We start from the raw sequence: 72,089 nt of genomic DNA, 5'->3' as shown, positions 1-72,089 counted from the left end.
GCAGTCACAGATGGACCTCACCCCATCCATGCTCCAGGAGAAAGAAGGCTGCCCTCTGACAGCGGAAAAAGGCAGAAGGCAGAGCAGGGCAGCTACCACTAGTATCAGAGAGGAGACTCGTTTCCAAGCAAGTCTACTTCAAATCACCTGAAACCACAGAATCATTTAAAAAATGTGGGATAATTAAAAATTGAACTGCCATTTGACCCAGTGATCCCACTTCTAGGAATATACCCTAAGAAGCCTGAAACACCAATCAGAAAGAATATATGTATCCCCATGTTTGTAGCAGCACTGTTTATAATAGCTAAGATCTGGAAACATCCCAAGTGTCCATCAGTAGACGAATGGATAAAAAAGCTGTGGTACATATACACAATGGAGTACTATGCAGCTGTAAGAAAGAAAGATCTCTTATCCTTTGAGATGACATGGAGGGACCTGGAAAGTATCATCCTAAGCGAAACAAGCCAAGCAGAAAAAGACAAATATCACATGATCTCACTTATTTGTAGAATATAATGAACACAACTGTCTGAGGAATAGGGTAGACCCAGAAATGTGGAAGTGGGGTACAGACTGGCAACCCTCAGAAGAGAAGGTGGGGGGCGGTGGAAGAGATAAACCACAGAACTTATATGCATGTACGCATAACCAATGGACATGGACAACAAAGCTGGGGATGGGGGTGGGGTGGGGAGGAGGGTGTCAATGGAGTAAAAATGGAGAAACATCTGTAACAAAAATAAAATAAAAAATAAAAAAAATAAAGTTACTAAATGGAATAAAAAAAATGTGGGATATAATTCACATACCACAACATTCACCATTTTAAAGTGTATGCTTCAGTGATTATTAGTATATTTACAGAGTTGTGCCATCATCACCACTAAACCAGAAGATTTCTTTACCCCCCAAAATTCTGTGCCGGCTGGTGGTAGCTCCCTACTCCTCTCTTCCCCAGCCTTTGGCAACTGTGAAACTCCTTCCTGTTTCTTTGGATTAATCTATTCCGGATGTTTCATGTGAAAGAGAAGACTTCTGTGTCTGGTTTCATTCACTCAGTGTTGGATTTCTGGGCTGACATGTGCAGTGCTGTACCAGTACCTCCTCCTGCTTATTGCTGAATAACATTCCGTTGCATGGAGAGACCACCTTCTGTTCATTTATTCATCAGTGATGGACATTTGGGTTGTTTCTATTTTATTTCGATTATTATTTTTAAGGGTTAATGCTGGTATGAACAGTTTTGTGCACATTTTTGTGTAGACGTGTTTTTATTTTTCTTGGGTGTGTACCTTGGAGCGGAATTGCTCAGTCATGGTTACTGTGTTTGGTTTTTGAAGAACCGTCAGACTGTTTCCAAAGCAGCCGTGCAGTGACCTCTCCACCGGCAGTGCGTGGAAGTCCTCTCCTGCGCTCAGCCTCACCTGCGGCTGTTGGGCCATCCGCGGCGCCATCCCAGTGGGCGTGAAAAATTTTCATTGCGATTTTGATTTTCATTTCCATGATGACTAGTGATGTTGAGCATCTTCTCATGCACCTGATGGCCATTTATATAACTTCTTTGGAGAAATGTCAATTGGAATCCTTTATAAAAAAGTTAAAAATTGAACTACCATTTGACCCAGTGATCCCCTAAGAAACCTGAAAAACCACTATTTACAGTTGCTAAGATCTGGAAACAGCCCAAGTGTCCATCAGTAGATGAGTGGATTAAAAATCTGTGGTATACAGAAAAAAAATGGCGGCAGAGTGAATGGAAGCTACACAGACCATCTCCCAGGAAAAAACTGGATTTACAACGAAAATAAAGACAAATCGTTAGGAAGGGGCAACCAAAAGACACCTTGGAAAACCACACAACCAGGGACACTGATTCATTTCTGGTAGGCTTGCGATGACGCGAGAGGGGGCCCGGGAGCCCACAGTCCACAGCGGCCTGGGCTCGGACCAGTGGACACGGCTGGGACCAGGGGACTCGGTGGGAAGCTGCTGCCGCCTCCGCTGCATCCCGCTACCATGGCTGAGTCCTGTGGCTTCCCTGAGTGCTACGCCCTTGGCTGAGTCCTGTGAACCGGCTGAGTGCTACGCCCTCGGCTGGCGCCACAGCCGTGGGCGCCCTAGGCTGGAAGCAGCGCTCTCGGGTTAAAAGTCCCAGGCGGCTCTGCGATGCAGAGCCCGGACAGAGGCTAAATTGGCAGCATCCACTCACCTTGAGCTCTGGCAGAGGGAAGGCAGACTGCACTAGAACTGTGTGGGGACACTCGGGTTTTGGAGGGCGCTCAGAGCTTTTGCTGAGTGCAGCCACTCAGGACTGTGCTCATCTTACTCCTTCCCAGGGCCATGGAGAGAGGTGGCGGCCCCTCCCTCAGAGATTCAACCCCACCTGGTGGCCATTGAAATGCTAATTGAGGCCTATTAACAACCAGCAGCTGCCCCACCATCTGGAAATCCTCTTACACTGAGCACCTGAGGGAGTTTTTCAGGCAACTCAGAAACCAAGGGTCTTCAGGTGACCTCTACTAATGGCCTCCAGGCAAAAAAAGCTAGGGGATAACTACCATTCCCTGGGATAGCAACACTAACCAGAAAAGCTAAGACTTGACAGTGGTGTTTAAAGTGGGTCCTCCCTGCCTCATCCAAACCCAGGAGAAGGAGCCACAAACAGCAGAACAGCAACACCCACAGGGAAAATTTGGCAGAGCCCAAAACCCACTGTGATAGCCAAAATGGTGAAAAACAAAAAAAAGCCAAATGCGAGAACAAGAGACCTCTACAGAAGATGAGATAAATGAGGTGCAGTTAAGCAAGTTAACAGAATTAGAATTCAGAGCCATGATGTTGAGGAAGCTCAACAGCGTGTGTAAGGACATGAGCACCATGAGTAAAGACATAGAAATGTTGAAAATCAACCAGTTGGAAATGAAAAACCACCAAGAAGAAATGAAGAATGACATATCAGAAATGAAAAACACATTGGAAGGTCTAAAAAGCAGAGTAGGGGAAGCTGAGGACCGGATCAGTGAATTAGAAGAGAGGGTAGAAAAAAATCAACCAATCAGAAAACCAAAAGGAAAAAACTATTAAAAAACAGGAATACAGCTTAAGAGAACTGTGGGACAACTGGAAACGGAATAATATTCGAATCATAAGAGTCCCCAAAGAAGAAGAAAATGAGCAAGGGTTAGAGAATATATTCAAAGAAATAGTGACAGAAAACTTCACTAATTTGGTGAAGGAAGAAGGCATTCAAGTTCAAGAAGCACAGAGAGCCCCAAGTAAGAAGAACCCAAACAGGCCCACACCAAGACACATAGTAATCAAAGTACCAAAAATTAAAGACTAAGAGAGAATCCTAAAAGCAGCAAGAGAGAAGCAACAGGTTACCTAAAAAGGAAACCCCATAAGGCTCTCAGCTGACTTCTCACAAGAAATACTACAGGCCAGAAGGGAATAGCATGAGGTAATCAAGGTCATGAAAAACAAGGATCTGAATCCAAGACTACTCTACCCAGCAAGGCTTTCATTCAAAATAGAAGGTCAAATAAAGAGCTTCTCAGACAAAAAAAAAAAAAAAAAAAAAAAAAAAGGCTAAGGGAATACATTAGCACCAACCAGCATACCAGCATACAAGAAATGTTAAAAGGACTGCTGTAATTAGCAGCAGAAATGGGAAGAAAAATAGAACCACACTAAACAAAAATGGCAATAAATAGGTACATATCAATAATCATCTTAAATGTAAATGGATTGAATGCTCCCATAAAAAGAAACAGAGTAGCTGATTGGATAAGAAAGCATGACTCATCTATATGTTGTTTACAAGAGACCCACCTCTCAACAAAAGACTCACATAGGTTGAAAGTGAAGGAACGGAAAAAAATCTTCCAAGCAAATAGAAAGGAAAAAAAAGCTGGGGTAGCAATACTCATATCTGATAAAATAGATTTCAAAATGAAGGCCATAACTAGAGACAAAGAAGGCCACTACATAATATTGAGAGGATCTATACAACAGGAAGATATAACCTTGATTAACATATATGCACCCAATATAGGAGCACCAAAATATATTAAAAATCTTCTGGAGGACTTCAAAGGAGAAATCGATAGCAATACAATCATAAGAGGGGACTTCAATACCCTACTGACATCACTGGATAGATCCTCTAGACAGAAAATTAGCAAGGAAACACAGACTCTAAATGAAGCACTAGACCAAATGGATTTAATAGATATCTACAGAGAATTACACTCCAAAACTACAGAATTCATATTCTTCTGAAGTGCACATGGGACATTCTGAAAGATAGGCCACATGTTAGGGCACAAACGAAGTCTCTACAAGTTCAAGAAGACTGAAATCATATCAAGCATCTTCTCAGATCACAATAGCGTGAAACTAGAAATCAATTGCAACAAGAACATGCAAAGACATTTGAACACATGGAAGCTAAATAGCATGTTATTAAACAATGAATGGGTCACCGAAGAGATCAAGGAAGAAATCAAAAACTTCCTGGAAACCAATGAAAATGAAGACACAACAACACAAAATCTATGGGATGCAGCAAAAGCAGTTCTGAGAGGGAAGTTCATAGCACTACAGCCCTACCTCAAAAGACAAGAAAAATCTCTAATAGATTATCTAACCTCACAACTTAAAGAACTAGAGAGCAAACAAAAAGGAAACACAAGAGCAAGTAGAAGAAAGGAAATAGTAAAGATCAGAACAGAAATAAATGACATAGAGACCAAAAAAAACCAATTCAACGGGTCAATAAAACAATGAGCTGGTTTTTCGAAAAGATAAACAAGATTGATGGACCCTTAGCTAGACTCACCAAGAAACAAAGAAAGAGAACCCAAATTCTCAAAATAAGAAATGAAAGAGGAGAGGTAACAACTGACACCACATAAGTACAAAAGATCGTTAACAACTACTATAAACAATTATATGGCAACAAATTCGACAATCTAAGTGAAATGGACAAACTTCTAGAAACACATAGTCTCTCAAAACTGAATCAGGAAGAAAAGAAAACTTGAAAAGACCAATAACAAGAGAAGAAATTGAAGATATAATCAAGACTCTCCCAACAAACAACAGCCTAGGCCCAGATGGCATCACGGGGTAGTTTTACCGAACATTCAAAGAAGAACTAATACCCATTCTCCTCAAACTATTTCAAAAAGTTCAAGAAGAAGGAAGACTTCCAAACTTGTTTTATGAAGCCAGCATAATTCTAATCCCAAAACCAGAAAAAGATACAAAAAAGAAAGAAAACTACAGGCCAATATCCCTGATGAACATAGATGCCAAAATCCTGAACAAAATACTAGCAAATCGACTCCAGCAATACATCAAAAAATTATCCACCATGACCAAGTGGGATTCATCCCAGGGATGCAAGGCTGGTACAATATTCGCAAATCAATAAACATGATACACCATATAAATTAAATGAAGAATAAGAACCACATGATCATATCAATAGATGCTGAAAAAGCCTTCGACAAAATCCAGCATCCATTTCTGATAAAAAGGCTCAGCAGTGTGGGAATAGAGGGATCATATCTAGACATAATAAAGGCCATATATGAAAGACCTACAGCCAATATCATACTCAATGGGCAAAAACTAAAAGCATTTCCCTTAAGAACAGGAACAAGGCAAGGATGCCCACTTTCGCCACTCCTATTTAACATAGTACTGGAAGTTTTAGCCACAGCAATCAGACAGGAGGAAAATATAAAAGGGATCCAAATTGGAAAGGAGGAAGTGAAACTGTCATTATTTGCAGATGACATGATACTATACATAGAAAACCTCAAAGACTCCATCAAAAGTTTACTAGACTTAATAAATGAATTTGGCAAAGCAGCAGCATACAAAATTAACGTCACAAAATCTATGGTATTCTTATACACAAATGATGAACCCATAGAAAGAGAAAGTAAGAAAACAATCCCATTTACCATTGCGGCAAATAAATTAAGATACCAAGGAATAAACTTAACCAAAGAAATAAAGGACCTATTCGCAGAAAACTACAGGTCATTGAAAAAAGAAATAGAGGAAGATTAAAAAAGTGGAAGCACATACCCTGTTCATGGACTGGGAGAATTAACATCATTAAAATGTCCATATTACCCAAAGTGATCTATAGATTGAATGCAATCCCCATCAAAATACCAACAGCATACTTCACAGAATTAGAACAAGTACTTCAATAGTTCATATGGAACCAAAAAAGACCTCGAATAGCCACAGCATTCTGAAAAGGAAGAACAAAGATGGAGGGATCATATTACCAGATTTCAGGTTATACTACAAAGCCACTGTGGTCAAAACAACTTCGTTGGTACTGTCACAATAACAGGCATATAAACCAGTGGAACAGAACAGAGAACCCAGAAATGGACCCAAGACAATATGCTCAATTAATATTTGACGAAAGTGGCAAGAGCATACAGTGCCGTTTTAATAAATGGTGCTGGGAAAATTGTACAGCTAGTTGCAGAAAAATGAAACTAGACCATCAACTTACACCCCACACAAGAATAAACTCAAAATGGATAAAAGACTTAAATGTGACTCATCCATCCTTAAAATCCAGAAGAAACTGTAGGTAACAAAATTTCAGACATCATACGCAGCAGAATTTTTACTGACACATCACCTAAGGCAACAGAAACAAACGAGAAAATGAACACATGGGACTACATCAAACTCAAAAGCTTCTGCACAGCGAAAGATACAATCATCAAAACGGAAAGGCTACCCACTGTATGGGAGAGCATAACTGCCAATGATATATCAGATAAGGGGTTAATTTCCAATGCATATAGGGTGATCATACAACTCCACAAAAGGAAGACAAAGAACCCAATTAATAAATGTGCAGAGGAACTAAATAGACATCTCTCCAAACAGCTACAAATGGCCAAGAGACATAAGAAGAAATGCTCAGCATCACTAATCATCAGAGAGATGCAAATTAAAATAACAATGAGGTATCACCTCACACCTGTCAGAATGGTCGCCATCAACAAATCATCAAACAACAAGTGTTGGCGAGGGCGTGGAGAAAAGTGAACTCTAGTGCACTGCTGGTCGGAATGCAGACTGGTGAAGCCACTATGGAAAACAATATGGTTTTAATTCAAAAAATTAAAAATTGAACTTCCATTTGACTCAGTGATCCCACTTCTAGGAATATACCCTAAGAAGCCTGAAACACCAATCAGATTGAATATATGTACCCCCATGTTTGTAGCAGCACTATTTACAATAGCTAAGATCTGGAAACAGCCCAAGTGTCCATCAGTAGACGAATGGATAAAACAGCAGTGGTACATATACACTATGGAGTACTATGGAGTACTATGCAGCTGTAAGAAAGATCTCTTACCCTTTGAGACTACATGGAGTGACCTGGAAAGTATCATCCTAAGTGAAACAAGCCAAACAGAGAAAGACAAGTTTCATATGATCTCACTTATTTGTGGAATATAATGAACATAACAGTCTGAGGAATGGGGTCGTCCCAGAGACGTGGAGGTGGGGTACAGACTGACAATCCCCAGAAGAGGGAGTTGGGGGGGAGGGAAAGATAAACCACTGAACTTATTTGCGTGTACGCATAACTATGGACATAGACAACGATGGTGTTGGTGCGGATCAGGAAAAGGGTATCAATGGGGGGAAAAAGTAGAAACATCTCTAACAAGAATAAATTAATAAACAAATATACTTCAAGAAATTTTAAAATAGAAAAAAAAGAAAAAGAAATTCTTTATCTATTTAAAATAGGTTATCTTTCAATGTTCTGGATATAGACTCTTACCAGTTATAAGTATTGTCCCCCATTCTTACTTTCAGTTTTGGGTTGTTCATTGCTAGTATATAGAAATACAACTGGTGTTTGTGTATTGATCTTGTGTCCTGAAACTTTGGTGAACTTATTTACTGGTTCTAGTAGTTATCTGCAATTAGACAGTTTTACTTCTCTTTTTCCAATGGATATCTTTTATTTCATTGTCTTGCCTAGTTGCCCTGGCTAGAAACTTCAGTATATTGTGGATTGGAAGGGCCTCCTTTTATTTTATTTAGAGTTTTTTTCTTATTTTACTTTATTTTTTCCTCATCACCATTTATCCCCCGTAAACCCTCTTCCACCTTCACCCACTCCCGCCCCCCAAAATGACCACACTTTTGTCGGTGTCCATGAGTTCTTTCTCTCTTTTTTTTCTTTTATGCTCTTTTCCCCCACCCCTCAAAAAACCCCCAACAGAGCTGTCTGCCTGTTCTCTATTTGTGATTCTGTCTCTATTTTGCTTGCTAGTTCAGTTTGTTCATAAAATTTCACATATAGGTGAAATCATACCTATATACTTGTCTTTCTCTGACTGGTTTATTTCACTTAGCATAATGTTCTCCAGGTCCTTCCATGCTGTCTCAAAGGATACATTTTTCCCTTTTTATGGATGAGTAGTATTTCATTGTGTAAATTGATCATAGCTGTTTTCCCCATTTATCTATTGATGGACACTTGGGCTGCTTCCAAATCTTGGCTATTGTAAATAGTGCTGCAATGAATGTAGGAGTACATGCATTCTTTCAAATTACTGTTTTCAGTTTCTTCAGATAAATTCCCAGAAGTGGGATTGCTGGGTCATAAGGCAGTTTATTTTTAAGTTTTCGAGGAAACTCCATACTGCTCTCCAAAGTGGCTGCAGCAGTCTGCATTCCCACCAACAGTGCACGAGGGTTTCCTTTTCTGCACATCCTCGCCAACACTTGTTGTTTGTTGATTTATTGACGGCAGCCATTCTGGTCTGTGTGAAGTGGTACCTCATAGTCATTTTAATTTCCATCTCTCTGATGATTAGTGACTTTGAGCATTGTTTCATATGTCTCTTGGACATTTGTATGTCTTGTTTGGAGAAGTGTCTGTTTAGGTCCTCTGCCTATTATTTATTTATTTTGTTAATCTTCACCCATGGATATTTTCCCATTGATTATTAAGTTGGAAAGGGGAGAGAGAGAGAGAGAGAGAGAGAGAAACATTGATGTGAGAGAGAGACATTGATGGGTTGCCTCCTTGCCTCCTGAATAATCCTGACCCAGGACTGGGGATAGAACCTACAATCCAGACATGTGCCCTTGCCAAGGAATTGAGCCTGCAACCCTTTAGTCCTCAGGCTGATGCTCTAATTGCTGAGCCAAACCAGCCAGGGCCCGAGGCCCATTTATTAATTGGATTATTTGTCTTCCTTTTGTTGAGTTGTGTTAGTACTTTAAATATTTTGGAAATCACCCCTTATCTGATGTATCATTGGCAAATATTGTTCTTCCAAACAGTGGGATTCCTTTTCATTTTGAAGCTGGTTTCTTTTGCTGTTTGATGTAGTCCCATTTGTTTATTTTTTCCTTTGTTTCTCTTGCCCTAGACAATGTATCAATGAAAAGTCTGCTACGTGTGATATCTGAGATTTTGCTACCTACATTTTCTATTAGGATTTTTATGGTTTCAAGACTTACATTTTAGTCTTCTATCCACTTTGAGTTTATTTTTGTGTATGGTGTAAGTTGTTGGTCTAATTTAGTTTTTTGCATGTATCTGTCCAATTTTTCCAGCACTATTTATTGAAGGACTGTCTTTACTCCATTGTATGCTCTTGCCTTCTTTGTCAAATATTATTTGAGCATAATGTCTTGGGTCAACCTCAGGGTTCTTTGTTCTGTTCCATTGATCTATATGCCTGTTCTTGTATCAGTACCAGGTTGTTTTGATTACAATAGTTATGTAGTATAACCTGATATCCGGTATTGTGATCCCTCCTACTTTGTTCCTTTTCAAGATTGTTGCGTCTATTCAGATTCTTTTTTGGTTCCATTAAGATTTCTGGAGTGTTTGTTCTAGATCTGTGAAATATGTCCTTGGTATTTTAATAGGGAATGCACTGAATCTATAGATTTCTTTGGGTAGTATGGACATTTTAATGATGCTAATTCTTTCAATGCATGAACCTGGTATATTCTTCCACTTATTTATATCTTCCTCTATCTCTTTTTTCAATGCCCTGTAGTTTTCTGAGTATAGGTTGTTTACTGCCATGGTTAAGTTTATTCTTAGGAATCTTATTTTCTGTTGTTGCAATGGTAAATGAGATTGTTTCTTTGGTTTCCATTTCTAAGTGTTCACTATTGGTGTATAAAAATGCCATTGATATCTGGGTGTTAATTTTGTACCCTGCAATGTTGCTGAATTCATTTATTAAACCTAGTGGTTTTTTGGTGTAGTCTTTAGAGTTTTCTATGTATAATATTATGCCAATTGTGAATAATGACAGTTTTACTTCCTCCTTTCCTATTTCGATGCCTTTTATTTCTTCTTGTCTGATTGCTTTGGCTAAGACTTCTAGTACTATGTTGAATAAGACTGGTGAAAGTAGACATCCTATCTTGTTCCTGTTCTTAGGGGAAATGCTTTCAGGTTTTGTACATTGAGTATCATGTTGGCTGTAGGTTTGTCATATATGAGCTTTATTATGTTGAGGTATGATCCCTCTATTTCTACTTTGCTGAGAATTTCTATCAAAAATGGGTGTTGAATTTTGTCGAATGGTTTTCTGTATCTATTGATATGATCATGTGATTTTTTTCTTTCAATTTGTTTATGTGGTGTATCACATATATTGATTTATGAATACTGTACCAGCCTTGTATCCCTGGGATAAACCCCACTTGGCCATTTTTTGAAATATATTGCTGGATCCGATGTGCTAATATTTTGTTGAGGATTTTAGTATCTATGTTCACTAGGGATATTGGCCAGCAATTCTTCTTTTTTTTTATTTTTTATAATCTGGTTTTGGAATTAGGATAATGCTGGCTTCTAGAAAGAGCTTGGCTTTTGGGGGATATTTTGAGGAGAATAGGTGTTAGTTCTTTTTTGACTGTTTGGTAAAACTGCCTTGTGAAGCCATCCAGACCAGGGCATTTGTTTGCTGGTAGTTTTCTTTTTTTTCTTTATTTAAATTACTGCTTTTATTTCATCAGTTGTTATTGAGATTTTCTGATTGTTCCTGATTCAGTTTGGAAGATGGTATTTTTCTAGGAATTTGTCCATTTCACTTAGGTAGTCTAGCTTATTGACATATAGTTGTTCATAGTATTTTTTTTTTTTTTTTTTACAATCCTTTGTATTTCTGTGGTGTCAGTTTTTATTTTATCTCTTTAGTTTCTGATTTTATTTATTTTGGTCCTCTCTCTTTGTTTCTTGGTGAGTTTGGCTAAAAGTTCATCAATCTTATCTATGTTTTCAAAGAACCAGCTCTTGGTTTCAATGATCTTTTAAAAAATTCTTTTTTTTTTTACTCTATGTCATTTATTTCCACTCTGATCTTTATTATTTCCTTCTACTTACTCTGGGCTTGTCTTACTGGTCTCTTTCTAGTTCTTTAAGTTGTAGGGTTAGATTGTTTATTAAAAAATTTTCTTGTTTCTTGAGGTAGGCCTGTAGTGCTATGAACTTCTCTCTCTCTTAAGACTGTTTTGCTGTGTCCCTTAGATTTTGTGTTGTGTGTTCATTTTCCTTTGTTTCCAGGAATTTTTTGATTTCTGCCTTGATCTCCTTGGTAACCCATTCGTTGTTTAATAACTTGCTATTTAGCTTCCATGTGTTTGAATAATTTTGAGTGTTTTTATTGTAATTTATTTCTAGTTTCATGCTATTGTGATCTGAGAAGATGTTTGATATGACTTCAATCTTTTTGAATTGTAGAGACAGTTTGTGTTTTAACATGTGGTCTGTCTTTGAGAATGTCTCATGTTCACTTAAGAAGAATGTATATTCTGCAGCTTTGGGGTAAAATGTTCTGTAAATGTCAATTAAATCCATCTGATCTTGTGTCATTTAGGATCACTGTTTCCTTGTGATTTTTTGTTTAGAAAATCTATCTAGTGATGTTAATGAGGTGTTAAAGTCCCATAATATGATTATGTTGCTGTCTATTTCTCCCTTAAAGTCCTCCAGAAACTTTATGTATTTGAGCGCTCCTTGATTGGGTGCATGTATATTGACCAGGGTTAAAGCCTCTTGTATCAACCCCTTTATATTATAAAGTGGCCTTTATCGTCTCTTGTTATGGCCTTCTTGTTGAAGTCTATTTTTCATATATGAATATTGCTATCCCTGATTTTTCTTTGCATTTTCATCTGCATGAAAAAATTTTTTTTCCCCATTCCTTCACTTTCATCCTGTGTGAGTCGTTTGTTCTGAGGTGGGTCTTTTTTAGACAATATATATATGGGTCATGTTTTCTTGTCCATTCAGCTACCCTATGTCTTTTGATTGGAGCATTTAAGCTATTTACATTTAAGGTTATTGTTGATAGGTACTTATTTTTTCCATTTTTATTCTTTATGCCTGTGTTCCTCTCTCGATTTCTTCTTCTTACAGCGGTTTCTTCAGCACTTTTGCGTGCGGGTGCTGTAGGAATGACCCTTGTGGGTTGTGGGCTCTCCTGTTGAACTTACATCTTGATTGCTGTCGTCCATTTGTGGGTGGTCTCAGCCCTCAGGGTCACTGACTGTGAGTCTCAACCCCAACCTTGTCATGCCAACTGTTATATATAGGTGCTAATAGAACAAAACAAGACACAAGACCCTACCAAAAACAACATGAAAAAAATTAATAAAATTAATAATAAAAGCAACAACCTCAATATAAACTAAAAGGCAAATAAACAACCCCCCCCCCACCCCAACACACAAAGAATACCAGAAGGCATGCAACCAAAATAATTAGAGGAGGAAAAAAATATGAAAGTCAAGAAGGAAGAACTCACAGATAGGGTAAATGTACAAAATACAAGATAGAAAATAATACATGAAATCATAATAATTGTAGAAAGTAATAATGCTAAAGAAAATAAAATACAGAATAGGAAAGTAAAAATGTGAAAAGAAGAAAAATTGAATTAAAAGAAAAGGTAAAGAGAATAAGAGAAAAGAAAATCAGACTCTAATGAAAGAGAGCATTAAGAGACTAAGGAAAAAGTGAGAAGAGAGAGAAAGAAAGTCCACACCAAATAGAAACAAACAAACAAAACCATGAATCTGCTATTTGTGAAGCTCACTGGACTTTGCTCCAATGTTGGATCTGGCCCCTTGTGTGAGTCCCTGTCCTCTTGGGCAGTTCTCTGGTGCAGTCCAATGTGAACCCTGCCTGCCCTGGGCCACCTGGCTGAAGCCTTTCAGGGCGGGTCCTCAAGTAGTCCAGTGGGCAGGGCTTCCCTAGCCCATAGGCTGGTTCTGCTTCGGGGCTCACCCCTTGAATGTACTTACTTGGGGCTGCTTTCCCTTTCCCCCCAGCATTGGGCTCGGCATGGTATCAGGTCTGGTCAGGGTGATTTAAACAGATTTTCGCTGGGGGGTGGTGCCCCTAGCTTGTAGGAGGGGCAGGTAGTCACTTCCTTTCTCTGCAGTGCCGTAGCTCTGCCTGGGTCCCTGGCATCCCCTGGTCGCCACCCTAGCAGCTGGGATTGAAAAATAAAACAGCCCTGATTGGTTCTCTAATCTTTCAGCCCAACTGGCTCTTGGGTGGGGCTTCTGCCCAGGCTCCCACCAGGCCAAATGTCTGAGTCCCCTGTGCCTCCAGGCCCAGCCACCAGGGTGCAGATTTCCAGCCCAGAGCAATTCTACGAGTGGGGAAGGGACTCTTTGCTCGAGGTGGGTGGACTGCACCTCTTTCCCCAGGCACTCTGACTAGCCTGCTCATGTTCTTTCAGTGACTAACCGGCCCCTCGGATTCACTGCTGGGTGATCAGCTCAGACCCCTTCTCAACTCTGCAGTTCTGCTTAGTGTCCCCTCACACTGGTCATAGTCAGGGCGAGCTTCCCAGACTGGTGGTGTAATCAGGCACTGGCTTTAGCCTGGGATAGTGCTGAGTCCTCCCTGTGGGCCGAATCACCTGTGATTCCCACTGTCTGATGCTATGTGACTCCCCTTCCCTTCTCTGTTTGCTGTGTGGGGCTGAGTCCCCCCCACCCCAAGCTGTTCCCACCCTCTTGGTGTGAGTTGGCTTGCCCACTCTGTGTCTTTTTCTGTCCCCTCTCCAAGCCCCCTGCTTGCAGTATTTCCAATCAGCCATTTGCAGCTGGTTTTCCAAGTTGAATGTTCTGCAGTTGAGTCTCAAGTCTAGTCCAGTGTGACTTGCAGCCTGTTCTCCACTGAGCCTCTGTCTGGCAGATGGATCTTGTCCTGCTTCTTTGAGGGGAGCCCCAGGCCGGCCCGCTGCCCCTTACTGTCCAGAGCCTCCTTCTAAAGGCAGCTGTACTGCAAGTCGTGTGTAAGAACGTCTGCCTATGTCCCGTTGACTAGAATGTAGTCACATGGTCACCTCGATCAGCAAGGCTGCTGGGACAGGGAGGTGCTCTCGGGCCCATCGTGGTGCACAACCGGGCTTGCTCCTGAGAGCTGTGGAGGAAGGAATGGGCTCTCTGTCAGCAGCCTGTGGTCTGGGCCACACCACCTGTTACAAGGGGAATCCCAGAACTGCTTTGTTTCTCTGTGCTTTCCTGCTGTGCTCAGCACTGTGGCCAGTCTCATGTCAGGCTGACCGCTCAGGGCGGCCAGGTGCCCACTGCACTTCCTGGGCCTCACGCCTGCAGCTACATGGTCTATGCTGGAGAAAGCTCCTGTGTCTCAGAATTCCTGCCAACATGCTTGGAGGTCGGCCTGAATCTGATGCACTTAGGTCACATACTCACCACTGATCCAATCCTCGAGGTCCAGCGGGTGTCATGTGCTATGTATATCAACCGAGATCACACACGCCACCTTCTGGAGCTGGGGACAAGCTAGGATGTTGGTCCCTATGTCCACTCCGCTCTGGTGACTCGTTGGGACCAGGAGCCTGGGGGCTGACTGCACCTTCCCTGGCTATCAAACCTGGTGGGTGTTGGGACATCACCCAGTAAAGCCCCCGCCGCCCCCAGAGAGGAGTCTGGCCGTCCCTCCACGGCCTGCCATCCCGCGGCTCTGGGGCTAGGCTGAGGGCTCCTGAAGTCCCGTCCCAGTGGGACAAGTGTTGATGGCCCTGCCCTGCTTCTCCAGACGGGCATTCGTGCTGGTTTTCGTGGTGTGTCTGAGACTCAGGTCCTCACATTTTACCTCCGTGTCTTGGTGGCCGAAAGCTGTGGAATCTGTCAGGCCCAAGGCGATTCCTGGCCCTGCCATTTACCAGCTGGATGACCTTGGGCACAGTGCCCAGCCTCTGTAAGCCTCTGCTTTCTCAACAATAACATACATGTTGGGATGTGGGTCTTACTTAGCTAGTAGAGGTTGGGAAATTAAATGGGATTGTTTGTGTAAAAGGTACTTGAAAGCCGTCCCTGTTTATTAACTGACCAGATGACAAACATGACCATGGTCGATACCTTAGTTCATCTGCTAATAAGCATCTCCACCTTCTGCACAAATGGTGTTTTTTTTTCCCCCCGCCTTGTGGAGGTCACTGGAAGGGCCACAGGAAGTCATTAGCTTCTTTGAAACAGTCTGGGCTTCATGGATCAGAGCCTCCATGCCGATTATGCCATAGTTACCAGGAGATCGGGCATTCTGCAGGGCACTTTGTTTTGTGTGGGTTTTCCCGGAACCTCACTTGTAAATCAGTTCATTTGCTGACTTCAGGTCTGAGTGCCCCGTTCAGTGTATGGTTCTCTAATCCTCAGCTAGTTAACGGAAGCCTTGTTGTGGTTAACAAAGGTACCACGAAGATCTGGGGAAGGCGCAAACGCCATGGCACCTTTTGGACTTTGGGGCTCACATCACTGATACCTCCGATCCTGATCACAGATGCCAACCTGGCCTCTGCAGGTACGCAAAGTTGCCGTCCCAGCCATTCGAATCTCTGTTCCGCACATCTGCCCATATTCCTTGTGATGGTGCTTAACTATTTCGTACATACACTTTGTCTTTGCCTCTTGAAGCAACTTTTGGGCAAAGTTCTTTCTCAGGTGCTTCATCTTTAGCTCTGAAACCGCTTTGCTTTTTCTTAAGGGTCTCTGCACAGCAGGGACCTTCTTCTTCCCTCCACACTCTCCTGTTTCCCGGGTCCAGGTGGGGAAAAGGCTGTACTTGGCATATTTTAGAGCCAAGAGATAGGGTGAGGATGACGCGATGACGGTGATGCTGTGTCAAACCTTTGCTGTTTGCGAATTCACTCTCAGCCCCGCAAGGTGCAAATCCTTCTGTTCAATGATCTCTTTCCTCATTTCCCCGTGGCTGACTCTGCTCCTGCAAAGGAAATGTAACTTTTAATTACTGCTCCTTGAAACCAAACTGCTGTCACCCTGCCTGGGCACAGAGGGCTTTTGTTACCATTCGCTGGGGACACCCAGGACTCAGAGATTAGGTGGGCGTCAGAAATGGAGTCTGGGTTCACTTTAGCCTTGAACTTTGCTTTCCCCTTTGGGTTGGTCTCATGTCTTCCTTGCAGGGAAGAAGATGGCCATCAGCAGCTGCAGGCTTGTCTCCTGCCCACCGAGCACTCACGGGACAGGGTGTAGGGCATCCCGGGGCAGGGAGAGGTGGGGCAGCCTGATGACAGCACCTAGAAGTGGGGTGTGGGGGAACTTCCTGGGCTTGTAGGACAGATAGGGACCAGTTCACTTGGCCCGTCCGGGCAGAGGACACCTGCTGCTTGGAGCTCTCGCTGGGCGAGCAGAAGGAGTTCACACTCAGTGGCCACTGGGTTCATCCTACTGCCTTCCTAGCTCTGGACCCCTGGGGGTCCTGCCTCACAGTCCCGTGACGGCCTCGTCCCTTTGCCACTGCTGTGCAGTGCCCCTGGGGCACTCGGTCACCCTCGTGGACGGAGGCACCCCTGCTGCCCCTCAAAGCCTGGTACATGTGCCTCCCACGGAAGGCCCCTCAGGCCCCACCTGGCCAGTGTGTCCTTGAGGTTCTGCTGCTGTGGGCACCGTGTAGTCCCCCTGTGCCCGCTGTGCCCCCTGTCTGTTTCCTCACCAGCTCAAGGGCAGAGCAGCATGGTCCTACTTGGGGTTCCTGGTTCCCAGAGCCAGGCTGGTGGAGATGCTGTGGAAATCACGGCAGGTCGTGGCAAGATCACGAGGGTCACGGGCCCGCAGGGCCTTGGGCGTGGCAGCTCGCTGTCGTGGCCGGTTTGTTTCAGGGCTGGCGCAGAGACTCAGGTGTCACCTTCGCGTGGCTACCTTCCGGCGAGGTCTCCTCCCTGTAGATCACTCCTCGCACCCCAGGCTTCCTGCTGCTCCATCCGTGTCTCTGCTCTGCATGCCCATCAGCAGTGGGGACCTGGGCACCTGGGTGAAGACTGTGGCTCAGAGCAGTGCCATTGCGCTGATCGTAGCGAGGTCATCGCGAGCAACGTCCACCTGGTAACCGAGCCAGGCTCCCCACTGCACCTCCCCGGCGGAGGGCCACGTGCTCACCACCCGCCAGCCCTCCGGACCCCCTTACCAGGGCCTCCCACCAGGGACGCGCAAGGTGGGTGGGACTGCCGGGGTGGGGGCGGTCTCTGCCTCGTGTCCTGACGTGGTTCGCAGTCCTTTGCGCAGCTTTAGGTGGGGTGATGCAGAGCAGTGGCTCTCAGGTTCTTGATTTCAGGGCTCTGACACTCCCATGTCACCCAGGACACTCACGTGTGTTCTCTCCAGTGGTGTGCTGAGCTGGGCTTCTCTCACAGCTGGTGAGAGCTGATTGTGCAGCTTTAAAAAAAATTCTCACCTGAGGATATTTTTCCATTTATGTTCAGACAGAGTGAGAGGGAGAAAGGGGGGGGGGGGAGAAACATCAATGCGAGAGACGCATGGATTGGTTGCCTCCTGCATGACTCCAACCAGGGCCGGGGACCAAACTACAATCGAGGTCCATGCCCTTGACCAGAATTGAACCCGCAGCTCTTTGGTCCATAGGCTGAGACTCTAACCTCTGAGCCAAACCAGCCAGGGCTGTGCACCATTTTTTCCAACTCTGTGTTCATGACAAGACTTTGGTAATGAAAAATCGGCGATGGTGAGAATATTTACACGAGGGAAATTGGCAAATACTACAGATCACAGCTTATTGACGGAGACCTGGCTGTTTCGCCTTCACTAGCCACGGTCGTAGCCATTGACGTCCACTATCTTGCCGCTTTGAATCAAGACATTTATGAAACATGAAATACACAGTGCATGTTTCCTTAGCCATCCGTGGCCTTGAGTGTGCTGTGGACGTCCACGGGAGGGCTGGGCTCCGGTGAGAGCCTGAGCAGCTGATGGCTCAGACCAGGGTGGTGAGAGGCCGCGGGAGCACCCCCTGAAGAGTGTCCTCACGCCCAGGAAGGAGCCTGGCCTGGTGCTTCGCAGAGGGAAGCTGCACCTGGCGGGGCCTCTCCCTCATGCTGCCCTTGCCCTGCCCGGTGAGGGGAGCGGACACAGCAATGAGTTTTAACAGAACTAGATGCATAGACACTATTCAGTATAACTGGACTTTTCAGTACTTAGCTGTGCCCCCAAAAGAGATCTGACCTGCAGGCTGAGAGTTACAGGCCGAGAGCAGTGACTGGAGGAAGTAGCAAACATGTTGTGTTGGAACTGCCGCCGCCAGGCTCCTCGGTGAGCTCAGCGCACAGGTGTTTCTCCTCCAGCCCCACCCAGCAGAGACGAAGCATGATGGCCGGTGCACAGCTGGCTGTCCCTGTGTGCCGCGTCCTGTGCGTCACCTCCTGTCTGCTGCCCCTGTCCACCGTCCTCTGTCTGCTCCTCCTGCCTTTGTCCCTTGTCTGCTGTTTCCCGTCTGCCTGTCCTATCTGTCCTGTCCGCTGTGTCCTGCCTGCCTTCCCGTCTGCTGTTGTGGGCAGATCCTTGCCTCTGGGGACAGTCCAGCTGGGTCTCGGCACAGATCTGTTCTCGGAGGTAGTAGGTTCCTCTGCGCCCTCAGTGTCAGGCCAGTTGCTGGAGTTTCGTCCCAGACAGGTATCTTTGGGTGAGTCAGTCTCTTTCTGCCCGCCTGTGACCGATGTCTTGGAAGGCCTTCTTTCTAGGTGAGATGAATTCAGAAGTTTTCTTAATGAAAAACACGAGTTTTCCAGGAGTTTGCGGAAGGGGGACTGACGAGACTTTTCCTCCTGCCAGCATGTGTCTGGGGCAGGGAGCCGGGGGGGGGGGGGGGGGACACCCTCCTGAAGATCATGGGGGGGGGGGTGCTCAGGGCTGCATTTTCAGGGGAGATGGTGCGGCTTTCTCCTTGGAGCTGGCCACTGGCACGCAGGCCACTTTGGGGATGTGGAGAGGAAGTCCCAGCTGGACTGGGGTGATGGCATGCGTTCCAGCCTGCCTCTGGACGGGGTAGAAGCTGGCCCTGTGCTCCCAGCCCTGCTCTGAGCTGGGGAAGCCAGGAGGCCCAGACAGGTTGCATTTTTGGAATTCCAAGCGTGTCTGCTTCCTTTCTGTCCGGACTCTGTCTGGAAGCCGGGGGCTGGGCAGAGCGCTTGCTCCTTGCTCTTGGCTCCTTTTTGTTCTGCCCCATGGGGCTGGGGGTGAGGTCTTTCCATATTGTTGCCAGATGAAATCTGCTAGGCCTTCCTCATCCTCCCACCTGGGGTGGGGGCAGGGGCGGGGGCGGGGGTGGCTCTTACAGTCCTCTGCCAGGTCCCCCCCAGTCTACCTGCCTGAGGAGGGGTTTTTCCCCACAGCATGTGGTATTAGAAACAGGCCACAGAAAATGGTATAGTAATCTAGGGACAAAAATATCACAGGGATGCCTTTAAAAGAGGTTTGCTGGAGCCCTGGCCAGTTTGGCTCAGCGGTTAGAGTGTTGGCCTGTGGTCCAGAGAGACCTGGGTTCGGTTCCCGCTAAGGGCACATACCTCGGTTGTAGTTTGTCCCCGGCCCTGGTTGGGTTGTGCCGGTGGCAACCACTTGGTGTGTCCCTTTCACGTCGATGTTTCTCTCTCTCTCTCTCTCTCTCTCTCCCTCCCACTCTATCTGAACAAAATATGGAAAAATGTCCTCGGGTGAGGATTAAAAAAAAAAAAAAAAGAGCTTTGCTGGGAACGTCCTATTGACATGTGAGACAGAAACGTGTTATAAAAAGCTCCCTCTTGCCCTGGCAAAATTGCCCTGGCCGTTTATCTCAGTGGTTAGAGTGTCAGCCTGCGGTCCAGAGAGACCCGGGTTCGGTTCCCGCTAAGGGCACGTACTTCGGTTGCAGTTTGTCCCCGGCCCTGGTTGGTCGTGCGGGTGGCAGCCACTCGATGTGTCACATCGATGTTTTCCTCTGTCTTTCTCTCTCTCCCTCCCACTCTATCTCAACAAAAAATGGAAAAATGTCCTCACATGAGGATTAAAAAAAAGAAAAAGCTCACTCTTACCTTTTCTTAAATTTTGGTGACAATGGCTCCTGTGAGGAACACTCCTAGCAGGGCCGACACCTGGTGTTTATGACGGGATCACAGAAAGGATCACTTTTGGAAAGAAAATCTGCCAGTGTGTCGAATTTCCTGGGCACCCCAGAGTCTGGGTGCCCTCCTTCCTGCTGTGGGGGCCTCTTCTCAGCTGGTTACCCTTCCTCCTGCTGACCTCTCCCAGTGTGAGGCCAGCAGCTCGCCACCAGCTGTCTCACGTCCTTGTGTTTCTTGCACGAGTCGGCACGTGTGCAATGCCTCCGGGGGCGCTGAGATGGCAGCCAGTCTGCGGCTACGAGCCGATATCACAGAGGTCGCAGAGGTCCTTCTGTGAGAGGCTTTCTGAACTCTGACCTTGGCTTTCACACTCAGCTGCAGGGAAGTGGGTGCCGGCATTCGGATGCGGGCTGGGACTTGCGGAAGCTGGGAATCCCGTGCTCTGCAGCCTCCGTCACTGGCCAGGCTGCTGCCCAGGCTGGGAAGCTGCTCCAGGCTCTCTTCCTCTTCTCGCTTTCGGGCCAGCCCACGAGCTGGGGTCTCCCTAGTCTAGCCCTCACCCCCGCCTGAAGGTGGCTGCTGTCCTTGTCAGCTGTCTCTGGGCAATTCCGGGGTTCCCAGACCACAGGCGACATTTCATCCCTTCCTTCAGCAGACTCTCCTGCCTTTGCTGGAGCCGCACCTGGCACCTGTGGGCACGGCACCGCCGCTGCTTCCTGGGCAGGCTCAGACTTCTTCCGGCCTAGGGGTCCCTCAGGCTCGCCCCGCCATGGGGAGGAGAGCTTTGGGAGTTAGATCTGTTATCTATCATTGGGTAACAATTCACCTGAAGATTTACTAGTTTAAGAATTACAGTAATTTCCCTTTCTCATGAATCTGCCATTTGGGCTGCTCATGGCGTCAGCTGACAGGCCCCTCCTGACAGCGCACGCTCACCTGTTGGTGCTGGCTGTCAGCCACGTGACTCGGCTTCGGGCCTGGGGTCTCAGCGCCTCTGCATGGCTTCTTGGGCTTCTATACAACGGAGCAGCTGAGTTCCAAAAGTGAGCATCTTCAGAAGACAAGGGGGAAGCCCCGAAAGTCCCATCACCTCACTTCTGCTCTTCTGTATCGATGGGGACTGTCACAAAGGCTTACCCAGGTGCAAAAGGAGGGCTCCAGCTTTTGATGGGTGGGTGCCAGGGTTCCAGAGGAGCCCGTGGTGGTTAGTGTTGGGAGAGAAGATCTGCCGCGGGAATGTGGATGTGGTAGGCAGCCTTGGGATGGCCCGAGACTTGTCTCTTCCTGGGACTTGCCTCGTGGGACCCTTTCCTCTAGAATGTGCTTGGACTTCTGCACTCACTTTTAATGAGCAGAACATGGCATAAGTGATAGGATTTCCCTTCTGAGATCAGATGACAAAAAAGCTGTGGCTTTCCCCTTGGGTACTCCTCCTGGAGACACCAGTGGTCAGGTTAGGAAGCAGCCCGGAGAGCAGCTCACAGGGAAAGGTACGTGGCCTGTCACAGCCCTGAGAGGGCCCGAGAGTTCCCAGTGAAGCTGTCAGATGAGGCGGCAGCCTGGCTGGCAGCTTGGCTCCATCTTAACGAGATGCCCTTGCCACAGGCCCCAGCTAAGCCAGGTGCTGTTCCGACCCACAGAAAGTATGTGATAAAGATGTGTGTATGTGTTTTTCTTTATTGATTTTATAGAGAGAGGAAGGGAGAGGGAGAGAGACAGAAACATCAATTGGCCGCCTCCTGCATGCCCCCCACTGGGGATCGGGCCCACAACCTGGGCATGTGCTCTGACCGAGAATTGAACCGGCGACCTCTTGGTGCATGGGTCCATGCTCAACCAGTGAACCACACCGACCGGGCAAAGATATGTTTTAAGTTTGTAATTTTGGAGTTATTTGTTACATGGCAGTAGATAACACAAATGGTTTTGCCATTAAAAATAGACCAAACCCATGGGACACCCATGTGCACTTCGACCCAGAGACGACGAGGCCGCTTCCTCTCCGGGTGTCTCCTTGCCGTTTGCCCGCCCCAGGCTCCACGTAAACCGTGGGTCGTGCTCACAGCAGCTAAACACTGAATGAAGAGTGAAGGAAGAAAGGAAGAAAACATTATTTTGGTGAAAGGGTTTTTGTGTCAGGAACTAGGTGTCTTTTTAAGGTCCCTGTTCTCCACGTCTTTGCTAGTTCACTCATGTGATCCATGCGCATCTGTGCACAGTCCCAGGCCATGCAGAGCTGGGGATAGACCCACGTTTCCCTGACAGCAGCGGTGAGCCAGATGGATGAGGGCCCACGCAGGGTCGGCCACAGCTGTAGACGAAGGGCGGTCCTGTCAGGGGAGGCCGCAGAGAGGACCTCTGGGAGGCCTGCAAGGAGGCCGGGGGAGCAGTCAGACTGGGGCAGGGGCTGGGGCAGGGGCTGGGCAGGGCCTCCCTCCGCAGGGCAAAGTTGGTGGGAGCTGAGGGCGTACTTTCTGGCCTGCAGGGGAGGCGATGGTTCTGGAGCCTCTCAGCCTACAGCTCTGGGCACTGGGCACTGGGCAGCAACTGCGGTGGGCCTGTAAGGCTGCAGCCTGTGCGGCTCCTCTGCACGGCCGGAAGGTGCTGTCTGCACTCGGAGACACTGTGAGGGGAGGCCAGTCCTGAGAACGTCTCCCTGTCAGGGGAAGCCCAGATGCCGGGGCCCAGCGGTGAAGCCTGAGGGCCCAGTGCTAGCCCCTCCGCAGCCCACCTTGGAGTGCGTGCTGCACTTGGGCGGCCAGCTGGTTTCAGATGTTCTGTGCAGATGCCTTCCTCTCCCTGGGATGCTCCCTCCCCAGCCATCACAGTCACCTGCTCAGGTGTGTCCTCCCTTTGGAGGTGAAGAGGATCCCATCCCCTTCTCTGTCTGGCAGTGTGCCCGCCTCCTGCCCCCACACTGCAGGCTCTCCTTCCAGACCAGGGCTTCTCGGTCGCCTCCTGGCCACCGTCCCCACGTCCTGAGGTCCTGGCTGTGCTCTGCGGTCACCAGACTTGGGCCTCCCGCTGATGCGTGTGGATGAGCCCTTTGCATGAATACTGAGCGTCCTGGGTCTCCTGCCTCCCACTCTCCTCCCTGCCCCCTGAACGCTCCCTCCACCTTCAACATCTTCACTGTCCCTTCCTGCCCCTCGTGGACCCCGAATCGAGGTCTTCACGGCTGTGTGGTTGTGGGTCTGCATCACACCTTGTCCGCTGACAGTGATTCCAGATTTCGTCAGCCATGGAAGTCCACCTGCCGGGACCTGCCGAAGGGACGTCAGTTATGTCCGGAAAGATTCCGGGGCCTGTGGAAAGGTGCTGCCTGGAAGAGATAGTCCTTTTTAAAAAAAATTTCTTTTCTTTATTGATTTCAGAGAGAGGAAGGAAGAGGGAGAGAGATGGAAACATCGATGAGAGAGATCATCGACTGGCCGCCTCCTGCATGACCCCCACTGGGGATCGGGCCCACAACCTGGGCACGTGCCCTGACTGGGAGTCAAACTGGTGACCTCTTGGTGCAGGGGTCGCTGCTCAACCACTGGCCACACCAGCTGGGTGGAAGAGATATCCCTTTAAAAACTGATTTCAGACTCCCCCTGAGACCTGGTAATTAGGTAACCGCCCTCGAGTAGCCGCTGCTTCACTCTCTAACCAGACCTGATGTAGTTGGGCCTCCGGCCTCCCGGCATCTGAGGTGCCCATTGCTTTGCCCACGGGACAGAATCCCACTGGTAGCAGCTTATCACAGGAACGTATGTCTTGAATTCCAGGAACGTTGCCAGTGATTTTTTTCTATAATTCAAAGGTGGTTATAATCTCCCTTTTTGCGATTTCCTCTTTGGTGAAGGAAAATGCCTTCCCGTCTTTGCAGTCATCTGGTATTTAATGAATCAAACATCCTGTGGCTAAGGTTACACAAGGGGTTTCAGGTTGAAGTCTGGATTCAGTACCTGTCCCAGAAGCAGACTCAGAGAGGACGTGTGTGCAGAAGCCCAGGAGAAGGTGGGTGGGGGACTGCAGGGAGCTGGAGCCTGGACATCTAACCTGGAGCCTGCGTTAACTGGCCGGATGCCCCCCACTCCCTGTACCTTCCCCTGGGCACACTTGGACTTCATTTCCCAGCTTCCCATGCAGTTCAGCTGGGGACATATGACTGTGTTTTGGCCAAAGGTCCAATGGGCAGAAAGGCAGGGTGTGCCAACCTGCAGGTCTAGTGAAACCAAACCCTGTATAGCTCTCTGTACTTTAACTCATTGACCAAAGGAATGTGGGGGTCCAGGGGAAGACCCCAAAGACCTTCGAAGATAGTCCTCCCACAAAATGGCAGGAGCTGGGATCCCTGAGTCTGTGGTCAGAGCATCCACACTAGGTATGCGTGAACAAGACATAAATTGCATTGTGATAAACCAGATTTTCTGGTTGTTACAGCAGCCGGCATTGATTACCCAAAGACATGAATATGTGGATATTCAAAACTTTTTTGTAAAATTTTATTTTTGTTACAGATGTTTCTCCTTTTTTTACCCCATTGACACCCTCCTCCTAATCCCCCAGCCCCGTCCCCAGCTTTGTTGTCCATGTCCATTGGTTATGTGTACATGCATATAAGTTCTGTGGTTTATCTATTCCCTTCCCCCACAACCCCTCTTCTGAGGGTTGTCAGTCTGCACCCTACTTCCATGTTTCTGGGTCTTCCCTATTCCTCAGACTGTTATGTTCATTATATTCCATAAATAAGTGAGATCATGTGGTATTTGTTTTTTTCTGCTTGGCTTGTTTCGCTTAGGATAATACTTTTCAGGTCCCTCCATGTCGTCTCAAAGGATAAGAGATCTTTCTTTCTTACAGCTGCATAGTACTCCATTATGTATATGTACCACTGATTTTTTATCCATTTGTCTACTGATGAACATTTGGGCTGTTTCCAGATCTTAGCTATTATAAATAGTGCTGCTACAAACATGGGAGTACATATATTCTTTCTGATTGGTGTTTCAGGCTTCTTAGGGTGTATTCCTAGAAGTGGGATCACTGGGTCAAATGGAAGTTCAATTTTTAATTTTTTGAGGTAGCACCATATTGTTTTCCATAGTGGCTGCACCAGTCTGCATTCCCATCAACAGTGTACTAGAGTCCCCTTTTCTCCACACCCTTGCCAACACTTATTGTTTGATGATTTGTTGATGGCAGCCATTCTGACAGGTGTGAAGTGATACTTCATTGTTGTTTTAATTTGCATCTCTCTGATGATTAGTGATGTTGAGCATTTCTTCATATGTCTCTTGGCCATTTATATGTCTTGTTTGGAGAGGTGTCTATTCAGCTCCTCTGCCCATTTTTTAATTGGGTTCTTTGTCTTCCTTTTATTGAGTTGTATAAGTACTCTATATATTTTGAAAATTAACCCCTTATCTGATTTATCATTGGCAATGATGTTCTCCCATACAGTGGGTTGCTTTTCCATTTTGATGGTTGTTTCTTTTGCTGGGCATAAGCTTTTTAGTTTGGTGTAGTCTCATGTGTTCATTTTATGCTTTGTTTCTCTTGCCTTAGGTGTTGTATCAGTGAAGATTCTGCTGTGTTTCATGTCCAGAATTTTGTTGCTTATATTTTCTTCTAGGATTTTTATGGATTCATGAGTCACATTTAAGTCTTTTATCCATTTTGGTTTATTCTTGTGTAAGGTGTAAGTTGATGGTCTAATTTCATTTTTTTTGCATGTAGCTGTCCAATTTTCCCAACACCATTTATTAACGAGGCTGTCTTTACTCCACTGTATGCTCTTGCCATCTTTGTCAAATATATATGTATATATATATATATATATATTTATCCTCACACGAGGACATTTTTCCATTTTTTGTTCAGGTAGAGTGGGAGGGAGGGAGGGAGGGAGAGAGAGAGAGAGAGAGAGAGAGAGAGAGAGAGAGAGAGAGAGAGAGAAACATCGAAATGAAAGGGACACATCGAGTGGCCATTCGCACATCCAACCAAGGCTGGGGAGAAACTGCAACCAAGGTACGTGCCCTTAGCGGGAACCGAACCCGGGTCTCTCTGGACCGCAGGCAGATGCTGTAACCATTGAGCAAAACCAGCCAGGGCACCACCTTTGTCAAATATTAATTGAGCATATTGCCTTGGGTCCATTTCTGGGTTCTCTATTCTGTTCCACTGGTCTATATACCTGTTCTTGTGCCAGTACCAGGGTGTTTTGATTACAGTGGCTTTGTAGAATAACCTGATATCTGGTATTGTGATCCCACCTCCTTTGTTCTTTTTCAAGATTGCTGTGGCTATTCGAAGTCTTTTTTGGTTCCATATAAACTTTTGAAGTATTTGTTCTAGTTCTGTGAAATATGTTGTTGATATTTTGATGGGGATTGCATTGAATTTATAGATTGCTTTGGGTAGTATGGACATTTTAATGATGTTAATTAATTATTCCAATCCATGAACAAGGTATGTGCTTCCACTTTTTAAAAATCTTCCTCTATTTCTTTTTTCAATGCCCTGTAGTTTTCTGTGAATAGGTCCTTTATTTCTTAGTTAAGTTTATTCCTAGGTATCTTAATTTTTTTTTGCCACAGTGGTAAATGGGATTCTTTTTTTAGTTTCTCTTTCTGTGAATTCATCAGTGGTGTATAAGAATGCTGTTGATTTCTTGACGTTAATTTTGTATCCTGCTACTTTTCCAAATTCATTTTTTAAGTCCAGTAGATTTTTGATGGAGTCTTTAGGGTTTTCTATGTATAATATCATATCATCTGGGAATAATGACAGTTTTACTTCCTCCTTTCTAAGTTGGATCCCTTTTATTTTTTTCTTCTTGTCTGATTACTATGGCTAAGATTTCCAGTACTATGTTAAATAAGAGTGGTGAAAGCGGGCATCCCTCTCTTGTTCCTTTTCTTAAGGGAAATGCTTTTAGTTTTTGCCCATAGAGTATGATGTTGGCTGTAGGTCTTTCATATATGGCCTTTATTATGTCGAGATATGATCCCACTATTTCCACATTGGCGAGTGTTTTTATCAGAAATGTGTGCTGAATTTGTCGAATGCTTTTTCAACATCTATTGATATGATCATGTGGTTTTTATTCTTCATTTTGTTTATGTGGAGCATCACATTGATTGATTTGCGAATATTGTACCAGCCTTGCATCCCTGGGATGAATCCCACTTGGTCATGGTGGATAATTTATTTGATGTATTGCTGGAGCCAATTTGCTAGTATTTTGTTCAGGATTTTGGCATCTGTGTTCATCAGGGATATTGGCCTGTAGTTTTCTTTCTTTGTAGTGTCTTTTTCTGGTTTTGGAATTAGAATTATGCTGGCCTTATAAAACGAGTTTGGAAGTCTTCCTTCTTTTTGAATTTTTTGCTATAGTTTGAGGAGAATGGGTATTAGTTCTTCTTTGAATGTTCGGTAAAACTCCCCTGTGAAGCCATTCGGGCCTGGGCTTCTGTTTGCTGGGAGAGTCTTGATTACATCTTCAATTTCCTTAGTTGTAATTGGTCTGTTGAAGTGTTCTACCTCTTCTGGGTTCAGTTTTGGGAGACTATGTGTTTCTAGAAATTTGTCCATTTTGCTTAGATTGTTGAATTTGTTGCCATATAAATGTGCATAGTAGTTGTTAGCGATCTTTTGTATTTCTGTTGTGTCCGTTCTTTCTTCTCCTCTTTCGTTTCTAATTTTGTGTATTTGGATTCCCTTGTTTCTTGGTGAGTCTAGCTAAGGGTCCATCAATCTTGTTTATCTTTTTGAAAAACCAGCTCTTTGTTTCATTGATCCTTTGAATTGTTTTTTTGGTCTGTATGTTGTTTATTTCTGCTCTGCTCTTTACTATTTCCTTCCTTCTACTTGCTCTGGGGTTTTCTTTTTGTTTGCTCTCTAGTTCTTTAAGTTGTGAGGTTAGATAGTCTATTAGAAATTTTTCTTAATTCTTGAGGTCGGCCTGTAGTGCTATGAACTTCCCTCTCAGAACTGCTTTCACTGCATTCCATAGATTTTGTGTTGTTGTGTGTTCATTTTCATTGGTTTCCAGGAAGTTTTTGATTTCTTCCTTGATCTCCTCGGTGACCCATTCATTGTTTAACAACATGCTATTTAGCTTCCATGTGTTCAAATGTCTTTGCATGTTCTTGTTGCAATTGATTTCTAGTTTCATGCCATTGTGATCTGAGAAGATGCTTGATATGATTTCAATCTTCTTGAACTTGTAGAGACTTAGTTTGTGCCCTAACATGTGGTCTATCTTTGAAAATGTCCCATATGCACTTGAGAAAAATGTGAATTCTGTAGTTTTGGCATGTTATTCTCTGTAGATACATACTTAAATCCATTTGGTGTAGTGCTTCATTCAGAGTCTTTGTTTCCTTGCTAATTTTTTGTCTAGAGGATCAATGCAGTGATGTCAGCATGGTGTTGAAGTTCCCTGCTATGATTGTATTGCTATGGAGTTCTCCTTTGAAGTCCTCCAGAAGATTTTAAATATATTTTGGTGCTCCTATATTGGGTGCATATATGTTTATCAAGGTTATATTTTCCTTTTGGATAGATTCTTTCAATATTTTGTAGTGGCCTTCTTTGTCTCTAGTTATGGCCTTCATTTTGAAATCTATTTTATCAGATATGAGTATTGCTACCCCAGCTTTTTTTTTCCGTTTTATTTACTTGAAAATTTTTTTTCCATCCCTTCACTTTCAATCTATGTGAGTCTTTTGTTGAGAGGTGGGTCTCTTGTAAACAACATATAGATGAGTCATGCTTTCTTATTCAATCAGCTACTCTGTGTCTTTTTATGGGAAAATTCAATCCATTTACATTTAAGGTGATTATTGATATGTACCTATTTATTGCCATTTTTGTTTAGTGTGGTTCTATTTTTCTTCCTATTTCTTCTGCTAATTACAGCAGTACTTTTAACATTTTTTGCAGTGCTGGTTTGGTGCTAATGTATTCTCTTAGCCTTTTTTTGGTCTGAGAAGCTCTTTATTTGACCTTCTATTTTGAGTGATAGCCTTGCTGGGTAAAGTAGTCTTGGATTCAGATCGTTGTTTTTTTCATGACCTTGTTTACTTCATGCCATTCCCTTCTGGCCTGTAGTGTTTCTTGTGAGAAGTCAGCTGAGAGCCTTATGGGGGTCCTTTTTAGGTAACCTGTTGCTTCTCTCTTGCTGCTTTTAGGATTCTCTCTTTGTCTTTAAGTTTTGGTAGTTTGATTACTATGTGTCTTGGTGTGGGCCTGTTTGGGCTCTCAGTGCTTCATGAACTTGAATGCCTTCTTCCTTCACCAAATTAGGGAAGTTTTCTGTCACTGATTCTTCAAATATATTCTCTAACCATTGCTCATTTTCTTCTTCTTTGGGGACTCCTATGATGCGAATATTATTATGTTTTTAGTTGTCCCTCAGTTCTGTTAAGCTGTCTTGTTTTTGAATAGTTTTTTCCTTTTAATTTTTTGATTGGTTGATTTTTTTCTACCCTGTCTTCTAATTCACTGATCTGGTCGTCAGCTTTGTGTCCTCTGCTGTTTAGACCTACCAGTATGTTCTTTATTTCTGATGTGTCATTCTTGATTTTGTCTTAGTGATTTTTAATTTCCAGTTGGTTGTTTTTCAACATCTCCATGTCTTTACTCATCCTGTTGAGCTTCCTCAAGATCATGGCTCTGAATTCTAGCTCTGTTAACATGCCTAACTGCTCCACATTGATCTCATTTTCGGTAGAGGTCTCTTGTTCTTTCATTTGACTTTTGTTTCTGTGTTTCACCCTTTTTGCTATCACAGTGGGCTTTGGAGCCTGCCAAGTTTTACCTGTGGGTGTTGGTGTTCTGCTGTTTGTGGCTCCTTCTCCTGGGTTTGGATGAGCAAGGGAGGACCCATGTTAAATACCACTGTCAAGTCCGTTTTTTTTTTTTTTTTTTTTTTTTATCCTCACCCGAGGACACCTTTCGATATTTTGTTCAGATAGATATTTTGTTGAGATAGAGTGGGAGGGAGAGAGAGAGAGACACACACATTGACGCGAAAGGGATGCATCGAGTGGCTGCCACTCGCACTACCCAACCAGGGCCGGGGAGAAACCGCAACCGAGGTACATGCCCCCCGCGGGAACCGACCCTGGGTTCCTCCAGACCACAGGCCAACACTCCAACCGCTGAGCCAAACCGGCCAGGGCACCACTGTCAAGTCTTACTTTCCTGGTTAGAGTTGCTAGTGCAGGAATGGTACAGTTATCCTCTAGCTTTTTGCCTGGAGGGTATCAGTAGTGGTTACTTGAAGAGTTTTGGGTTGTCAGTTGATTGAAAAACTCCCTCAGGTTCTCAGTGACAGGGGATTTCCTGAGGGTGGGGCAGATGCTGATTGTTAATGAGCCTCAGTTTGCATTTCAATTGCCCACGGGGTGGTGTTGGATCTCTGAGGGAGGGGCTGATGCCTCTCCCCTGAGCCCTGGGAAGGAGCAATATGACCACCACCTGTGTGGCTTCAACTCAGCATAAGCTCTGAGCGCCCTCCAAATCCTGAGTGTCTCCACACAGTTCCAGTCCAGTCTGCCCTCACTCTACTGGAGCCCAAGGTGAGTAGCTATGGCTATTTTAGCCTCTGTCCCCGCTCTGCACTGTGGAGCCAGTTGGGAGTTTAACCCGAGGGCGCTGCTCACAGCTAAGGCCGCTGCTGTCTCTGGGCTCCCAGAACCCCTCTCGCGCTTCCACAATCCTACCAGGATTGAGTCAGTGTCCCTGGTTATGTGATCCTTGCAAGCTTCTTTTCTGTTGCTTTTTTCTGTTGATTTGTCTGTGTTTTAGTTGTAATTCCAGTTTGGTCCTGGGAGAGAGTCTGTGTAGCTTCTATTCACTCCGCCGCCATTTTGGAATTCCTTGATATTCAATTTTCTAACTTACCAAACACATAGAATGGCACCATCTCTCATCCACCTCAAAGGGCTATCGAGAAGGCAGATGGTGGACGGGAAAACACCTGAACTGCGCCATTGTCCTCCAAGGCTGAGCTGTGTAGAGTGCAGAGGTAGCCTTGACACACTTTATTCGAAAGGTGCTTCTCGCATGGATCACAGGCTGGCTAGTCAGAGGTCTGGGGCCTGAGGAGGTGAGAGGGCAGAAGTCTGGGCCATGGAAGCCCCAGGAGACTAAAGTGATTGTCCGGCGTCCTGTAGTGGTAGGAGGTCGGGCCCTTCCTCTCCTAGGCACTGCCCTCCCTCTCGGAGGGCTGGCCATCCCATGAACTGTGGGCTCAGCTGCTTGGGAAGGTCTGACTACACCACCTCAGGAAGTGGCCAGAGGCTGATGACCAGCACTTACTTGTGGCAGGCGCCCCAGGCTGCAGACAAACCTGAGAGCCCCTGGTTGGGGGAGAGAACGGCCCAGGGGCCCCAGCCCTGGCCGGCCAGCTGTGAGGTGTTTGTGAGGAAGGGAAATGCGTGCTCATCTCCTTCTGTCCGTGCTCCTCCTGGGAGCTCAGTGCCCAGAGAGCTGTTCCTGGGCCCAGCAGCTTCCTCAGCCAGGCGTCCAGACTCTTCGCTGTCTTCTGAGACAGCCTCTGTGTCCCTCCTTTGCTGCTGCCTGGCCCCTGCCAGATGTCCTTCCTCGGGCCCCAAGTAGCACGTGACAGAACGTTCACCCGCTGCTGCCCCTCTGCCCTGCAGCACCTGGGTTCTGGAAATGAAACGTTCCTGGTTCTCAGGCCACCCTCACCTCCTCGGAGGCCAGCGTCCTCATTTACTGGGTTAATAATACTGCTTTTCAGGGCTCACACTGCACTCAATGAGGCCACACGTGACAAGCGCCTGGCACAGAGCAAAATGCAGGAATGGCAGTACCCGCCCCCAGCGCCCACCTGCCCTGGCACCGCATGTGCTTGCCCCCCCTGACCTGTGAGCAGGGCTACCACCCACAGCCCGTTCCAGACCGCGAATGAGTCCATGCCCCGCCGTGCCAGCACTGAGCATGGGGCGTCCAGTGACCACTGCTGGTGAAGGAGTGAGTGCCAGTCGGTTGTGGTCAGCACTTCGTACCCAGTGGCTGACCCACTGGGAACACACATAGTACGGAGGTGTCCACTGGTGCTACCGATCCGCTCACCCACCCAGGAGGCTGGGAGCTCCATCTCTCTCGTGGGGAAGAGATCGTGTCTTCAGGATTCTCTCCAAGACTGCATGTCGGTGGTGAAGATGAGCCTGAACTGGGGAGCCCAAGGTGATGCTCAGAAAATGCAGGTGTGGAACGGGAGCTCCCAAGGGTCTCTCACCCCCGGCCAGGTGGCCTCCTGCCAAGGAAGGTGGGGCTGGGCCTTTCCTCAGCTTCCTGGAGAGGTGGCCGCTCACTTTTGGGGCAGATCAGAACTGAGTAGGAGAGAGATGTGTCCCACCGTCTGGTCACTGGCAGTGTAAAATGGTGAGCTCACCTGCTCGGGCAGCCATAGCAGATGTTTGTGTCTCGAACACAGCTCTACAGTGTTGAGTCAGAGATCAGAGGGCCAGTTCAAGGTTCTGGGGAGCTGTCCTGTCCCCTCAGGTAGGAATGCAGAGAGAGGGAGGGAGGGGACAGGGCGGGACACACACAGCAAGTGCACTCTGGTCCTCCTGCACAGATGCCTGTCCTGTCAGATGGGGCCCCACCCTGGTGACCTCATTGACTCTGGCGTAGGAGTTTGGGGGCCCTAATTCAGTTCTCAGCAAATGGTGACATGTTCATCAAAACAGAAAATGCAAACTGTACAAGTAACCCCAGGTCCTTGGGTGGTGCCATGCCTATGATCATTGCGATCACGAGACCTGGGTTCCCATGCTGGCTCCACCTGTGTCTGAGCGTGACTGCAGGCCCACAGAGCACTTCCACTGTGCACGGACAGCCACCCTCCAGTGAACACACCGCTGCAGGAAGCTCCGACCCAGCGGCAGGTGGCCTGCGGCTCAAGGACGCCCTCTTTCACGTGTCCTGAAGCCTGAGGTTGCTCAAGGCAGGGCGGGGCTCCTGCTCTCAGGCCCGGCCTTGTGCTCTGCCTGAGGCCTGGTGCAGGTGGAGGCGGGGCTGACATTTCCCCGAGGGTTCCCCTCCGCCCACCAACCTGTGCGCGGACTCTAGGGGGGCAGCTTCTCCTCAGGTGCCCTGGCAGCAGTGCCGTGGAGCACGGGGACCTGGGGGAGGCGTCATGTTGGCTGTTGAGAGGTGACCCGTGGATACTGGGAGCAATGACCGTGAACTCGGGCACTGCCCGAGGTAGGGGCTGCCTACGCGTCGTTCTTCTCTCAGCATGCTCCGAGGTGGGCGCTGTTGTTACCCCTCTTCGGGGATTAGGACACAGGCTCAGACGGGTGAGGTAACTTGCCAAGGTCATGGGGGTGGGTAGGGGGCAGGAAGAGAGGTGAGAAATGGGGGGGGGTTGCCTCCCTCAGGCTGCCAAGGTCTGCTCTGAGCACCCAGACTTCTCTTGGATGTGGCCAGTCACAGGGGCCAGAGCTCAGGGCCAGCCCCAGAACGCCTGGGGCAGGAGAGGGCTCGAGAGAGGAGGTGAAGGGTGCAGGGCACCTGCTGGGAACTGGGCAGCCCGCCCAGTGCAGTTCTGGGCTGTGCCTGGAATCCCGCCCAGTCTGTGTCCTGCAGCCCATGGGCTGTTGGTGTGGGCTCCCTGGGAGGTCAGAGGTCCTGCTCCCCTGCTGTCCGTGTTCCCTGCTGGCTGCTGGGAGCCGCTGTGTGGCTCTCGGCACTGCAAACAACTTGCTGAAACGACAGAAAACAAAACAGGACTAAACAGTCCTGGTGGTTTCACCCCTCCCTTGATGACAAAGGACAGAGGCGGGACCCTCGAGCAGCCCAGCGAGGTGCCCTGGGAAAGCCGCCTCCCGCAGGTGGGGCTGGCCATCCTGGTCGTGGGGAAGGCCTGGAGGGAGGCTGTCCTGTGTCCGCTCAGGCCATCAAGTGTTCCCAGCACAGCCGGGGAGAAGGACGGACTTCCGCCCGCCAGCTGTCCCTGCCTGACACCCTTGTGGGCAGGTCCCCTGGCAGCTCGGGGGAGCCTCTAAAACTGTCTCTTGCAGAAATGATGCCATTCCTGACCTGCAGAAGAGCAGAGTGCAGGATTTGGGGTCACCCCCAGGGCGACCTGTGACGTCAGAGTGGCCAGAGCCGAGAGCCTACCCGGGATCTGCCTGGCAGAAAGCATCCCGGAATAGTGACACATTTATGTCCTCACCACTGCCCTTCCGCAGGGCAAGGGGCACAGAGGGCCTCTCCCCGAACCTTCTCGGGGGGCCACACCTCTCTCTGGTCTTCTCTTGTGGCAGTTTTGGGATAATTTCCAAGAATTCCAAAGAATGGGAATTTGAAGGTAGAAATTGACCTTTCTCTTTATCTCTGTAGGGGAAGGGGTGGGTAAATAGGCTTATGCTAACGTGTCTGGAGCCTGGGCCTGGCCTGCTTCCCGGTCCTGTGGGTTTGCACCGGTCACTGCTCTCCCCAGCCCCAGAGCTTCATCTGTGGAATGGGAATGGCCGTCATGTCAGCTCCGCACGGCAGCCATCCGAGAGCCTTCGGCTCCCAGCAGGTGCGCTGTCATCTGTCTCGTGTGGAAACACAGGACCTCATTTCCTCCCACCTGTACTCCCACCAGACAGGAATTATCAGTCCCACCAGGCGGAGGAGGGACCAGCCTCCGAGAGGCTCAGGGCACGCCTGAGGTCTGCACCCCCACCCCCCCCCGCTCCTCTGGCCTCCTCACGGTTCAGGGTTCAGTCCTGCTCCCCAGCCCTCCTGCCCAGGACCCGCCTGCCTGTGCACAGAGCTTGGCTGCCTCTGCCCCACGATGAAGAGCTCGTCCCCCCCGCTGCTCCCAGCAGCCAGGTCCTGCTGTCCACCTGCTGACCACAGGCCACATGTTGTATCGTGGGGAGGGGGTGCTGCTCTGGGTCAGCTCGCTGCCCCCCTCCAGTCCTAACTGTCTCTGACCTAGGCCTGGCCCGGCCTGGTGGCAGGGCTCACGATGGGGGTGTGACTTCTTCTCTTTCCTCTGGGTCGGCTTTCATCCTAACCAGGACCGGGCTCAGCACACCTGTTGTCAGGGAGTCTTGGCCTCGCATCGGCCACAGCTCCCCGGGGCTGCAAACGCCTCTGACCTGGTGGAGTTCAAACCACAGCAGCACCCACACCCCCGCCCGGAGCTCCTCTCTGGGGGTGGCTACGGCCATCTCCGGGGATGTCTCTGGGACTGGCTGAGAGTGCTGGTCGCAGGAAGTCCCCCCGCAGCCAGCTGGGGCACAGGCAGCTCACAGCTGGTGGGGGCAGGTCAGAACTTCCCACCCAGCCAGTGAGGTTCCTCCTCAGGAGGCTGTTTCCGTCAGTGCATGGGGAGGACGCTCTGCTTTCTGCCGGCTCTGAACCTTTTCTTGTTATTTTTCAAACTGAAGTATTTGATGATGCAGGAGAATCTATAAGGCATGATCTTGAAGTGAACTGAGTCCCCATCCAACAAGCCCGCGGTTGTCACCTGGTTTGACAGAGCAGTCGGTGAAGAATGTGGGTGCTAGGCTATCTGGTGTGTCCTCGAAACGTATCCCACCGTGCACACCTGTCTGGCCTTGGGAAGGTCAGAGCTGCCCAGACCTCGGTGTGTTCTTGCTGAAAATGGGCAAACGTTCCGACGTCCTTGAGGAAAGTGTCCTGAGACACCTGCACAGCTTCTCCTTGGTTTTCCCCCGCTTCCTACACCAAGACTGATGGTCAACTCCCTTTTGGGGGCCGGTTTGCACGAAGAGCTAGCTCCTGACCTGTGTGTGCTCCATGCATGAACCCTGAGATATATCAGGTGCATCGGGGAGCTGGGTGGCTGGCGTGTCTATGGCTGCCCCAGGGTCATAAGTCCAGCCTGGGTGATGGCCTTGTGTCCAGGCACCTTGGGTGTCAGTGTCAGCAGGAGGGTGCGCTGAGTCTCCAGGGCCCTAGGTGTGCTGGGTGGCTGTCACTCCCCAGGTGGCACCGGGCCCGCGGGGCATTCTGCCCACGGTGTGTGGAGCCCACGGATGTCACGGCACAGGAACTGGACGGGGCACCCGTCTCCTCGCACCGCCCCGGGCCCATGCTGTCCTCTCTCTCCTGCTGCCCGAGCACCTGCACCTGCGTGGCCAGCTGACAGGTGTTCCGTCCACGCACAGCGCCCCACTCCTCTGTCACCTGGTGAAGACCCATACACTTCTCTTGGGCTGTGAACATGGCGGGTGTCCCTGCTCTTGGGTTGTGACTGGCTTTATTCGTGTCCGGGGCGGTGTGAGCAGAACCCAGACGTGTAGGTGAGCAGTGGGGAGATGTTGCCGAGGTGTGTTGAGGCGTGTCTGTGGCCTGCCGTGTGTGGGGATGTGGGGTGAGCAGGTCTGGGGGGACGCATGTGTCTGGGGGGAGCAGGCTGGGGCCTTCACAGCTGTCCTGTGGCCCAGACGGGGTCCCAGGGGGCAGAGTGAGGGGCATGGACAGGTGGATCCTGGCTGGACACATGGGCCCTTCCCTTGTTGTGTGTGCCTGTGCGGGCCCCTCGCCTCTGTCTCCTTCCCTCACCTCTGCGCCCTCTCGCTGAGGTTGTCACGAGCCTCGCGTGGGAGGCGGCCACCGTGGTGGCGGTGGTGCTGCTCGAACATGTGCTTGGTTCTCCTGCAGCAGGTTTGGAGACCAGACATGGAGGAGCCACCTGAGCACGAGGCCTGCGTGGCGGTCGGCTCCAGGCCCAGAGGCCCAGGAGGACTCTTCCCTCCTGGCTCCACCTGGACCACTCACACCGGACATGTCCTCCTGGCCGCACCTGTCAATTGAATTGTGTGATTCTTCCTGTCTTGTCTCCTGGTGGGAGGGGGAACCCTGGGCCAGGGCAGGGTGGTGGTCTGTGCACAGCGGGCTCCCCAGCTCCATGGAGCACCTCACACGGTAGTTCTCGGTGCTCATTCACTGCGCCAATGTCGGAGGACTGGAGTCCATTCTCCTGCGATGGATCCACTGAGGGCCCCTTCTGAGCCCAGGCCGCTCCCTCCCCACACAGTCCCCACCGTGTGCATGGTGCCCCCCCCCCGGCACTGTCCAACCCTCCAGAGGCCCGGCCCTGGGTGCCCAGGTGGCAGGGGCACCGGGCAGCTGTGGTTCCAAGTCTTCCTGGCTCCGCCTGTGGCTGCTTTTCTGCAGTCTCTCCAGCACCTCCTCCTGAGTGGGCTCCTGCAGCCTCCCACAGGCCTGGACCATCTCCGTCCACTGGAGCGCGTGGCTCCCTGGGCTGATGTCAGTGCTTTCCCTGTCCACACCTTCACACCCCTTTCTCCAGCCAAGCGAGTGGTGTCGGGTTCCCTGAACTGGGGGGCTGCTTCCTCTCCTGCCTCTTCCCTCCACTCCCTGGAGCCTCTCAGTCCTTGGAGCAGGCTGGCAAGGCAGACTCACCATGTCACCAAAGACACGGGCACCTGTCCTCACAGGCTCTGGCCGCGGGAACCGTGTGGCGTCCTCAAAGCAAGTTGTGGGGCTGACACGCTGGTTGGCTGGACCAAGAGGCTTGGTCTTCCTTCCCCTTCCAGAGTCCAGCAGAAACTGGGGGCTGAACACCTGACTGGATGGTGCCCGCCCCTCATTGGGTCTTCCATCGATGATGCAACTATGCAGGGTACTGCCCAGAGAGAGAGCCAAGAGGTGCCCAAGGACAAGCAGAGGGGGAGGCTGCGCGGACGGGCTGCAGGGAGCCTGGGCAGTGGAGTGTCTGCTGGCTGCGCTGGGGGAGAGGGTGTGCGCAGTGAGCACCTGCACCTGTGGGCCAGGCAGGCGTGCCGGTGCTCGGGCTGTGCGGCAGCCCCTCTGGCCAGGGAGCAGTGGCCCCGAGGGCACCGTCCTTTCTGGAGTCACTAGGCATCAGTGTTGCCATGGCCTCCTGGGCAACTTGCCCCACAGGGACTGTGCTCTGGCTCTGGAAACAAGGGGGGTTCAGAGCCCCCACAGCGCACAGGTGAGGCCCTGCATTTGAACCTGGGACGGTCCTCCCCGCCATGTAGCTGTGGCTCTGGGGAGGTGCCCTCAGAGCTAGGCCCCACTGTCACCCCCAGTGTTCACGCAGATGTTGGGGGGAAGGCACCATAGAGGGGCTCCGAGGGCCCAGTGATGCTGTGGGGCCAGGACTCTGACCCAGGGCCGGCCCAAGGAGTGGGCAGAGCCTCGCGGGTCAGTGTCCTGGGTACCAGGCTGTGGGCCAGCAGAGAGGAAGCTTCCAACCTCACCCAGCTCACTCCCTCCGGCCTGCCCTGGGTTTTCTCACAGTCACGCAGACCCTCTCCTGCTCCCCACTCCGCCCGCCGCCCGGAAGGCCCGCCAGGACCCGCACAGGCTTCTCCGAGGGATTTGGGGGGAAGGAGCTGGTTGTCGCTGGGCCACATCCACTCACCGTCGCCAACATCCGAGGCGTTTTACCACTTTGTGGTGCCAGGTTGTAGAATAAATTAAAGGGCTAATGAAAACACTAAAATAGAATGAAATGAACTAAACAAATAAAATTGGGAGGGTGGGTGTGATCTGATTAGGAGTTACTAAATGAAATTTTTAAATGAAGCCTCAGGGAGGGGAATAAGTCCTTACTCACCGTGCAGGGCCTGGGCCCAGGCAGCTGGACCTCACCGTGCGCCCTGCGGGGCCGGGGCCCAGGCAGCCAGACTTCACCGTGCACCCTGCCTGCGGGGGCCGGACCTCACCGTGCGCCCTGCGGGGCCGGGTGAATCACAACCTTGGAGTATCAGGGCAGCACTCTGACTGACTAAACTGCCTGTGTCTTCTGTAGTGTGGGGTAAGACTGTCCATGCCCACACCTGCTGGCTTCCCTCAGGCAGGGGGAGATGGGCTTCGGAAGCTGTGGTTCTCGAGAAGAATGCGGGGCGGGTGGGGGTGCAGCCAGATGGTGCCACTGCCATTAACTTGGTTGTTAATGAACAGAAAAGGAGCAAAGGGAAGGCCAAGTACTATGGGCGAGAGTTCAGAGTTCAATTGTGCCACTTGACCGGACGCTGCAGTTCAACACTCCCGGGGGCCACTGGCCTGCCCTGCAGATCCCCGAGGAAGGGACTGCAGGGGGAGGACACACACTTTCAGAAAAGTCGGGGGACATAGGAAAGGTTCTCGCCTGCCTGTCACCCTGGGAGCAGGTCCTTGGCTGGGATGGGCGTGGCCACTGCAAGCAGGGAAGACTTGAGATACTTCATCCCCTGAACAAAGGAGTTTGCTCTCTTGCCTCTGGTGCCCTGTCCCCCATGCACCCCTGGTTTCTCAGGGGCACCCCTGCTCCTGCCTGCATCTGCCCACATGGCTCCTGGCCCTGTGGACCCCATGCCATGGACTGATGGACTGCCACTCGCTTAATGCTGCACTGGACCCAGCTCCTCCCTGGATGGACACTCTGGACACTGGCTTTGTTTCTGGCTCTGCTGGATCCCTGTTCCTCTTCCCGGACTGGATCGAGGGAAATGGGGCTTTGGAAACCCCAGGATGTAACCCTATGAAGATAAAGCTTCCTAGCACCGACAGGAGCTTCCAGAAGTGTGTATTGCAGCGGTACCCCCAGAACCCCAGTCCCACTAGCAATGGAGGAAGACCGTCCATGCATTTTTCCAAGAACAGTATGGAAGTCAAGGACGGTCCACAGAGTCTTTACTGAGCCCTCGCAACCTCTGAGCTAGGGAAACAGACGGGGTGGGGAGGTGGGGAGCAGGTGGGGAAGGAGCCAGGTGGGATGGAGCCAGGTGGGATGGAGCCAGGTGGGGAGGGAACCAGGTGGGGAGGGAACCAGGTGGGGAGGGAACCAGGCAGGAGGGAGCCAGGTGTGGGGGGGAGCCACGTGTGTGTGGGGGGCAGGTGGGGGAGGGTAGCCAGGTGTGCAGGGAGAGCCAGGTGGGAGGGAGCCAGGACTCTGATGGCCACACCCTGCCTCTGCAGCTCCTGCCAGGCGCATGGGATCCCGGGAGGATGAGATCTGACCTGTGCTTTAAGGGGGCTGCCGTGTCATGGTGGGTGGGTGTGTGGGCAGAGGGGCCTGTGTGAGGGCCGAAAGCCTTGTGGCTCTCCTGGCCGAGGACCCTGGCCTCAGAAGGCAGGTAGACTTGGGTGAGGTCACCAGACTGGGCAGTGGCCTAGGTAGGGGAGGGGAGGGTTTGGAACATGGGACCTTGGAGATGCCTGGAAGAGGTGAAGAGATGGTGAGTGGGATGGAGCACAGTCCGGAGCAAGGGCTGCAGGAGTATTTGGGAATCAGCTCACACAGACGGGCCTTGATGGCAGCAGGGAGGGCTTGGAGGGAGAAGACAGGGGTATGTGGTCCAGGGCCCTGCAGACCTGACGTGAGCTGAGCCCGACCAGGACCCAGTTGGTACCTGGACCTGGTCCCTACACACCCCACTCCAACAACGGGGGCAGGTGTGACCTTCCCAGAGTCATTGCCTCCCGAACTCGAGGGCCTGGCATTCCCATATCCAGCACATGGTTATCCAAGTAAATGGCTGTGGGATTCTTTGGGGAAGGATTAAGGAAGATCACTCACTCCTGGGAACGCATCCTCTGTTACAGTCAGCGACTTCATATCGAAAACTGGCTTAAAACCGGACACTGGGCAAAGGCCTAGGCTTCTCAGGGGAGCCTCCGTCCTCAGTCTTCTCTCCTTCCCGCCCCTCTTGCCCCCAGGAAGCTCATGGTCTTTATCTCTGTAGCTCCCTGCCAGCCTGGTACTGCTGGCCGCCACTCGGATCGTCGCTCGTGCTCACCTGCCCGCCTGGTTCTGATGCCAGGTGTGCACGGCTTCTGCCTGGGTGGGCTCATCCCCCCTGCTAGGTCTCTGCAGCGTGTCCTGCTGTCGGCCTGCGTGGACGCCAGTGCTGAGCTTCTAGGGCCTCTGGGGCCCCGCTTGTTACCCCTCCCGAGTGGTGGGGCACTCCCAGGCCCTGCTGGGGCACGTGGGCACCTGGTGACTTCCCTTTCTGCAGTGTCTGCTTGCTCTAACCCCCCGTTCTGGATGTCCTCTGCACTCTGGACGCAGCCCTGAACCTCACTGCATGTGGGCACCACAGGCTTCCAGGGACCACGGGTACGAGCTCTGCTCTCCCAGGCCCTTGTGGGGTGTTAGACCCCATGCCACAGGAAGCCCTCTCTTCTCCAGGTTCTTATTCTTTGATGCAGCACCCCAGATTCAGCTCTGTGCATGCTCCCTGCTCCTGCGGGGCATGCGGGGGTGGGGGAGGGCTGCAGCTCCTTGGGGTGCCATCGCTCTCTTCCTCTCACAGGCCTAGGGTCCTTCCCAGAAGGCTGGTCTGCATGGGGTCCCAGTGCTTGGGCTGGGGACCCGCAGGAAGTGGGCACAGTCTCAGGGGTGAGGGGTTGTCTTGTACGGCCCTGCCTCATTTAGCTGCTGCGGGGCCTGTGCCACGAGGGGTGCCGGCTGTTGGAAGGAGATTGGCTGCTCGGCCCACTCCTCCGCAGGCTAGGCCCCTGGGCGGTGGCCACCCCATGCCCCCTCCTGAGGCTCAGGTCCCGTGCTTTGCATACCGGGCCTGGCCCTGATGTTGGGGCCTTCCAGGGTAGAGCTGTCCGTCCTCTGGAAGCTCCACACTCTTGCAGCTAAGTCCTGAGCTTGCACTCCTCTCCCTCTTCTCGGCTGCAGGACCCCATCCTAGGGGTGCTCTGGGCCAAGGATGGCTCCAGCTGTCCCACATGGAGGCCAGGGCCTGAGCCTTTGGACCCCTAACACAGCCATGGCCCACAGACCAGCCCTGCAAGGGTAGGCTGGGTGTGGTGGCTCCAGGGCGGAGGGAGTTTCAGCAAGGGGGGCAGTGCTGAGCCCTTCCTCCCAGCAGCAGTGGGCGCTCTGAGATCTGCTGCTCCCTGGAGCCCGGAGGCCAGGATGCTTCCCGAAGGAGGATGAGGTCCGTGGTGTTGTTGCTGAGGACGATCCAGTAAGACGTGGACAGAAAAGTCTCTTGCTGCAGGGGAGCAGTGGGACCAGGTGCCTCATGGAGAGACGTCAGGCCTGGACCCCGGGTTTCAGAGGGAGTATCCAGGTGCTGGGAAAGCGGCCTGGCCCGGATGGAGGGGGGCTGGTGGGGTGCATCTGCTGTGTTAGGTGGGGCCTTCCCTTGAGTTCGGGTTGCAGTGGACAGGACAGGTCTTCCCTTTAGTCTCTGGCTCCTTTCTCTCCCCCCAACACGCACCAAGATGGTGGGGAGGAGAAGAGGAAGAACAGCCTGTGCTCAGGCTGTGGGTGGGCTGCTTGTGCTCCCTCTGCGCAGCCAGGGCCCGGCCTGTCTGCGAACAAGGGTTCAGCTTCAGAGAGGAACTATTTCTAAAAGAGGCGAACTAGAACTTAGTTTGCCACGTGGCTGCAATGAGTAGAAAACCCTCCCACCAGCTTTGAAGGCTTTTGTGCTTGACCAGGCCTTGTTCTCTCCGCCGTGGGCCTCAGCTTGGCACTGAGTCTTGTCTTCAAGGTCTGTGGACCATCCAGGCTGGGCTGGGACCCCCGTACATCCTGGGTAAATGTCGGCTCCAGCAGCTGCACCCAGGGCCGTGTGGAGCCCTGGGAATCGTCCTACTTGACAAGGTCTCCCTGAACTCCACGGCAGCTTGAGGCTCACCCTCCCGGAGAGGCAGGTGTGCCTTGGAAGGGCAGGGGCCTGGCTGCAGAGGCTCACTGGCGTTTACCCAGCTTCTCTGTCTCCTCTGTGTGGCTCATGTCTTGTTTTCAAACAGTGGGTAGCCATGGGTCGTGGGGACCAGCATGCAATGTGGGAAAGAGGTAAACTTTGTAGAGAGCATTGTCTGTATCACTAAAAATTCATTAAATTATATTTTAAAGGCTGCACGACATTCCCTTAGTGATGCAACACAACACACTGATCAGCCCCCACAGCTGGTTGTTCTGGCTGCTTCAGTGTCTGAAAGTGGGGTCCCCTCTTCAGGCAGGGCCCCTCCATGTGGGCCTGCTGCAGATGAGTGAGGGTGCCCTTTCCCTTTGGTTCCTGAGACCTGTCCTTGGTGTCCCGACCTCCCTTTCTGCGTTCTCACACCTCTGTAAATCCCTCCAAACCTCTTTGGCATGTGTGTGGTTCCTGTGTCTTGCCCTCCCACACACATGCTGTTAGTATAGCTGTGCTGTAGGCCATAAACCTCATAGTGTGAATGACCTCCTGCCCCCACCCTGCCTCTTCTGTCACAGAGGAGAGCCACACTGTGCCTCTGCGTGGCAGTGGCCCCTGGGAGAGGGGTTCTGTGGCAGCTGACACCTTGTAGGTGAAGACACCATGCATTGGAGGGTGCTCCTAGCCTGGATGACATCACAGATGCAGCGACCCTGCCTGTCAGTGGAGAAAACACATGCCAGGCTGTCCAGCATGGCCCAGATCCTAGAAGAGTTCAAGGGAGGGGGTCCTTTCTGACCTCGCAGGGTTCTGACATCTGCAGAGTTGGGCCCCACTGGCTGCTGATGTATTAGGATGAGGATGTGGGAGGGATCCCCTCTTTCTTGGGTGGAAAATATGTCCTAATGAAAACAAACAAACAAACAAACAAACAAACAAACAAAACAGGAGAAATCTCCAGAAAAAATGCTAAATGAAACGGAGGCAAGCAATCTACCAGATAGAGTTTAAAACAATCGTTATAAAAATGCTCAAGGAACTTGGGAAGAACAAATGAACTCAGTAAGAACTTCAACAAAATGTTAGCAAGCATAGGAAAGGACATAGAAACCATAAAAAAGAACCAGTCATAAATAAAGACTATAATATATAAAGCAAAGACTACACTAAAAAGAATCAACAGCAGATTAGATGAAGCACAGGATTAAATCAGTGATTTGGAAGACAAGGTAGCAGAAAACACCCAATCACAACAGCAAAAACTGAAAACAAATTTTAAAAAACAAGGATAGTTTAATGGACTTTTGGGACAACATTAAGGGTAACAACATCCACATCATAGGAGTACCAGAAGCAGAAGAGCGCGAGAGACAGAGAGAGAAGGGATTGGGAACCCGTTTGAAAAAATAATCACTGAATACTTTCCTAACCTGGTGAAGGAAAAAGACACACAAGTCCAGGAAGTGCAGAGGGTCCCAAACAAGATGAATCCAAAAAGGCCGACACCAAGACACATCATAATTACAATGCCAAAAGTTAAAGGTAAGAGAAACTTAAAAACAGCAAGACAAAAGCAGTTAGTTACCTACATGGAAGCTCCTATAAGACTGTAAGCTGATTTCTCAATAAAAGCATTTCAGCCAGAGGGAGTAGCATGAAATATTTAAAATGATGAAAAGCAAGAACTTACAATCAAGATTACTCAATGCAGCAAAGCTATCATTTAGAATCAAAGGGCATATAAAGAGCTTACCAGACAAGAAAAAGTTAAAGGAATTCATTACCACCAAACCAGTATTACATGAAATGGTAAAGGGTCTTCTAAAAGAAGAAGAAGAAAGAAAGCCATCAATTTCTTGACGTTAATTTTGTATCCTGCTACTTTGCCAAATTCATTTATTAAGTCTAGTAAACTTTTGGTGGAGTCTTTGGGGTTTTCTATGTACAGTATCATGTCATCTGCAAATAATGACAGTTTCACTTCCTCCTTGCCAATTTGGATCCCTTTTATTTTTTTTTCCTGTCTGATTGCTGTGGATAAGACTTCCAGTACTATGTTAAATAGGAGTGGCGAAAGTGGGCATCCTTGCCTTGTTCCTGTTCTTAAGGGAAATGCTTTTAGTTTTTGCCCATTGAGTATGATGTTGGCTGTAGGTCTTTCATATATGGCCTTTATTATGTCTAGATATGATCCCTCTATTCCCACACTGCTGAGCCTTTTTATCAGAAATGGATGCTGGATTTTGTCGAAGGCTTTTTCAGCATCTATTGATATTATCATGTGGTTTTTATTCTTCATTTTATTTATGTGGTGTATCACATTTATGGATTTGCAAATATTGTACCAGCCTTGCATCCCTGGGATGAATCCCACTTGGTCATGGTGGATAATTTTTCTGGTGTATTGCTGGATTCGATTTGCTAGTATTTTGTTCAGGATTTTGGCATCTATGTTCATCAGGGATATTGGCCTGTAGTTTTCTTTCTTTGTTGTGTCTTTTTCTGGTTTTGGAATTAGAATTATGCTGGCTTCATAAAACGAGTTTGGAAGTCTTCCTTCTTCTTGAATTTTTTGAAATAGTTTGAGGAGAATGGGTTTTAGTTTTTCTTTGAATGTTCGGTAAAACTCCCCCGTGAAGCCATCCGGGCCTGGGCTTTTGTTTGCTGGAAGAGTCTTGATTACATCTTCAATTTCTTCTGTTGTTATTGGTCTGTTCAAGTTTTCTATCTCTTCCTGGTCCAGTTTTGGGAGACTATGTGTTTCTAGAAATTTGTCCATTTCGCTTAGATTTTCGAATTTGTTGCCGTATAATTGTTCATAGTAGTTGTTAACGATCTTTTGTATTTCTGTGGTGTCAGTTGTTATCTCTCCTCTTTCATTTCTGATTTTATGTATTTGGGTTCTCTTTGTTTCTTGGTGAGTCTAGCTAAGGGTCCATCAATCTTGTTTATCTTTTCGAAAAACCAGATCTTTGTTTTATTGATCCTCTGAATTGTTTTTTTTGGTCTCTATGTCGTTTATTTCTGCTCTGATCTTTACTATTTCCTTCCTTCTACTTGCTCTGGGGTTTTCTTTTTGTTTACTCTCTAGTTCTTTAAGTTGTGAGGTTAGGTAGTCTATTAGAGATTTTTCTTCTTTTTTGAGGTAGGCCTGTAGTGCTATGAACTTCCCTCTCAGAACTGCTTTCGCTGCATCCCATAGATTTTGTATTGTTGTGTCCTCATTTTCATTGGTTTCCAGGAAAAAAATATAAAAAGATGAACAATAAAATGGCAATAAATATATGTCAACAATTGAATCTAAAAAACAAAAATGAACAAGCAGAGCAGAAACAGACTCATAGATACAGAGAACTTTTTGATGGTTGCCAGATGGGAGTGGGGTTGAGGGGATGGGTGTAAAAAGCAAAGGGATTAAAAAGCACAATTTTTTGTTGTTGTTACAGAATAGTCATGGGGATGTAAAGTACAGCACAAGAAATATAGTCAATAATATTTTAATAACTATGTATGGTGTTAGATGGGTACAGGATTTATCAATATGATCACTTAGACAGTTATATAATGTCTAATCACTGGGGTGTACACCTGAAACTAATATAATATTGTATGTCAACTGTAATTGAAAAATAAAAAATGATAAAAAAAGAACCAAGAAAAATCTCGAATAAACAATCTAACTTTACAACTAAAGGAACTAGAAAAAGAGCAACAAGAAAAACCCAAAATGAGTAAAAGGAAGAAAATGATCAAGATCAGAAATAAACAAAATAGAGTCTAAAAAAATCAGTACAAAAGATACATGAAAACAAGGGCTGATTCTTTGAAAAGATAAACATTTAGCCAGACTCATGAGAGAGAGAGAGAGAGAGAAAGAGAGAGAGAGAGAGAGAGAGAGAGAGAGAGAACCTAAATAATTAAAATCAAAACTGAAGAGAAGTAACAAATGATAACACAGAAATATAAAAGATTATTTTAAAATATTATAAACAATTATATGCAAATAAATTGAAAAATTGGAAGAAATAGGTCAATTCCTAAAACATACAATCTTCCAAGAATTAATCAAGAAGAAAGAGAAAATTTGAACAGCTGATTACAACCAACAAAACTGAAACAGTAATGAAAAAACTCCCAACAAACAAAATCCTGGACCAAGTGGCTTCACAGATAATTTCACCAAACATTCAAAGAAGAACTAACACATATATTCTCAAACTATTCCAAAAATTTCAAGAGGAGGGAAGACTTCCAAGCTTATTTTACAAGACCAGCATTATCTTAATTCCAAAACCAGATAGAGGTATTACACTGAAAGAAAATGATAGGATAGTATGCCTGATGAAGACAGATGGAAAATCCTCAACAAAACATTAGCAAATTGAATGTAGCAATGCATTAAAAAGATCATATACCATGATCAAGTAAAATTTATTCCTGGGATGTAAGCTAAATATAATATCTGCAAATCAATTAACATATATACCACATAAACAAATGAAGGATAAAAAATAATATGATCATATCAATAGATGCAGAAAAAGCATCTGACAATTCCAGAACCCATTCATGACAAAAACTCTCAGCAAAGTGGGAATAGAGAGACAAACCCACAGCTAACATCTTACTCAATGTGGAAAAACTAAAAGTGTTTCCTTTAAGATCAGGAAGAAGACAGGATTGTCCAATTTCAGCACTTCTATTTAACATAGTACTGGAAGTCCTAGCCACGGCAATCAGATAAGAAGAAATGAAAGGCATCTGAATTGGAAAGGAATAAGGAAAACAGTCATTATTTGCAGATGACATAATACTGTATATAGAGAATCTTAAAGATTCCACCAGAAAACTACTAGAACTGAAATTCAATCAAGTAGCTGGATAGTTTCAGAAACATTCAGAAATCAGTTACATTTTCATATACCAATAGTAAACTCTCAGAGAGGGAAACTAAGAAAACAATCTCATTTACAGTTGCATCAACAATAATAAAATACTTAGAAATAAATTAAACCAAGGGGGTAAAAGACTTTTACTCAGAAAATTATGACACTGAAGAAGATACAAATAAATGAACATATATCATGCTCACGGATAGGAAGAATTAACATCATTTAATTGTCCATATTACCCAAAGCAATGTATAGTTTCAATGCAATCCCTATCTAAACACCAATGGTGTTTTTCACAGAACTAGAACAAATAATCCAAAAATGTACATGGAACTACAAAAGATGCCAAATAGCCACAACAATCTTGACAGAGAAGAACAAAGCTGGAGATATCACACTACCTGATATCAGACTATACTACAAGACTGTATAATCAAAACAGCATGATACTGACATAAAAACAGACATAGATCAATGGAACAGAATAGAGAGCCCAGAAATAAACCCATGCCTCTATAGCCAATTAATATTTGACAAAGGAGCCAAAAACATACAGTCTATTCAATAAATGGTGTTGGGAAAATTTGACAGATTTATGCCAAAAAAAAAAAAAAAAAATGAAACTAGACCACCTTCTTGCACCATAGGCAAGAATAAACTCAAAATAAGTTAAAAACTTAAACATGAGACTCAATTCCATAAAAATCCTAGAAGAAAACATGGGAAGTAAAATCTTGGACATCTCTCTTAATATTTTTCTGATATATCTCTTCGGGCAACAGAAACAAAAGAAAAAAATAAACAAATGGGGCTACATCAAATTATAAAGTTTTGCACAGCAAAGGAAACTATCAGTAAACAAAAAGATAACCTAGTGAACCAAAGAAAATATTCACCAGTTATACATCTGATAAGGGGTTAATACCCCAAATTTATAAAGAACTTACACAACTCAACACCAAAATCAAACAGTCCAATTAAAAAATGAACAGATATTCTGAACAGACACTTCCCCCCAGAGGACATACCAATGGCCAATAGACATATAAAAAGATGCTTAACACCAGTAATCATCAGAGAAATGCAAATTAAAACTGCAATGCAATATCACCTCACACCTGTCAGAATGGCTGCCATCAAGAAATCATCAAACAACAAGTGCTGGTGAGGGTGTGGAGACAAGGGGGCCCTAGTGCACTGTTAGTGGGAATGCAGACTGGTGCAACCACTATAGAAAACAGTATGGAGGGTCCTCAAAAAAATGAAAGGGGAACTGTCTTATGATCCACATATTCCACTTCTGTGTATTTATCTGAAGAAACCCGTAACACTAATTTGAAAACATATATGCACCCCTATGTTCACTGCAACATTATTTACAACCAAGATTTGGAAGCAGCTCAAGTGCCCCTGCTCCGCTGTCATGTGGCCTTTCTGTGGTGCTTGTGCTTCCTCGTGGCACAGTGGTTGGGTCCCCGAGGGAGGGACCTACGAGGACAGGGAGGTCTAGTGCCCGGCATGCTCATGGCACAGTCTTGAGGGTCACACACTTCCCGGTGTGCAGCGCTTGACTTCCTGAGGCAACCGAAGGTCTCCTTGGTGTGTGGGTGGGGGAAGGAGGCCCACCGCCTTCTGAAGTGGGGGGATGTCTGGGCACAGGCACCTGGGCGTGTGGGACTGGACAGTGTTGCCCCATCTTTGAGAGACACGGCCAGCCCTGGATGAGCACACTTGTCCTGCTGGATTGCTTGGCAGAGAAGGCCTGGGTTCGCAGGTCAGCACTCGTGTTTCATCATTCATTTCTGACCCTCCCGATGCCTCCATTTCCAAGACGAACAGTGATGGTGCCCTCGGCTCTCAGACGCGACCTTCCCCGGGAACAGTTGCGGGAGGGGCAGGGGGCCGCGCGGCACTCCGTGGCTTTCCGCTCTTGGTAGTTTCCGAGTTCAGCTGTGACTGAGTTCAGACAGCAGTGGTTAATAGTGGGTGTGCAGATCCCTGCATACTAACAGTCAGCATCAACAAACCACTGGTTTCATGGCGGTAAAATGCACCCAAGACAGCGACCTTGGGGTCCAGCCCTGACCATGCCATGCCCTTTGACCTTTTCCCTTCCTGTACTCTCTTCCTGGACACCTCCTCCTCTGTCAGTCCCCAGGCTCAGAACTGGCTCACACGCCACCTCCTGTGGGGGATGACCAGGGACATCCTCTCACATCTGTGCACCCTTCCCTTGGAGAGTTGGGCGCAGCCTCCCTAGCTGGCAGTGTTTTGAGTGGGAAGTGTCCTTGCATGTCTAGCATTACCTGATGAGTGCTCATGGTGAGCCAGGAGTGTACCACTGAGCATGTGCTGTGTGCCAGGCGTCACCCAGGGGCAGGGTCGGCCGTGGTCGGCTGTGTGAGCTCATAGGCCCTGCAGTACCGCAGCAGGGCACCTCATCGAGCCCAGAGGCCTCTGCAGTTCCTGGCAACCCACCGGCAGAGCAGGGTAGCTCCTTGTGGGGGCAGATCTGGGAAGGCCAAGTGTCTGCAGCACCAAGAACACAAGGAGGGTGTGGCTGGGGACGGGAGAGGCCACGCAGAGGGCTCAGATCGGCCTGGGCTGCCGCAGGAGGCCTCTGCTCTGAGCAGGGCAGTCTTGGGGCCCTTGCCTGTGCTGACAGAACCCTGCTCTTGTTCACAACAAGATGAACGGGGGTGGTGGGCAGACCTCCCAGTGTGCAGACAGGTGCAGTAGTCGGGCGAGGTGGGCACCTGCCCCTCCACTGCTGTCTCTAGTGCACTCGGACTCTGCCTCTCCCCAGGACTACTCACGCGTACTTTCCCCTGTTAAAGAAGTTGTTCGGGTGCCGTGGTCCCAGCGAGCTGTGCTGCTGGTCAGTCCCTCACGGGGGACCGCCAGGCCGACTCGCTCTGTTCCCACTTGTCCTTAGGTGGGTGGGTCTATGCTGTTTTATGCATCTTTGTGACCTGGCTTCACAGGCTTATTTGGGGGGCAGCTCCTGGGTCCTGAGCATCAAAGGGTCTTGTCCCTAGCTGCCTCTGGACTGAGTGGTAGTTGGCAGGGAAGTTCATTTGTGTTAGTAAGAATCCAGGTCACAGGCGGCCCGGGCACATGGTGTGGCTGTCTTTCTGTAGCTGGGCTTTTCGATGCCCCTGAACCCCAGGGAGAGCAAGGGACAAGAATGGGCCCGAGAACAGGCCTCAGCCTGGAACATTTGGGCTCGACCGGGGATAACTGCAGCGTTTCCTAAAGGGCTTGCCCGTCTGATGTCATCCAGGGCGCACGGGCCTAGTCTCCCTGGGGAAACATTTCCAACTTGCGTTTCAAAATAGTAGGCCAGGCGTCAGCTTCACCCTCTGGAAATTATTTTAAAAAAAGAGAGATTTCTAAAGGAGATTAACTTATCACACAGCTGTGTTCAAAAACAAGAATGGCAAGTCTCAGGGAACAGAACTCTAAGCAACCCCTGTGAAGAAGACAGTGGGCTGGCCCGGCCTGAGGGGCGTGCCCAACCGGGAGCTGTGGGGCACCGAGGGGCAGGGCTGAGGAGCAGGGCTGGCGGCGTGGGCCACCCCCGGGACCTGGAGAGTACAGGGGTGCCGCTCTAGGTTTCCATTTGGGGTGCCTCAGCGGGGAGACCCAGTGGGGCTGCCCCAGGTTCTGCTCTGCCCTTGGCAGCAGTGCCGAGTGTCTACGGGTCAGGGTTCGAGATGAGGCAGTGCCCAGTGCCAGCACCACCGGCGAGGGGCTGAAACAAAACTCACTTCTTTTCTCAGGCTGGAGGCTGCTGGTTTGAGTCATTGGCATCTCGTAGCTGAGTCCTGGTGGCCTCTGCCTGGCTTGCAGACCGCTGGCTGTCTTCACACTGTCTGCCCTGGGCCTGCCCTCGGTGGTAAGAACACCAATTCCATTATGAGGCTCACCTTCAGGGCCTCATCTCACCCTGATCACCTCACCGAGGCCCCTTCTCCAGATACCATCCCCTGGAGGTTAGGGCTTCAGCAGATACACCGTGTGGGGTGGAGGCCTTGAGTCCACAGCACTAAGTGTGCTCAGACCAGGGACAGTTAGGGTTCAGCGACCACTGTCAGGCTATGATGCCAACTGCTCAGCCACCACCCCGCAGGCACGGGCGCTGTCTGGGTGACTGCTCCCCTGCATGCGGAGTCTCACGCATGTGCACGAGCAGAGCTCTCTCATGTTCCCTACACGCGAGGCTTCTTCATGCCGGCTTGGCCCCTCCTATGCACAGCATGGCGAGACCCAAGAGGCCTAGGTGCCGGCTTCGTGTGTGCGGCACCCTCCTCAGCACGCCATGCACTGGGCTGATCTCCCACGCTAGGCGTGTGCTGTCGGGGTGTGAGGTGTGCTCACTGGACACCTCCCTGGGTGGTCTCCTGGGGGCCAGACTCGAAGAGGGCTCTCTGTCCTCATGCCCAGTCCTGCTTACTGTGTGTGTGAGAATCATGCTGGTTGCTATCTGGGGAAATTATTTGGAGACCTGAGGCCTTCCTTTCTTGGTTTGTCCAACTCTGCTGGAGTTTGAGTCTGGGACTACATGCTGAACTGAAATTAAAGTGAGGAGTTCATTCTTGGCAAACATACATTTGCCCCTTTCTTGAGGGAAGAATACTAAATGACTTGTAACAGTTAGAAAAAAAATTGCTGTGTGGATGTTGCATAAACACTCTTGCAAAAGATGTTTTTAATGATCTGAGTGTAAATTAATAAGAAACAAACGGGTAGTATTTTCTTTCCTAGACTATGAAGAAAAAAGAATGTAAGAAGGGCCTATGGGGAAATTTCGTGTGGGCTGAGGATGTCCCACCAACCTGGACTCCAGATCAGGGGTCTCTGCTGTGGATCCCTGGCTCTGCCCTGGGCAGCTGCTGGCAGGCCCACCTGGCAAGCGCTGGCTGACTAAAGGCTACGGCTTCTGGGGCGGGGCAGAGCGGGGCCTGCTCACTGTGCACATGCAGATGTTCAGCAGCCTTTGCTGCTTGTCTGTGCAGGAGGTGACTCTGGACACTGGACACTGGACACATCTGTGTACTTAAGGAGCTCACAGGTGTCACTTTTCCAGTGATATAACTTATCTTAAAAGACCCAGACTTTAAAACTAGACTTGAACAACAGGTGCATTTTCTCCCTGTGATTGGGAGTTAGAGACATCCCTGCTGTTCGCCCTCTAGGCCCTCAGGGGATTGCTTCTTCCCCTCCAGACCTCCTGCCGGCTGGAACCCCTGGGCTCCTCCCTGTGGGGCTGAGGCCTCTGTGTCAGTTTCTTTCTAGTTATCGGGCCTGGTCTTCCCGGTGCCCACCCACCCTGAGCTCCCTGACATTTGTTTCATGCAATATGCCTTAGAAAAGCAGACCTGCAGATGTCCTCACTCAGACATCACAGCAGGTCAGGAGTGAGCAAAAAAGGATTTGTCTGAGGGCCCCTTTTGACAAGCACATTTTACAAGGCTGAGTTTGCACAGAGAACACCGCAGTGATGAGGGCAGATGGCCCACCGGAAAGGGCGGCCACTCTCTCACTGCTGGTACTGTGATCTTGGGCAGCTTCTCCAACTTGTCTGAGTCATAATATACCCACCTTGCTGGTTCAGTGTAAAGTGAAATAGCATGATGTACGATGGCCACCAGGAGTGGTGTGTTGCTGCATGTCTCAGTGCTGTGATCATTGTCTCTGAGATACGACGCCTATCATTGGAATGCACTGGTGCTGGCCTTGGGTCTGCGTGAGCTGTTTGCAGCCGTTTCCACACACATTACTTTCTAGTGCCTCGCACTGAAACCAGAACGCACAGCAAGGCAGCGGCAGGTCTGCGGCAGGCTGCCTGCCTTTGCTGTTGTTGATCCTCACCTGAGGAAATATTCCCATTGATCTTTAGATAGAGTGGAGGGGATGGAGGGAGAGACAGAGAAACATCAGTGTTAGAGAGACACACGGATTGGCTACCTCCTGCACGACCCCACCTGGGCCTGGGACGGAACCTGCAACACAGGTACCTGCCCTTGATGAGGAATCGAACCCATGACCCTCTGGTCTGTGGGCCAATGCTCTAACCACTGAGCCAGTGCTCTAACCGGACAGGGCTAGGCTGCCTACATTTAAAGTCCTCCTGAGCAATATTGACACTGGAATACCCCTTCCATCTTACAGAGTATTGGCAACCAGTATTTTATTTAATATTTAAAATAAAAAAATTAATTAATTTTGTTACAGTTGCCCCCCGCCCCCATTGACACCTCCTCCGCCTTACCCTCCCACCTCCACCTTCACAGTATTATTGTCTGTGTCCATGGTTACACATACATGCATACAAGTTCTTTGGTGTATCTCTTCTAACCCTCCACCTCCCTTCCCTCAGAGGTTGGTTAGTCTGTTCCTTGCTTCCATGTTTCTGGGTCTATTTTGTTCATCAGCTTATTTTGTTCATTATATTACACAAAAAAGTGAGATCATGTGCTACTTGTCATTCTCTGACTGGCTTATTTCGCTTAACATAATAATCTCCAGGTCCCTCCATGTCATCTCAAAGGATAAGAGATGTTTCTTTCTTACATCTGCATAGTATTCCATTGTGTATATGTACCACAGCTTTTTTATCCACTCATCTATTGATAGATTCTTGGGCTGTTTCCAGATCTTAGCTATTGTAAATAGTGCTGCTGTGAACATAGGGGTACATATATTCTTTCTGATGGGTGTTTCAGGCTTCTTAGGGTATATTCCTAGAAGTGGGATCACTGTGTCAAATGGAAGTTCCATTTTTAATTTTTTGAGGAAACTCCATATTGTTTTCCATAGTGGCTACACCAGTCTGCATTCCCACCAGCAGTGTACTAGAGTCCCCTTTTCTCCACACCCTCGTCAGCACTTATTGTTTGATGATTTGTTGATGGCGGCCATTCTGACAGGTGTGAGGTGATACCTCACAGTTGTTTTAATTTGCATCTCTCTGATGATAGTGACATTGAGCACTTGTTCATATGTCTCCTGGCCATTTGTTTGTTTGGAAAAGTGTCTATTCAAGTCCTCTGCCCATTTTTAATTGGATTGTTTGTCATCTTTTTGTTGAATTGTATGAGTACTCTATATATTTTGGAAATTAACCCCTTGTCCTATGTATCATTGGCAATTATGTCCTCCCATACAGTGGGTTCCCTTTCCATTTTGCTGCTGTTTTGTTTTTTGCGGTGCAAAGCTTTTTAGTTTGATGTAGTCCCATTTATTAATTTTTTCCTTTTGTTTCTTTTGCCCTAGGTGATGTATTAGTGAAAATTCCACTACATATAATGTCTGAGATTTTACTGTCTACATTTTCTTCTAGGATTTTTAGGGTTTCATGAGTGACATTTAAGTATTTTTTATCCATTTTGTGTTTATTCTTGTGTATGGTGTAAGGTGGTCATCTAGTTTCATTTTTTTTTGTATGTAGCTGTCCAATTTTCCCATCACCATTTATTGAAGAGGCTGTCTTTACTCCATTGTACGCTCTTGCTGCATTTGTCAAATATTAACTGAGCACAATGTATTGGATCAATTTTTGGGTTCTCTGTTTGTTTCCTTAATCTATATGCCTATTCTTGTACCAGTTAGAGGCTGTTTTGATTACAATGGCTTTGTAGCATAACCTGATGTCCAGTATTATGATCCCTCCTACTTTGTTCTTTTTCAAGATTGTTGTGGTTATTCAGGATTATTTTTGGTTCCATATGAACTATTGGAGTATTTGTTCTAGTTCTGTGAAATACGTCGTTGGTATTTTCATGGAGATTGCATTGAATCTATAGATTGCTTTCGGTAGTATTTGGACATTTTAATGATGTTAATTCTTCCAATCTGTGAATACTGTATATGCTTCCACTTTTTAATATCTTCTTCTATTTCTTTTTCAATGCCCTGTAGTTTTTTGAGAACCAGTCTTTTACCTCCTTGGTTAAGTTTATTCCTAGGTATCTTAATTTTTTTGTTGTAACGGTAAATGGGATTTTTTGTTTTTGTTTTAGTTTCTCTTTCTGTGTGTTCATTATTGGTTATAAAAATGCCAGTGATTTTTGGATGTTGATTTTGTATCCTGCTACTTTGCTGGATTCATTTATTAAATCTAGTAGTTTTTTGATGGAATATTTAGAGTTTTCTGTGTACAATATTATGTCATCTGTAAATAATGACTGTTTCACTTCCTCCTTTTCAATTTGGATCCCTTTTATTTTTTTCTTCTTGTCTTATTGCTGTGGCTAAGACTTCCAGTACTATGTTGAATAAGAGTGGCGACAGCAAAAATTCTTGTCTTGTTCCTATTCTTAAGGGAAATGGTTTTAGTTTTCGCCCAGTGAATATAATGCTGACTATAGCCTTTATGTTGTTGAAGTATGATCCTTCTATTTCCACTTTGCTGAGAGTTTTTTAAAAAATGAGCATTGGATTTTGTCAAATGCTTTTTCAGCATCTATTGATATGATCAGATGATTTTTATCTTTCGTTTTGTTTCTGTGGTGTATCACATTTATTGATCTGAAAACATTGTACGAGCCTTGTATCCCTGGGATAAATCCCACTTAATTGTGGTGTATAATTTATTAAATATATTGCTGGATCTGATTTAATAACCTTTTGTTGAATATTTTGGTGTCTATGACCATCAGGGATATTGGCCATTAATTTTCTTTTTTGTAGTATCTTTATCTGGTTTTGGGATTAGGATTATGCTGGCCTCATAAAAAGAGCTTAGAAGTCTTTCTTCCTCTTGAATTTTCTGGAATAATTTGAGGAGAATAGGTGTTGTTTCTTCTTTGAATGTTTCATAAAACTCCCCTGTGAATCCATTTGGACCAGGGCTTTTGTTTGCTGGGAGTTTATTGATTCTACTTCTATTTTCTTAGTTGTCATTGGTCTGTTCAGGTTTTCTGACTCTTCCCAGTTGAGTTTTGGAAGACTGCATGATTTGAGGAATTTGTCCATTTTGCCCAGGCTGTCGAATTTGTTGGCATATAATTGTTCATAGTATTTTCTTATGGTCCTTTGTATTTCTGTAGTAAGTAGTTACTTCACCTCTTTCATTTCTGATTTTATTAATTTGGGTTCTCTCTCTTTGTTTTTTTCTTTTCTCTTTTTAAATCCTCACCCGAGGACATATTTGCATTTATCTTCAGATAGAGCAGGAGGGAGAGGAGGAAGAGAGAGAGAGAGAGAAAGAAACATCAACATGAGAGAGATATATCAACTGGTTGCCACCCACACAACCCCAACCAGGGCTGGGGACAAACCGCAACCAAGGTACGTGCCCTTAGCAGGAACTGAAACCAGGTCTCTGTGGTCCATGGGCTGATGCTCTAACCGCTGAGCCAAACCAGCCAGGGCTCTCTTGGTTTCTTCATGAGTCTGGCTAAAGGTTTCTCAATCTTGTTTATCTTTTCATAGAACCAGCTCTTGGTTTCATTGATCTCTTGTATTTTTTTTAGTCTGTGTGTAATTTATTTTTGCTCTGATCTTTATTATTTTCTTCCTTTTACTAACTCTGAGTTTTTCTTTTTGTTCTCTTTCTAAATCTTTAAGTTGTAGTGTTAGTTTATTAGAAATTTTTCTTGTCTCCTGAGGAAGTCCTGTAGTGCTATGGACTTCCCTCTCAGGACTGCTTTCACTGTGTCCTATAGATTTTGTGTTGTGTGTTCATTTTTATTAGTGTCCATGAAGTTTTTGATTTGTGCCTTAATTTCATTTGTAACACATTCATTATTTGATAAAATGCTATTTAGCCTCCATGTGTTTGAATGTTTTCGAGTATTTTTATTGTAATTGATTTCTAGTTTCATTCCATTGTGATCTGAGAATATGTTTGACATGATTTCAATATTCTTGAACTTGTAGATACTTAATTTGTGACCTAATATGTGGTCTTTCTTTGAGAATTTCCAATGTACACTTGGAAAGAATGTATATTCTGCAGCTTTGAGGTGAAATGTTCTGTAAACGTCAATTAAATCCAAATGATCTAGTGCATTGTTCAGGGTCTTTTTTTACTTGTTGATTTTTTTGTCTAGAAGATCACTGGAGTTAGTGGTGTGTTGAATTTCCCCACTGTGATTACATTGCTGTCAATCTCTCCCTTGAAGTCCTCCAGAAGTTTTAAAATATATTTTGATGCTCCTATATGTGGTGTATATATGTTTACAAGTTATGTCCTCTTGTTGGATCAATCCTTTTATATTATGTAGTGACCTTCTTTGTCTATTATAGCCCTTATTTTAAAGCCTATCTTACCTGATATGAGTATTACTACACCAGCTTTTTCTTTTTCCTTTACCTGGAAGTTTTTCCTTTATTTTTTTACTTTAAAAAAAAAATCTCTATTGTTGAATGTATTACAGATGTTCCTCATTTCCCCCCCATTGACCACCTCCTCCCCACTCCTGCCCTCCTCCCGGCTTTTCCCACACTGTTGTCTCTGTCTATTGGTTATGCATATAAGTTCTATGGTTTATTTCTTCCCACTCCCCAACCCCCTTCTCTTTGAGGTTTGTCAGTCTAGCAACCAATTTGTTCTTTTTAATCCCTTTACCCTTTTTACCCATTCCCCCCAACCCCCTCCCATCTGGCAACCAACAAAATGTTCTCTGTATCTATGAAAATGTTTCTGTTCTGCCTGTTCATTTTGCTTGTAGATTCAATTGTCGATAGATATGTATTCATTGCCATTTTGTTTGTTCATATTTTTTATCTTTTTCTTCAAGAAGACCCTTCAACATTTCATATAATAATGGTTTGTTGGTGATGAACTGCTTTAATTTTTCCTTGTCTGGGAAACTCTTTATATGGCCATCGATTCTAAATGACAGCTTTGCAGGATAGAGTAACCTTGGTTGTAGGTTCTTGCTTTTCATCACTCTGAATATTTCTTGCCACTTCCTTCTGGCCTGCAAAGTTTCTTTTGAGAAATCAGCTGACAGCCTTATGGGAACTCCCTTGTAGGTAACTAACTGCTTTTCTCTTGCTTCTTTTAAGATTCTCTCTTTGTCTTGAACCTTTTGCATTTTGATGATGATGTGTCTTGGTGTGGTCCTCTTGGGGTTCATCTTGTTTGGGACTCTCTGTGCTTCCTGGACGTGCAGGATGTCTGTTTCCTTCACCAAGTTAGGGAAGTTTTCTGCCATTATTGTTTCAAATAGGTTTTCAATTTCTTGTTCTCGCTCTTCTCCTTCTGGCACCCCCAAGATGTGAATGTTGGCATGCTTGAAGTTGTCCCAGAGGCTCCTTACACTATCCTCATTTTTTTGGCTTCTTTTTTCTTTTTGCTGTTCTGATTGGGTGTGTTTTGCTTCTTTATATTCCAAATTGATGGTTTACTTCTTGGCTTTACCTACTCTACTATTGAATCTGTGTAAATTATTCTTTATTTCAGTTAGTGCCTCCTTCATTTCTGACTGGTCCTTTTTTATGCTCTTGAGGACCTCACTAAGTTCACTGAGGTTCTCACTAGGGTTCACTGAGCATCCTTATAAGCAGTATTTTGAACTCAGCATGTGTTAGGTTGCTTATCTCCATTTCGCTTAGTTCTTTTCCTGGGGTTTTGTTCTGTTCTTTCATTTGGGACCTGTTTCTTTGTCTCCTCATTTTGGCTGCTTCCCTGTGTTTGTTTCTGTGTATCACTTAATGAGAGGTATGGGGCTAGCTGAGACCAGATGCTGCTTGTTTGAAAGAATTTAGTAAAACCTGGAGCAGGATCCAAGACAGGCCAATCCTATGGTTAAGCAAGTGGCAACAGCTTGGGTGGGCCTGAAAGTTGGGTGGGGCAGGGCCTCAGGGAATCACCAGGGCGAGGTAACCAGTATGAGCCAGGTTGCTGGAGTCCCAGATATGGTGGCTGTCTGCCACCCCAGGGAAGGGCTCACCAAAGGAACAAAGGCCTCTGACAGCTGTCCTGGAGAAAGTCCCCTCTCCAGCCCTCGCTCCAGTGCCAAACAGCTCAGTTCTTCCCTGTATGTCTCTGGTGCCCCTTGAGCTGCCTCCCCTCCAAGCTTAGAGGGAGTGAGTCCAATAAGTCCATGCGTGGGCCCTTTAAGGAGCTGCCTGGGGCTCCAACCGCCTCAGCCTCCCTGAGCCTCAGTTTCCACTGGTTTTTCCAGCCAGAAGTGATGGGAATTCTCTTCCTGGCACTGGAACCCTGAGCGGGCACCTGGTGTGGGATGGGTACTCTTCAGTCCTCAGGGAGGACCTTCCCAGCTGAGGTGTCCTTCTGATTTTCATCTGCCACCAGCCCGTCCGCCTCCATCCCTCCTACCAGTCTGGATGTGGCTGCTGCTTTAATTCCGTAGTTGTAGGACTTCCATTCAGCTTGATTTCAGGCGGTTTTGAATGATGGTTGTTCTGTAGTTTAGTTGTAACTTTGATGTGGTTGTGGGAGGTCCCAATACCGCGTTTACCTCCCCGCCATCTTGACCGGGAGTCAAATTTTCTTCCATCCCTTCACTTTCATCTGTGTGAACCTTTTGTTCTGAGGGCAGGGTCCCAGGTACTCCTTTGGGCGGGGCTTCCCTAGCCCAGAATGTAGGTCACCTTCAAAGCTTGCCACTTTTATGTATTGGTTCTGGGCTGCCTTCCCTCCCTTCAGGCACTGGGTTCTATGGGTACTGGGTCTACTCATGGTGGTCTACACAGATTTGTGGGCAGGCAGTATTTTAGTTCCACTTTTTAAAATACTTCATAATCAGTTTTATTATATATATTTATATGATCAATGTATTATATAGACAATGCTGGAACAGGTTGGTAAACTTCTTTACCTGTTTCTTTGATTACGGAAACTTTTAAAGTTTCTTTCTTTAGTGTTTTTTTCTTTAATATTTTCTTTATTGATTTTAGAAAGAGAGGAAGGGAGAAGGAGAGAGAGATAGAAACATTGAAGAGAGAGAACATTGATTGGCCACCTCCTGCATGTGCCCACAGGGGATTTGGCCCATAACCTGGGCATGTATCCTGACCGGGAATCTGACTGGTGCAACCTCTTGGTGCAGGGTCAGTGCTCACCACTGAGCCGCAGTGGCCGGGCTCTTCAGTGTTCTTTTAGTGAGAGTCTGTGAGTGATTAAACTCTTTCAATCTGTTGTAAGTGGATACATATTTTCTCTCCTTACTTGGAAAAGATTCTGTGGTCCTCTGGGCCCTGTTGTTGCTCTGGAGTGAGCTGTTTGTCTAATACTCGTTCCTTTGCAGGTAATGTGACTTCTTTCCCCATTTCTTTTAGTATCTTATTTTGTCATTTGGTTCTACAATTCCACTTTATGAGTCTGCAAAAGTTTATTTTTATTTATTCTGCTTGAAACTCTGATGAGCACACATGCGGTTGAATATCACTTTAGAGTATTCTCTCTTTACACCTTCATGCAGCATTTCTCCATCATCTCCATGTTCTCTTTCTGGGGCTCCTACAGATTGTTGGGTGTTTCTCCTTTGTATCACGTGTTTCCTAACTTCTCTATTATCGTTTCTCTTTATTTCTTTTTGCTTCCCCTGGTTTAGTTTCTTCAAAACTAACTCCTAGTCAATAAATCTTCTGTCAACTATTTTAAATAGACTGTTTCAGCCATTCATTGAGTTTTTCTTTTTTTTTTGGGGGGGGGTATTCATTCTTGTTTATTGCAAAGTATGAAACACAGAGTGAAAATCATGTATCATAAGTGAGTCAGCAAACAACACAAATTAGGGTATTAACCCAAGAGCAGGCGACAGAATGATCAGATCATCACTATAAAATAAATGTAAAACTCCCTCACTTCCGCTGGCCAATGTCATAATTACTGTAAACTGGGTGACTTGCACAACAGAAATTTATTTTCTCATGGTTCTAGAAGCCTGACATCTGAAATCAAGGTGTCAGCAAAACTGGTCCCTTCAGACGGCTCTGCGGGAGGCTGTTCCAGGCCGTCCTGGCCTGTGGCAGCGGTGCACACCCCTGGTCTGTGGACGCAGCCCTCCAGTCTCCATCTTTCAAAGGCAGGGAATAACGGTTTGTTGTTCTATATGTGATCTGGGTCATCTTAGCATATTTTGATCAGGTGGACACAGTGGTAAAACCATGATCATCTCATTCGAATTGGCCACACCATCAGCATGCGTCAGTCAGGGCTCACTCCTTTATGTCTTTACCACAGGGCTGGCGTTCGGTGCTGATGTAGGTGAAAGCGGCTCTGCTCTGTGCCAGCTTTATCCCGCCAGTTTTGATCATTGGCACTTGCTGGAACATCAAATACCCATCATTTCTTAACTTTTCCAAGTCTTCTGGAGTTTCCAAAAATTTTTCTTCAAACTTGAATCCAGGGACAGCCAGGAGCCACCGGGTGGGTTCCATCAGACCTTGTCCATTGACATGGCGAAGCCCGGCTTCCCCGCCATGACACAGTCTCTTGGCTTCTCAGTCTCCAGGAGGCTGCTGCTTTGATCCCGTAGTTGTAGGACTTCCATTCAGCTCAATTTCAGGCAGTTCTGCATGATGGTTGTGTTGTAGTGTAGTTGTGACTTTGATGTGGCTGTGGAGGAGGCGATGCGGTGGAAATCCTTATTGAGTTTTCAATTTCAGTGTTTTTGCTTATTACTTGTAGATAGTCAATTTGCTAATCTTTTTTCCAATTGATCCATTTAAAAAAAATTTTGTTTGAAATTGTTCTTTTACTTCTTTAATACTTTTACATTTATTTTATAGTGATGAACTGATCATTTTGTCACCTGCACCTCTTGGGTTAATACTCTAATTTGTGTTGTTTGCTGACTCACTTATGATACATGATTTTCACTCTGTGTTTCATAGTTTTTCTTTCTAAAAAATAATTTTTTGTGTGTGAATTGATTTTTACAGTGGCTATGTTTTTGAGAATCTCTTACAGACTTCATTGAAGTCATGTCCCTCCGGATTCAATTTTTTTGCTTTTTCCAGGTGTCCCAGGGATATCTCTGGCCTATAACTTAGTCCTTTTTTTAAAAAAAATTTTTTTCCTTTATTGATTTTGGAGAGAGAGGAAGGGAGAGGGAGAGAGCTAGCAACATTGATGAAAGAGAGCAGAGACTGGCCGCCTCCTGCATGCCCCCCACTGGGGATCGGGCCCACAACCTGGGCATGTGCCCTGATCAGGAATTGAACCGGCGACCCCTTGGTGCATGGCTCAACCACTGAGCCACACTGGCTAGACCCTATAACTTAGTCTTAATGTTAATTTCTTAGCTTTGTGGTTTGTGGAGAATGAGGGTATGGCAATTTTAAAAATATGAAATACACGAGTCTCAGGCTTATGTTTCAGACATCCAGGGAGAATGTTTTTATCTGTACTCAGAGACGAGGAGGAATACCAAGCTTCCTAGTCATTGCCCTGTGCCCATGGATGGGCTTTTTCCTGCATTTCGTCTTTTCTGGATTGGCAGCCCTTGATTGGTTTGATTTAGGTCTGCTTGCTCAGTGCAGGACTTCTATGTCACCTTCTTGTTCCCTCACAGCCATCCTCTCCCATGTCTCCCCCGGCACAGATGTGCTCCCATGTTTCCAATGTGATCCAATGCGATCACTATGCCAGTGTGGATTAAGTACCCACTGTTTTGGAGATTGAAATTGCATACTTGTCTTGCCAGCTCCTGCAAGTATGTGGATGAACTCCCAATTATGGGGACATCAGCCTCTCAGTGTTTTCCTCCCTTTGCCTCTGAAGTCATCTGTAAGTTCATTCTCTTTTCCCATCTTCATAGGAGCGACAAGAGAGAGAACATGTTGGCCCTACTCTAACTAGAGGCAAGGTTTAGCTGCCTGCACCATGAAAAGCAGACTTGTGAGACAGAGGCTGGTGTAGAAGGAAAGAGGTTTATTTGAGGTCCAGCATCCAAAGGGCATGGGGGACTCCTGTCCAGAGCCCATGTCAGTGTCTCAGTGTGGGCAGGGGCTTTGTAGGGAGGGAGAGGGAAGCAGGACAAAGAGATTGAGGGGAGGGGCTGTGGACACGCAGGCAGTGTTCTAGCTGGTTCTGATATGGATCTTTAATGTCAACATCCTGGAACTGGTTAGTGCCAGCCCAATCCCTGCAGTTGGGTGACCTGTGTGAATCGAAATTGTGGTCAAGGCTGTTTCGTGTACCAGCAGGAACGGGAACTGCTGAGGCCTGTAATATGCTGATAAGAAAGCTGTCAGTATGTGAGTTCCTTAAATCACTCTGTTAGCACATTTAGTTCGGCTTCCATTTCACAGTGAGTCAGAGGGGCTTTGTTTTTACTTCCTGCTATAGCGTCTCTCTTTCCGTTAATGGTGTGACTTCTTCTGGTTTTCTTTTCTTTTTTCTTTTTTTTTGTTCTTAGATTTGGAAGGAACCTTAAAAATTTTGGTCTATCCCCTTTCCAGGTTTGCTGATGTGCCTTCATAATATTATTCCATTGTTTGTTGTTTTTATCTTCACCTGAAAGAGAGGAAGAGTGAGAGACAGAGAAAAACATTGATGTAAAAGGGACACATCGAGTGGCTGCCTCCTACACGACCCAACCAGGGTCGGGGACAAATCGCAACTGAAGTATTTGCCCATGACCGGAATTGAACCTGCCACTAATTGGTCTGTGGGCCAACACTCTAACTGCTGAGCCAAACCAGCCAGGGCATGGTATTCCATTGTTGGTGTTAGGATGGCCATAAAGCCACAGAGACCTGCTGTTTGATCAGAAATCCACTTCAGTGGGAAGGTGAGGCCATCAGCGCACCAGCGAGTCTCCTTTAGAGGGGAGGACTGGACTAAGCACAGAGTCTCTCCTTTGTCCTTTGCAATCCAGAAGAATTTGGGAGCCTGAAACCCAATGTTCATGTAGTTTTGTTTTGATTTCTTTTTTTCTCTGTGGCAGTCAGAACTCCATTACCTGTTATAACTGAACTGAAATGCTGGCCAGCCAGTTGTCAACTCAGAGGGAATCAGCTGGTGCTGAGGACAGGATGCTAAGGAACTGTAGGAAGACAGGACTTGTTACGTATGGCGAGTAGCACACGTAGAGGCAGGAGGTGCAGGTGCTGTGTGATCTCGGACACGTCACTGGCCCTTGCTCAGCCTTGGTGCTCTGCTGCCAAGGAGGTTTCATACCATTTGCCTTGCAGGATGGTTATGGAGTCAATAAGATAACACACAGGAAAGAGGTTTGTTTTGAGGGATGAGGTGCTATTTACAGTACCAAAAAAATTAAAATACATAAAGGAACCTGATTTAGTTTGAGACTTTTTAAAAACAACACTTTGAATTAAAAAGTGAGATGACATCCCTGTTCAGTTTTGCTCAGTGGTTAGAACATCAGCCTGTGGACCAGAGAGACCTGGGTTCGGTTCCCACTAAGGGCACGTACCTCAGTTGCAGTTTGTCCCTGGTCCTGGTTGGGGTCGTGTGGGTGGCAACCTGTCAATGTGTCCCTTTCACGTTGATGTTTCTGTCTTTCTGTTCCCCCCTCTCTCCCTCCCTCTCTATCTGAAGATAAATGCAAAAATGTCCTCGGGTGAGGATAAAAAAAAGTAAAATGTGAGATGACAAACAATCTTTGGTCTGTGCCAGGCTTCTCTCTGGAGCCCAGCCCTCCTCACCTGGAGATATCCTGTTCTTGTCGGTAGGAGAGACTTAAGCTGCTTAATCTCAGTTGTAGAGGGACCCAAGGTGCACTGGAATATATTTCAATTAAGCGGAGAGAGTAGATGCCATCTGCTCCCTCTGCTGGGAGTTGAGTGTGGGATCCAGCTCCGGAGGAAGCTGTGCTGGGCGGAACCCCTAACACGGGGGTGTTGCTCCAGGGGTGACAGCAGCAAGAGTGCCACCCCTTGGTCTGGTCCCACTGGGAGCCGCTCACACCAGGCTCTGGGGAGGGGCAGCTGGGCAGACATCACTGTAGGGTCACAACCTTGACTCACACAGGCTTTGGGAGAAGTGGGCATTAAAATAAGAACTTAGGATATTGGCTCCACCTTTAAGTGCTTTAGAGAAGAAACTTTGTTCCAAAAACGAATTTAAAAGCAAAACATCTTTTCATACCGCTAGTGATTCTTTCATGAAATGTTTTGGTTGGAAAGTGCATATTTTCATCTTTTGAATGTTCTAGAATTGGGTCCCTCTGGAGATTGGAGTTGTCAAGAGTCCTGTAGAGCTGAGGGCTGGGGGCATTTGTGGGGAACCGGAGTTGAGTGGCTCCTGACTGTCCAACTGTCCTCGCTCTTTCTCCGGGGCCAAGAACACTGAACAGGCCTTAGGAGGCGGAGGGCCGTCCCAGCCTGCTCACTGCAGCCCTGGGATGGGGCCTGTGCCCTGTGCTCTCTGGCCTCTGCCTTCTCACCTCTCAAACCGGGGATTGAAATTCCAGGCAGGGAGGTGCCTTGCCTGGCAAATGCCCTTGAAGGAGAGAACACAGGAGAACAGTTCCAGGAGGTTGTCGCTGCCTTCAGCTTGTTTCTGGGTGTAGCTGAGAGCACCGTGCACAGTGGAGCCCAGCCCTGCTGTTACAGGAGGGAGGATCGCCAGGTCACAGGGAGGACGCGTCTCTGCCAGGATCTGAGCTGAGACCTGCTCCTGCTTCTGCCACCACACTGGCCTGGGGGTGGCTGTGGGCCTCACCCCCAAACCCTCCCTACTTCCACAGCTTCCCTCCTTCCCGTGGGCAGGCTGCTAATGCCCAGCAGCGTGGACAGGTGGGAGCATCCTGACCCATTTCTCCCTAGGTAGAAAGGACAGCATCTCCTGCCAGGCATTCTTAGGACTACATATTAAGCACTAGAAGCTAATCGGCATTTTTCTTACGCAGGTAATTAATTTGCTTAACAAACCATCAGAAAGAAAGGAGAGCGGTGCTCTGGGCTTTGCCAGCCAGGGCGAGAGATCTGCTCAGTTCTTAGCCCCGCCCCCAATAAAAGTATGTGAGGACATCGCAGTTCTGAGGCAGGGGCTACCTCCCCCTGCCCAGTGAGATGATGGTCTCAGAGGGCTCTTCCTTCTTTTCACTTATAACTTTCAGTGAATGGCAGGGTGGGAGACAGAGCAGGGGACAGGCGTCCTGTCGTCATTGCACTGCCCAGTGGTTAGCATCACCGAACATGCTTTCTGTGCCCATCGAACATCTGCATATTCTCTGCTGTGAAATGTCTCTACATGTTTTGTTGCCCATTTTCCAATTGCATTGTTATAGTGCCTGTTCACATTTAGAAATGTATACATATATACCATAAACTTACACATTTTATAAATTATAAATAAAGGGTACTATTTTGCTAATTAGATGTATCGTTTCATATTTATTTTTTATTACAGTTGACATTCAGTATCAGTTTATATTAGTGTCAGGGGTATAGCACAGTGGTTAGACATTTATATAATTACAAAGTAATCCCCATAAGAATGGTACCCACCTGGCACCATACATTGTTGCTACAATATTATTGACTCTGTTCCCTACCTGTACTTTACATCTTTGTGACTGTTTTGTAACTACTATGTACTTTTTAATCTCTTCACCTTTTTCACCCAGCCCCTAACCACCTCCCATCTGACCACCATCAGTTTGTTCTCTGTGTCTATGAGTCTGTCTCTGTTTAAAGTCTTGTCAGCTCAGTGTTCACATCTGTTGATTGTCTTTTCTTATTTGAGTTGAGATTTTCTTGGTTCTTGGTGTAATAAGTGACTTTCACTGGAGCCCTGGGTATTCTAAGACTCTGGATCTTATTTAAATCTTAGCTGGCCCCCTGTGACTCTGTGCTGGGGAGAAAGGAGAAGGCTGCCATGTTGCTTTGAGTGGGAGCAGAACCCAGGCTGTCTGTGTGGCCCCCATGGAGCCTCTGGGCGGGGAGGGAGGCCTCACCATTGTTGCCAGGGTGAGAGGGGTGCGTTCTCGGTGCTGGTGCTCACACTGCAGAGCAAGGGTGGGGGTGACTCCTCACCCCTGGGTGGTGGTGAAAGGTGGTCCCAGTGACAGCTGCCACTGCAGAGAGTGCACAGGGGCGCCAGGCACTGTGGCTTAACCTTCAGCAGTTTTAGAGATCGGAGCTAATATGACTCCACTTGACAGACAGGATGACTGAAGCTCAGCAAGGCTAAGCCATCTGTCCAAGGTCACAGACAAGTGGGTGGAGGGTTAAGCAGTTGTTCAGACCCTGGCGCCCCTGTCTACTTCTGACCACTTCAGGCTACAGGCTCTGGGTGCTGGCTGGAGCTCTGAGGTCATTCAGTTCTGTGTGTGGTCATTTTCTCTTGGGCCGGGCCTCCCTGTGATCGTTGGGCTGTCCCGCTGGGGTGTCCCAGCTCCATCCTCTGGCTGAGGGCAGCGAGAACAGCTATCAAAGCCAGCAGCCCTCAGGGTGCCCATCATACATGGTTCATGAGCTTCATTAGAGTTGGGAGAAATCAAAGGACCAACAAGGTGATCTGGGCAGTAGTTCATTCCTTCATCTGCACCATCATTTCTGAATGAGTTCATGCAGGCACACACTTACTCTTTGCCACTTCCAAGGGAGGAAGAGTCCCGTCAGTGAGCACACTGGTGACGGAGGGAGGAAGAGCTGTCTGCCACAGGTGGTCAGTGAAGGCTTCCTGGAGGAGGATGCATTTGAACTATGCCAAGAAAGACTGGCTATGCTGCTGGGGGGTGGGGGGCAAGCCACAGGCAGCATCCCAGCAGAAGTGCTGGCAGACGCCCAGGCTGGAGCCTTGCACGTGTGAGGGCCCAGGGCAGGTTGACTCTGCTGGAGCTCAGGGCAGTGTGGCTGAAGCCATCCCGGAGGCCACCAGTAATCACTGAGAGTTCTGAGGAGCAGGTGACCGCCAGCTATGTGGGCTGGAAAGGTGCATTTGGTGTGATTGTGGGACTAAATTGGCCCAGATGAGAGGTGGTGGGGGCCGAGATCAGAGCAGACAGGGCCAATGTCTGCACCTCTCATGCCCTGCAGGACGTACCCATGTTCCTGTCAGCTCCCTTTGCGGCCCTGGTGGCCCTGATGGAATCATGATAATGATGTTTGCAGGAGAGACTCAGAGACTGACTGACTAAACAGTGGTTTGGAGGGGAAGGGAGGGTTTGAGGCCAAAGCGAGGAGCAGGTGGAAGGCAAGAGGAGACCCAGGAGGAGGAGGGGAGGCTTTCTGCGGTGAAGGAAGTGCTGAGGGCTTGCTTTGGATATGGAAAGGAAGACTTCGCCCCACCTTGCACAGAGACGCAGCGCCCTCAGCTGCTCTGTACAATGTACAATATAAGAAATCTCATATTCTTACAGGCTACACAGCTGGGCTTCCCAACTATCATCCCCAAATACATTTATTTTTTTTACTAATTAATTTTTGTTACAGATGTTTCTCCTTTTCCCCCCACTGATTCCCCCTTCCCCCTCCCTCCCTGCCCTTTCCCCAGTTTGTTGTCCATGTCCACTGTTCATGCATACATGCATATACGTTCTGTGGTTTATCTCTTTCTCACCACCCCCCTATTTAGGGGATGGTCAGTCTGTATCCCATTTCCGCGTCTCTGGGACTACCACCTTCCTCAGAATGATATGTTCATTATATTCCACAAATAAGTGAGGTCATATGAAACTTGTCTTTCTCTGTTTGGCTTGTTTCGCTTAGGATGATACTTTCCAGGTCCCTCCATGTAGTCTCAAAGGATAAGAAGTTTTTCTTTCTTACAGCTGCGTAGTACTCCATTGTGTGTATGTACCACAGCTTTTTTATCCATTCATCTACTGATGGACACTTGGGCTGTTTCCAGATCTTAGCTATTGTAAATAGTGCTGCTACAAACATGGGGGTACATATATTCTTTCTTATTGGTGTTTCAGGCTTCTTAGGGTATATTCCTAGAAGTCGGATCACTGGGTCAAATGGAAGTTCAATTTTTAATTTTTTGAGGTGACACCATAGTGTTTTCCATAGTGGTTGCACCAGTCTGCATTCCCACCAGCAGTGTACTAGAGTCCCCTTTTCTCCACACCCTCGCCAACACTTGTTTGATGATTTGTTGATGGCGGCCATTCTGACAGGTGTGAGGTGATACCTCATTGTTGTTTTAATTTGCATCTCTCTGATGATTAGTGATGTTGAGCATTTCTTCATATGTTTCTTAGCCATTTGTATGTCCTGTTTGGAGAGGTGTCTATTCAGTTCCTCGGCCCATTTTTTTTTTTTTTTATCCTCACCCGAGGATATTTTTCCATTTTTTGTACAGATAGAGTGGGAGGGAGAGAGAGAGAGAAACATCGACGTGAAGGGACACATCGAGTGGCTGCCACCCACATGACCAACCAGGGCCGGGGACAAACTGCAACCAAAGTACGTGCCCTTAGCGGGAACCGAACCCGGGTCTCTCTGGACCGCAGACCGACACTCTAACCGCTGAGCCAAACTGGCCAGGGCCCTCTGCCCATTTTTTAATTGGATTCTTTGTCTTCCTTTTGTGGAGTTGTATAAGCACTCTATATGTATTGGAAATTAACCCCTTATCTGATATATCATTGGCAATTATGCTCTCCCATACAATGGGTAGCCTTTCCGTTTTGATGATTGTATCTTTCGCTGTGCAGAAGCTTTTGAGTTTGATGTAGTCCCATGTGTTCATTTTCTCCTTTGTTTCCATTGCCTTAGGTGATGTGTCAGTGAAAATTCTTCTGCGTATGATGTCTGAAATTTTGTTGCCTACAGTCTCTTCTAGGATTTTTATGGATTCATGAGTCACATTTAAGTCTTTTATTCATTTTGAGTTTATTCTTGTGTAGGGTGTAAGTTGATGGTCTAGTTTCATTTTTCTGAATGTAGGTGTCCAATTTTCCCAGCACCATTTATTAAAGAGGCTGTCCTTATTCCACTGTATGCTTTTGCAACCTTTGTCAAATATTAATTGAGCATATTGCCTTGGGTCCATTTCTGGGTTCTCTGTTCTGTTCCACTGATCTATATGCCTGTTCTTATGCCAGTACCAGGCTGTTTTGATTATAGTGGCTTTGTAGTATAACCTGAAATCTGGTATTGTGATCCCTCCAACTTTGTTCTTCCTTTTCAAGATTGCTGTGGCTATTCGAGGCCTTTTTTGGTTCCATATGAACTTTTGAAGTAATTGTTCTAATTCTGTGAAGTATGCCGTTGGTATTTTGATGGGGATTGCGTTGAATCTATAGATTGCTGTGGGTAGTATGGACATTTTAATGATGTTAATTCTCCCAATCCATGAACAGGGTATGTGCTTCCACTTTTTTATATCTTCCTCTATTTCTTTTTTCAATGACCTGTAGTTTTCTTCGAATAGGTCCTTTATTTCTTTGGTTAAGTTTATTCCTAGGTATCTTAATTTTTTTGCCGCAATGGTAAATGGGATTTTTTGCTTAGTTTCTCTTTCTGTGAGTTCATCATTGGTGTATAAAAATGCCATCGATTTCTTGACATTAATTTTGTATCCTACTACTTTGCCAAATTCATTTATTAAGTCTAGTAAACTTTTGATGGAGTCATTGGGGTTTTCTATGTATAGTATCATGTCATCTGCAAATAATGACAGTTTCACTTCCTCCTTTCCAATTTGGATCCCTTTTATTTTTTCTTCCTGTCTGATTGCTGTGGCTAAGACTTCCAGTACTATGTTAATTAGGAGGGGCGAAAGTGGGCATCCTTGCTTTTTTCCTGTTCTTAAGGGAAATGCTTTCAGATTTTGCCCATTGAGTATGATGTTGGCTGTAGGTCTTTCATAAATGGCCTTTATTATGTCAAGATATGATCCCTCGATTCCCACACTGCTGAGCGTTTTTATCAGAAATGGATGCTGGATTTTGTCAAAGGCTTTTTCAGCATCTATTGGTATTATCATGTGGTTTTTATTCTTCATTTTATTTATGTGGTATATCACGTTTATGGATTTGCGAATATTGTACCAGCCTTGCATCCCTGGGATGAATCCCACTTGGTGATGGTGGATAATTTTTTTGGTGTATTGCTGGATTCGATTTGCTAGTATTTTGTTCAGGATTTTGGCATCTATGTTCATCAGGAATATTGGTCTGTAGTTTTCTTTCTTTGTTGTGTCTTTTTCTGGTTTTGGAATTAGAATTATGCTGGCTTCATAAAATGAGTTTGGAAGTCTTCCTTCTTCTTGA

The sequence above is a fragment of the Molossus molossus genome, unplaced genomic scaffold, assembly GCF_014108415.1.
Source record: "Molossus molossus isolate mMolMol1 unplaced genomic scaffold, mMolMol1.p scaffold_m16_p_11, whole genome shotgun sequence".
NCBI lineage: Eukaryota > Metazoa > Chordata > Mammalia > Chiroptera > Molossidae > Molossus > Molossus molossus.
The sequence above is the reverse complement of the archived record's forward strand: the minus strand, read 5'-3'. Positions refer to the sequence as shown.